Here is a 65,464-nt window from a genome sequence, read left to right as displayed (position 1 = left end):
ACATCTTGTGATTCACTGTTTAGAGGGAAATGACTCACAGAAAACAGACAGAAAAAAGAAGTCTGGACATATAAACTCTGAAAACACTTCTCTCAACTCAAAATCTCAACCACACCACGTCTAAAGATGTCCAATTCTCTGCTAACCCCATTATCCGCTAAAGCAGTGAGTTCATGGTGGACCATCTGATATTTTACAGACATAACAACAAACCGAGTTCCACTTATAGAAGCCATCATCATCGAGAGGGACATAATTAGATAATGTTTCTATTTGTGTAACAGCTTGCAAATTCTGGATGAAAGTACAGCATCTCTATAGCAGTGTCAATGGGGCCTATGGGCAGTGCATAGAGGTACAGTACACTGACAATGGAAGTGCACCATTTATATTGCTGTTTCTTGCATCTGTATCAAATACTATCTTGATAGAGGGCTAGCACTTCAAAGGAACAGTGTGTGTGACACTTTAGTGCAACAGTGCAGTGATGTTTGAGGCATGCACTTTCTAGGACATTGTTATTCAGACACTATTTTTTACCCAGTTGAAATATGCAGTGTTGAAGTTTTTTATTCACCACATACCATATGTGTGTTGTTGTATTACTTTGTTATGGTCACCTGCAGAGTGCAAATATCCACTTATCATATTGCGCGTGGAGCAGTTGTCAGACAATTTAAGATGTGCCCTTAAACAACATAACATAAGGTGGCTGAAAAAAAGTAGCCGGTTGGTCTCAACAAAGACTGATAATCTGTTTTTAAGTGGGACTAATTAAGGGAAGTGCAATTCGTTTGCTACATTCGAGTAGTAAAAATCTCAGAAGAGATAGACAGGCCAATGTTGTAAGGAAATTGGAGTGTCCATTCTCTTGCAAGGCTGAGCATTTATTGATGGCCCATAAAGAACGGTACGCCATAGGATGTATTTGATGCACTGAGAGCATACACTAACCAGAGTTGACTGACAATGATGAAGAGTGTTAAGTATTGGGGTCATTCTGAAAGTCAATGAATGAACTGATGGAAATTCACAATTTGAGAAACCCATTATATAATGATTGGCAATTTACATTCATGAATAGAATTTCCAGATCTGAAACTATGATCAGTGTCTTAAGTGGATTTCCAATCAATTCAGTTCAGTTGCTGGATAAGAATGTTAGTGTTCATTTGTAAACAATTCCCAAGCCATATTCTATTTATAAACCATTGATTTCTAATATATAGCATGATCATATCTTGCTATAGCAAGCCATATACGTTTTTCATTTAGAGTATCCCCCCTCAACTCCATAAATGTTGACATGGCTTAGAGGAGAGACAAAGATCAGTCATAGACACTAGATGGGGCAATACGTGAATGGCACTGTTAAACCATTAAATCTGATGAGCCAATCCATCTCAGCGAATATCTGATTTCCAGGTTTTCGTCAACTTTTGTGATGATCTCATTTTAAGAGGAAAGGGCAGAGAAACGTGGAGGCCATTTTTGCTAGACCAGGAAGTCTGGTATGACACCAGTGGAATATTAGATTGTATGGTGGTGTGTTGAAGCCTACTCTGGGCCCCCACCACATGTATGACCTGTCATATAAGACAGACAGTGGGGGGAATAAGGTGGCGCCAAGACCTTTGGTAATGTGACAGACGAGCCTGTTATTGTGTTAGCGCCATTGGCCACATGGTCTCTAAGAAAAAATATAGTTTTTTTTACGGCAGACTCCATTTACGTGGCCCAATACAAGTCACATACTATACAGTCCATTAAATCACCAGCTGAAAAACACGGGTTGAAAAATACCCCTTACACACTACAAATTTGGCATTTAACAACAAACATGACCGTGAATAAGAATGACCTTGTCTGAGCTGGTGGTCCGTGTGAGTAATGGTCACTGCCAAAAGAGAGTGGTCATTGACCTCTGAGTCGACCCCTACATGAGGACAGCCACTACCAGACCATGTGTGGTAATGCTAATTGCTGGATATATTTGCAGTAAGTGCAGCAGCATCATTCAGATGGAGAAACACCAAGATCACTTTGCTTTGGGTCAATATAAAACCTATTTAGTGTTGCTAATGCATGGTCTTTTTACATCAGCAGATGTCAGAAAATGCTTATACAGAAGGGCTTAGAGAGAGAGGGAGTCGAAACAGCAAGTCTGGGACAAGGTAGAGACAGAGAGAGAGGGAGACAGAGATAGAGAGAGATGGGAGAATTAGAGGGAGCATACCTAAGATCACACAGAACACCAGATAAGACAGGAGAATTATACCAGATAGGACAGGCCGACCCTAGCCCCCCGGCACATATATAGTACCAGTCAAAAGTTTGGACACACCTATTAATTCAAGGGTTTTTCTTTATTTTTACTATTTTCTATATTGTAGAATAATAGTGAAGACATCAAAACTATCAAATTGTATTGGTCACATACACATGGTTAGCAGATGTTAATGCGAGCGAAATGCGAAAAGCAGTAACCAAAAAAGTGTTAAACAAATCAAAATATGTTACATTTTTAAAAGTATCCACCCTTTGCCTTGATGACAGCTTTGCACACTATTGGCATTCTTTTGACCAGCTTCATGAGGTCGTCACCTGGAATGCATTTCAATTAACTGGTGTGCCTTGTTAAAAATGTATTTGTGGAATTTCCTTCCTTTCCTTTTTAATGCATTTGAGCCAATCAGGGGGGTGTACAGAAGATAGCCCTATTTGTTAAAAGACCAAATCCATATTATGCAAAGAACAGCTCAAATAAGCAAAGAGAAACAACAGTCCAGCATTACTTTAAGACATGAAGGTCAGTCAATCCGGACAATTTTAAGAACTTTTAAAGTTTCTTTAAGTGCAGTCACAAAAACCACTAAGAGCTATGATGAAACTGGCTCTCATGAGGACCGCCACAGGAAAGGAAGATCGAGAATTACCTCTACTGCAGTTGATAAGTTCAATAGCATTACCAGCCTCAGAAATTGCAGCCTAAATAAATGCTTCACAGAGTTCAAGTAACATTAACATCTCAACATAAACTGTTCAGAGGATACTGAGTGAATCAGGCCTTCATGGTCGAATTGATGCAAAGAAACCACTACTAAAGGACACCAATAAGAATAAGAGACTTGCTTGGGCCAAGAAACATGAGCAATGGACATTAGACCAGTGGAAATCTGTCCTTTGGTCTGATGAGTACAAATTTGAGATTTTTGGTTCCAACCGCTGTGTCTTTGTGAGATGCAGAGTAGGTGAACGGATGATTTAGGCACGTTTGGTTCCCACCGTGAAGCATGGAGTAGGAGGTTTGCTGGTGACACTGTCAGTGATTTGTTTAGTATTGAAGGCACACTTAACCAGCATGGCTACCACAGCATTCTCCAGCAATACGCCATATGCCATATGCGCAAACCCATCTGGTTTGCGCATAGTGGGAATATCATTTGTTTTTCAACAGGACAATGTGTTACGCTGTGTAAGGCTGTGTAAGGGATATTTGACAAAGAGGGAGAATTATGGACTGCTGCGTCAGATGACCTGGCCTCCACCATAACCTGAACTCAACCAAACTGAGATGGTTTGGGATGAGTTGGACCGCAGAGTGAAGGAAAAGCAGCCAACAAGTGCTCAGCATATGTGGGAACTCCTTCAAGACTGTAGGAAAAGCATTCATCATGAAGCTGGTTGAGAGAATGCCAAGAGTGTGCAAAGCTGTCATCAAGGCAAAGGGTGGCTACTTTAGAATGAAGAATCAAAATATAAAATATATTTTTATTTGTTTAACATTTTTTGGGTTACTACATGATTCCATATATGTTATTTCATAGTTTTGATGTCTTCACTATTATTCTACAATGTAGAAAATAGTAAAAATTAAGAAAAACCCTTGAATGAGTAGGTGTGTCCAAACTTTTGACTGTTACTGTACTACTGCAGCACAGACAGTGGAGACTGAGAAGGGGGTGGGACACTGTGGCCCTGTCCAAAGTTATCCGCGTAAAGGGCCAACCAGGCAGGATATTACGCCACCCACTTCGCCAAAGCACAGCTCCCACACCAACAAAGGGATATTAACAGACCACTAACTTACTACCCTGAGACAAGGCCGATTAAAAACTGGATAGTTCGAGCCCTGAATGCTGATTGGCTGACAGCCGTGGTATATCTGACCGTATATCACGGGTATGACAAAACATTTATTTTTACTGCTCTAATTACGTTGATAATCAGTTTATAATAGCAATAAGGCACCTCGGGGGTTTGTGGTATATGACCAACATACCACAGCTAAGGGCTGTATCCAGGTGCTCTGCGATGCGTCGTGCCTATGAACAGCCCTTAGTTGTGGTATATTGGCCATATACCAGACCCCCTCGTGCCTTATTGCTTAAGTATAGCCCGAGGCCAGGAAGGATGGGAGAGTGCGAGCAAGCCAGTGGCTCAGCCCTCATAATAGGGTCAGAGACAGAGAATCCCTCTGGAGAGAGGGGAGCCGGCCAGGCAGAGAAAGCAAGGTTGGTTCGTCACTCTGTTCACCTTCGCACCCCTGGGCCAGACTGAGCTCAATCATAGGACCTACTGAAGAGTTGAGTCTTCAGTAAAGAGTTAAAGGTTGAGACAGAGTCTGCGTCTCTCACATGGATCGGCAGACCACTCCATAAAAATGTTGCTCTATAGGAGAATGCCCTGCCTCCAGCTGTTTGCTTAGAAATTCTAGGACAATAAGGAGGCCTGCGTCTTGTGACAGTATCATACGTGTAGGTATGTACAGCAGTACCAAATCGGAAAGATAGATAGGAGCAAGTCCATGTAATGCTTTGTAGGTTAGCAGTAAAACCTTGAAATCAGCCTCATCCTTAACAGTAAGACAGTGTAGAGAGGCTAGCACTGGAGTAATATGATAGTTTTTTTGGTTCTAGTCAAGATTCTAGCAGCCATATTTAGCTGAATTGTATTTAGTGCCTTATCCGGGTAGCCAGAGAGTAGAGCCTTGCAGTAGTCTAATCTTGAAGTGACAAAAGCATGGATTAGCTTTTTGCATAATTTTGGGACAAAAAATTTAAGATTTCTTCAATGTTACGAAGATGAAAAAAGGCTGCTCTTTAAATATTTGTTATATCTTTGTCCATTACAGAACAGTGCAAGTTGGATCCTAACTGTGGAAAAGCTCTTAGTATTAGATAAATGCCAAGATAAATGCAAATACTTGACAATGCAGGACAAGAGGCCAGGCATGTGAATGGCATAAACATAATTATTTACAGCAGTGACTTACTTGATTTACAGCAGTGCATCTCCAATTGACTCTTTTCTGTGCAGGAAGGCCTGTGTAGCCTAGTCCTTGGGATTTTGGACTATCACCTCATCATTTGAATAAAGCTACACTTCACTTTGCACCTTGAACCTTGCCTCGTGATGTGACATGACTATAAAACAGATTACCAACATTACCTCTTCCACAGAGGTACTTTTTCATCTGTTTAATTGAAGGAGCCTAATGTATTTAAAATAGTGATGGCATCATTACTGTGGAGGGATCACAAATCATGTTGACTGTAAACACTGTATTATGCACTTCTTCTCATATCTCATATGCATATCTTTCAACAACATTAAAGTTCAAACACCCAATAAATTAGAAAAGTACTATTCCAGTTACCTCTGGTTATCTTTGAGTATGTGAACTGACCACACACACACACACACACTTGTAATGAATCATTGTTTTGTGCTCTGACCTTGACCCTTGATTGTGATCTTCCTGATACTGATTAGAAACACTTGATGGCTTATTGTTTCACGGCCTTGCTGTTCCCCCCTGACGATACCCCACCCTGTTTGGATTCAAGGTTGTTCACAGAGGGATATTAGATTTACAACATGCCTAAAACGCAATCCAGCCGTGAATATACAGAAAATAATCAAGTGGTTTAGGTCTACATTGACACTAAATAAGAGTGTGGTATGTAGGCTTAACTCTAGTGTAAGTCATTGTGTGCGGCAAATGTTTCATTTGTCCTTCCCTGCATTAGTAATGAATTAGTAAAGATTTATTGATTTAAGCAACTCAAGTTCGGAGTTTGTTTTCTTTCTCAGTAATGCTAGGTTGTGGTAGGATGAGCAAAACAACAGCTGCGATGTCAGTAGATATCCAAACACACTTATATCGAGGGGAATTCCATCAAAGTCCTATAAAAATTGGAGTATGAGATAGGGCAGAAATGATAAACAACATAAAGCCGACACAATTTAAGTAAATTGGGGGAAAGGGAACAAAAAAGTACACCGATTTTGAGTGACATCACTTCCATGATGGACTCCCTCCTTTAAGAGAATAAGTTAGAGCCGACCCCAGGGTAGAGGAGCCTGGAACACTGTGGGGAAACGTCTAGACTGGACTGACCAGACGCACGGCACATCTGGATTTACACTTAGACCAGAGGACTCCTGCTCCAGCCAACAAGGTTTGTAAGATGAAGTACTGTATCGTTAACATTTATAACATAGGTTTGTCACTAATGCAAGAAAATGATAAATGAGTGGAGAGTTAAATCACAGTAAATATGCTGTTCAGATCATATTTAGGGTAAACCTGATTGAATTGCTGCCTCCTCTCATTTTCGAATCCAACTTAGAAACAAGAAGATTGTTTGTGTTGTCAGACTTTTTAACAGACAAAAAGGAGAACACTTTCTGTGGCTAAACTCTAAAACTCTTCGAACAGATTGAGGGATGTGAACAATAATATGTGGTTGACAGCATAGGGAAAGAGACAGCTTTTCAATAGTCTCTTAATACCTCATATTGAAGGGATTTCTGCTCTATAAAAAAAAGTTAATTAGCATTCGGTGCACAGATACAGATTTATGTTTATTTTTGAGCAAATAATGTGTGTACCACTCCTCCAGCAGCACAAATTTATAAGATTTTATTGCCGCCTTTTCGAAGAATGTTGGGGCTGTTTTTGTCATAAGTCGCAGCCGATGATGATAGTGATGTAAAACAGTGGTAAAAAGATAAGTATTGCAATCATAAAGCTGAGAATAAGTCTGGGGCAATGTGGCTCCCAAATGTTTTCATGACAAGAGATATTGATCCTCACTTTAACTTTCATTAATATTTTATCTTTCGCTACCTGAGCGTTTTTTATTTCCGGTCTACGTATCTGATATTTACAAGAAATGCATATAAAGATATGCATAATGAATAGCACACTGAAACAACCACTTAGCCACTTGTACAGTACTTTAATAAGACAACTTCCTTATGATGACTTGCAGACACAGTCTCTGAATAAATAATACAAAAAAGTCACATTGTGGAGCAGGGAAGTTCCATATTCTGTTGAGTTATAAACCACATGAGTCGCAGCTCCCATTACCACAAGTGCATGAGGACTGGATGTTATGACACAACCAGCATGAGCATGTGACTAACGTACTAGATTATACAGTAAACTTTATTAATTAATGCCTACTGAGAGTCACCTGTCTAGGAACGGTATATGCCATGTACCCCCCTCCCCCTCCTTGAACAACCCCAGTTACATTTACACAACATATTTCTCTACAGCTCCAAAATGGACATAATCACCAACTCTACAGACATGACAGGAAGGAACAGTACCAATACCAGCCACTGCCCATTCGCTGAGGAGTGGGACTGGCTCCACACCATGCAACCGGGCTACATCCTGGCCATCAGTGTCCTGGGGATTCTAGGTAACGTCTTTGTCCTGTTGGTCTTTTGCCTGCATAAGAAGGCCTGCACTGTAGCAGAGATCTACCTGAGTAACCTGGCCGCCGCTGACCTGCTCCTGGTCTCCTGCCTCCCCTTCTGGGCCGTCAACGTGGCCAACGGCTTCAACTGGCCCTTCGGCCCCCTGCTGTGTCGCCTGGTCAACGTGGGCATCAAGATGAATGCCTACTGCAGTATCTACTTCCTGGTTCTGGTCAGTGTGGACCGCTACGTGGCGCTAGTGCATACGATGAGCCACGGGAGGATGAGGAGGCCCTCCTACGCCAAGCTGGGCTGTTTGTTAGTGTGGGGCTTCGGGCTGCTCCTGGGCACCCCGACCATGCTCTTCAGAGCGGTGAAGTGGGTTCCAGACTTCGAGGTGACAGCCTGCTTTCTGGACTACCCCAGTCCCAAGATGGAGCTGGTGTTCAACGTGACGCTCATCGTGTTTGGGTTTGCCATCCCTGTGTCGGTGATCTCCTACTGCACCTGTCAGATCATCCAAGCCCTGAAGACCCAGGCCATGGAGAGATTCAACAAGGAGCACACGGAGAGGAAGGCCACTTTGCTGGTGCTGTCTGTTCTCCTGGCCTTCCTACTCTGCTGGGTGCCATTCCACCTGGTCACCGCTCTGGATGTCCTCCTGAGGGCAGCGGACATCTCAGGCTGCAACCTCAGCAACAGTCTGGATATCTGCAACCAGGTGTTTACCTACCTGGCCTTCTTCAACAGCGTGCTCAACCCAGTCCTCTACGTGATTGTGGGGAAGAACTTCAGGAAGAAAGTAATGGAGGTGTTCGAACAATTGTCTATGAGGAAGAAAATGGCCACTGGGTCACAACGATCACAGCTGTCTTCCACGCTCAAAACGCTGGCTTGAGCTTAAGGCACTAAAAGGGTACTAGTTATATTACTTTTATCTCTATGATAGAATTTGACACTTCAGCACCCCGCCCTCAGTTGACTGCATTTTATACTAATAACCGTAATAGAATCAATGTGCTTTAACTTAAAAGCCATGCATAAGTTTAGAATGTATTTATCAGTAATGTGTTATTTAGGAGGGCTGTTTCTTCTAATTCAGTGCAATATATATGAATATTGTTTTCTGTGAAATAAGCTGTGTAAATAGAATCTACCGATTGTGTTCTAGAAAGGAGTCAGAATTGACTAGTAATGTATATAGAACAGTTGTCCACTTTGTGTTACTTTTGAGAACATTATTGAAGTAAAAAACTAACCATGGCTGTCTTGTGGAATCATTTGAAATGCATGTCAATGTCAGACAACCTAAAACAAGAACCAGAGACTCCCGGTGAACCCTGGGTAAGTGATTTATGATGTTTTCTCTGACTAAATGTCTGGATGGCTACATTAGTGAATGTGTCACAGACTTTCCAGTGGTGACACAAGTTGTGTTCCTTTGTGTGGGAGGAGAACGTTACTCTCTCTTATTATGTGTTTTCCAAACCCCAACTTCATTGGCTAGACATGTTGTCAGGAGTGACTGTGGTCAGGGGCACACCCCCAGTTTGTCCCCAAAGTATAGTTGGTCGTGCCAAACAGGAAATCAATGTTTTGAGTGCACTGTAAAAATTATATATATATACCAGTACCCATTCAATGTGTTTTCTTTATTTTTACTATTTTCTTAACTGTAGAATAATAGTGAAGACATCCAAACTATGAAACAACACATATGGAATCATGAAGTAACTAAAAAGTGTTAAACAAATTAAAATATATTTTATATTTGAGATTCTTCAAAGTAGCCACCCTTTGCCTTGATGACACCCTTGCACACTCTTGGCATTCTCTCAACCAGCTTCATGAGGTAGTCACCTGGAATGCATTTCAATTAACAGGTGTGCCTTGTGAAAAGATCATTTGTGGAATTTCTTTCCTTCTTAATGCCTTTGAGCAGTTGTGTTGTGACAAAGTAGGGGTGGTATACAGAAGATAACCCTGTTTGGTAAAAGACCAAGTCCATATTATGGCAAAAACAGCTCAAATAAGCAAAGAGAAACGACAGTCCAACTTTAAGACACAACATTTTCCTGATTGACTGACCTTCAAGAACTTTGAAAGTTTCTTCAAGTGCAGTCGCAAAAAACATCAAGCACTATGATGAAACTGGCTCTCATGAGGACTGCCACAGGAAAGGAAGACCCAGAGTTACCTCTACTGTAGAGGATAAGTTCATTAGAGTTATCAGCCTCAGAAATTGCAGCCTAAATAAATGCTTCAGAGTTCAAGTAACAGACCCATCTCAACATCAACTGTTCAGAGGAGACTGCGTGAATCAGGCATTCATTATTGAATTGCTGCAAAGAAAACACTACTAAACGCACACCAATAAGAATAAGAGACTTGCTTGGTCCCAGAAATCTGTCCTTTGGTCTGATGAGTTCAAATTTGGTAGGTGAACGGATGATCTCCGCATGTGTGGTTCCCACCGTGAAACATGGAGGAGGAGGTGTGATGGTGCTTTGCTGGTGACACTGTCTGTGATTTATTTAGAATTCAAGGCACACTTAACCAGCATAGATACCACAGCATTTTGCAGCGATATGCCATTCCATCTGTTTTGCGCATAATGGGACTATCATTTGTTTTCAACAGGACAATGACCCAACAAATCTCCAGGCTGTGTAAGGGCTATTTGACCAAAAAGGAGAGTGATGGACTGCTGCATCAGATGACCTGGCCTCCACAATCACCCGACCTCAACCCTATTGAGATGGTTTGGGATGAGTTGGACCGCAGAGTGAAGGAAAAGCAGCCAACAAGTGCTCAGCATATGTGGGAACTCCTTCAAGACTGTTGAAAAAGCATTCCAGGTGAAGCTGGTTGAGAGAATGTCAAGAGTGTGCAAAGCTGTCATCAGTGCAAAGGGTGGAAAAATGGCACACAGAGGGGATGGCTGCCGTTTTACGGGCTCCGAACCAATTGTGCTATTTTGTTATTTTTTTTCGCATTGTTTGTATCTAATTTTGTACATAATGTTGCTGCTACCGTCTCTTATGATCGAAACAGCTTCTGGACATCAGAACAGTGATTGCTCACCTCGAACTGGAGGAAGATATTTTCTTTAATGAGTATGAAGCGAAGGATATACTGCTTCACGGAGACCAGACACAAATCCCCATCATCCGCGTGCCTTCTGAGAATTAGTCGGCGAGTGAACAAACCACCACTACCCTCTGTATTATTGGCCAACCCGGAGTCATTGGAAAACATATTGGACGATCTACGATTAAGACTATCCTACCAATGGGAAATTAAAAAACGTAATATTTTGTGTTTCGCCGAGACTTTGCTGAACGACGACACGGATAATATAGTGCTGGCTGGCTTTGTGTTTCGGCATGACAGAGCAGCTATGTCTAGTAAGACGAGGGGCAGGGGTGTGTGTCTATTTGTCATTAACTGCTGGTGCACGATGTCTAACATTAAAGAAGTCTCAAGGTATTGCTCGCCTGAGGTAGAATACCTCATGATCAGCTGTACCCTACACTATCTAGCACAAGAGTTCACATCTATATTATTCGTAGTCATCCATTTACCACCACAAACCGATGCTGGCACTAAGACCTTACTCAACAAGCTGTGTAAGGCCATAAGCAAACAAGAAAATGCTCATCCAGAAGTGGAGCTCCTAGTGGCCGGGGACTTTAATGCAAGCAAACTTAAATCTGTTTGACTTAATTTCTAGCAGCATGTCACATGTGCAATCAGAGGGGGAAAAAATTCTAGACCACCTTTACTCCACACACAGAGACGCAAAGCTCTCCCTCACCCTCCATTTGGCAAATCTGACCATAATTATATCCTCCTCATTCCTGCTCACAAGCAAAAACTAAAGCAGGAAGTACCAGTGACTTGCTCAATACAGAAGTGGTCAGATGACGCGGATGCTACATTACAGGGCTGTTTTGCTAGCACAGACTGGAATATGTTCCGGGATTCATCCAATGGCATTGAGGAGAATATCACCTCAGTCACTGGCTTCATCAATAAGTGCAACGTCGTCCCCACAGTGACCGTACGTACATATCCCAACCAGAAGCCATGGATTAAAGGCAACATCCACACCGAGCTAATGGCTAGAGCTTCAGCTTTCAAGGAGCGGGACACTAATCCAGAAGCTTATAAGAAATCCTGCTATGCCCTCAGACGAACCATCAAACAGGCTAAGCGTCAATATAGGACTAAGATTGAATCCTACTACACCGGCTCTGACGCTTGTCGGATGTGGCAGGGCTTGAAAACTGTTACAGACTACAAAGGGAAACCCAGCCACAAGCTGCCCAGTGACACGAGCCTACCAGACAAGCTAAAATGCCTTTCTTGCTCGCTTTGAGGCAAGCAACACTGAAGCATGCATGAGAGCACCAGCTGTTCCGGATGACTGTGTGATGATGCTCTTCGTAGCAAATGTTTAAAGGTCTTGCTCACAGGTCAACATTCACAAAGCCGCGGGGCCAGATGGATTATCAGGACATGTACTCAAATCATGCGTGGACCAATTGGCAAGTGTATTCACTGACATTTTCAACCTTTCCCTGGCCGAGTCTGTAATACCTACATGTTTCAAACAGACCACCATAGTCCCTGTGCCCAATAAAGCCAAGGTAACCTGATTATCGCCCCGTAGCACTCACATCGGTAGCCATGAAGTTCTTTGAAAGCCTGGCCATGGCTCACATCAACACCATCATGCCAGAAACTCCAATTCACATACCTCCCCAACAGATAACGCAATCTCAATCGCACTTCAAACTGCCCTTTCACACCTGCACAAAATTAACACCTATGTGAGAATGCTGTTCATTGACTATAGCTCAGCACTCAACACCATAGTGCCAACAAAGCTCATCACTAAGCTAAGGAGTCTATGACTAAACACCTCCCTCTGCAACTGGATCCTTGACTTCCTGACGGGCCGCCCCCAGGTGGTAAGAGAAGCCAACAACACATCTGCCATGCTGATCCTCAACACTGGGGCCCCTCAAGGGTGCGTGCATAGCCCCTCCTGTACTCACGGTTCACCCACGATTGCTTGGCCAAGCACAACTCTGTTTGATCTGCGTCCCCAGATCCTCAAGAAGTTCTACAACTGCACCATCGAGAGCGTCCTGACCGGTTGCCTCACCTCCTGGTATGGCAACTGCTCAGCATCTGACCGTTAGGCGCTACAGAGGGTAGTGCGTACAGCCCAGTACATCACTGTGGCCAAGCTTCCTGACATCCAGGACCTATATACTAGGTGTTGTCAGAGTAAGGCCCAAGGAATTGTCAAAGATCCCAGTCACCCATGTTATAGACTGTTCTCTCTGCTACCGCACGGCAAGCGGTACCAGAGCGCCACAAGTCTAGGACCAAAAGGCTCCTTAACAGCTTCTACCCCCAAGCCATAAGACTGCTGAACAACTAAACTAATCAAATGGCCACCCGGACTATTTACATTGAACCCCCCCCTTTTTACACTGCTGCTACACGCTGTTTATTATCTATGCAGAGTCACTTTACAAATTACCTCGACTAACCTGTACCCCCGCACATTGACTCAATACCGGTACACCCTGTATATAGCCTCGTTATTGTTATGTACATTTCTTCTGTTACAATTTGATTGATTTGATTCTTATTTTTTTCAACTTTATTTTATTTAGTAAATATTTGATTAACTCTATTCTTGAACTGCATTGTTGGTTAAGGGCTTGTAAGTAAGCATTTTACGGTAAGGTTACCTGTTGTACCTGTTGTATTCGGCGCATGTGACAAATTAAATGTGATTTTATTTGGGTGGCTACTTTGAAGGATCTAAAATATAAAATATATTTAGATTTGTTTAACGCTTTGGTTACTGCATGATTCCATATGCGTTATTTCACAGTTTTGATGTCTTCACTATTATTCTGCAATGTAGAAAATTGTCAAAATAAAGAAAAACCCTGAAATTAGTAGGTGTGTCCAAACATTTGACTGGTACTGTATATCATTACGCCTTTCTTTGAGGGCCTAGTCACACCCTAATGCAGTAGTCTGAAACTCCTGATTTACAGGTGACATCAAAGTCTACAAGTCACATTATGATGGTTTGCAAATTGATGTGTAATTCATATTGGAATCCAGAGTGACAATATCTAACAATTGGAACATTTAAATCACCTGCAACTTATACTGATTACTGCCAAGGTAGGGTGAATGCATTTTAAGACTACCTAAATGATATAACTGGAACAGCCATTTCATTAACGGGTGTTAAAAGTCCAACTACTAATAGATTGTATTAGTTTAGAAAAATGTATGTTATCTATGTTTGTGTAGCATATGATTAATCAACCCAATGAATCTACATTCAAAAACACAGGTATTGAAATAAACAATTCTGAAAATCATCCTGTAATAGAGCTTTCTGGGAAATATGTTAACGAGGGGAGTGGTTTTGAGCAAACATACATTTGTAATTTTACTCTAAAATCTTGCTCAAATTCAGCTAACTTCCAGCAGAGATTGTTGATTCCACATACAATTCTATGGCAACAAGCTACAATAGAATTGTCAGCTTGCTCAACATTTGGAAATATAGCTAAACCACTCAACAAGATGTTTTACATTGTTTGTTGAGTGAACAAACATTCACACATTACTGCAGCTCAATTTCTTGTCCTTCTGAATTACACCCAACTCACAGAATAATCCTAATTAAGCCATTGGTTAAATTTGCTTTTTTGCTGTGTGTTTTTACCATTGTGTGGGTGAAGTAATTGATGAGGAGCAGAGAGGAAAGCATTTTGCTGTCGGTTCAAAAACTGAGTGGTACTCCTAGTTTAAAAAAAAGAGTGGTACTAGTCAGCACCAATAATATTCTCCCCTGTTTCCCACGAGTACCCTACATTTACTCTCCTTTTGATAGACTGAAAACATACATTGTTGCATTCCACTGAGGCTGTGCTGACTTATAGTACTGTGAGGTGGGAGATGTCATCCAGATTAGAGAGAAGGACCATCTGTTACCTGCAGCTGTGTTTAGATGACTGTACATCACACTGATTTATGTAAAGAGCTGAGGTGTGCTTCACAAGGCAACAGCACGCACAGCCTGTGCACTCTCACTGATAACAATATTAGCCATTCCATTCTCTTATCCCCAGTCCATTAGCTCGCCATCCACTTTAGTTTGAACCAGATAGTAGCGGTTTGAGTGAAATTAGAGAAGCAGTGGTACACATTTTTAGTACTTTTGACATCAAAAGCTTTTTTGATGTTTTATAATATAACATTTCACTTCAACATTGACACACACATTCGGTCTTAGGACAGCTCCCCAAATGGTCTCAAACTGGTCAAGGGACCCTCTCATAGAGAGTCTGCTCATTGTCAAGAAGGAGTGTAACCACACAGAAGCCTGGGAGTGGGTGTACTGTATGCAGCCAGCCTACATGTCCATCATCTGCCTGCTGGGCATGCTGGGTAACTCCTTCATCCTCTGTGTGTTCTGCTTCCAGGATAGACATGCCACCATGGCAGACATCTATCTGGGTAATCTGGCCGCTGCAGACCTCCTCATGGTGTCCTGCCTGCTGTTCTGGGTGGTGGCCGTCTTACAAGAGTTCCACTGGCTGTTCGGCGAGCCCATGTTTCAGCTGGTGAACATTGTCATTGGGAGGAACTACTACTGCAGCGTCCTGTTCCTCACGCTGGTCAGTGTGGACCAGTACCTGGTGCTGGCTCGGCCCCTGTCGTCCCAAGGGGAGAAGACCAGCATGGGCCAGCGAAATCTACCTGGGTGTGTGGGTGGTGAGCGGCCTCCTCAGCCTCCCCGCTCAGTTCTTCCGCTCTGTCCACTTTTTCCCCTCCCCTGGAGGTGGAGGCGTGCTACATGACGTACCCCCACAACGGCTGGAGGCTGCGATACAACCTGCTGTCAACATAGTGGGCTTCCTGGTTCCTGTACCTATTGTGTCCTTCTGCAGCTACCACATCATCAGGGTGCTCCGGGACAACCAGACGAGCAGGATGAGGAGCACGGCGGCAGGCTGGAACGGAGAGGAAGGCTACCCACCTAGTAAACATCACCTTGGCCGTAATCATCCTCTGCTGGCTGCCTTACCAGGTGGTTATCTTCCTGGAGACCCTTTATCACTACAAAGTCATCTCTGGTTGTGGCTTGGTGGATGCATTAGACATCAGCACTCAACTGGCAACCTACTTGGGCTACAGCAACAGCTCACTGAACCCTTTCCTGTATGTGATTGTAAGAAAGACACATATTATTACCTATAGCCCTCAAACTCATCTCTGGACCTTGAAGCAAGTGCCACCCCCTTTTTCATGATTAGGATCTTGTCTCATCGCTGCAACTCCCCAACTGGCTCGGGCTCGGCGAAAGTTGAGTCATGCGTCCTCCCGCCTAACCGCGCTTCTTAACATCCAGATTGAACTACAGGCTTTAGTGATGCCGCAATACTGTGATGCAGTACCTTAGACCGCTGAGCCACTCGGGAGGCCCTATGTCGCTTCATTTCTTTATTGTTCCCCTCTAGTCAAGGACTGATTTAGACCTGGGACACCAGGATGGTGCAATTAATTATCAGGTAGAACAGAAAGCCAGCAGGCTCTGGACCTCATAGGGTAGGAATTGAATGCCCCTGACCTATAACATGGATCTACAGATGTAGCATCTTAATTTGACATATGTCGTCACAGCAAAAATAATCCTTCAACAAGATAATTTGAACGTTTAGTCCATAATGTTGCTTGATCGGTGGTTAGGCTGTTAGCTGGCAAAAAGTAGGCTACATGAACAGTGCAAAACTGTTTTTAATGTAACCGTGTGTTAGTGTAGGTTTTCAGTGAATTTATGTAAATCACAAAGCTCATCTGCAATGCAGGTCATAATCACTCATAATGAAATATAAACAGAGGGTATTAAATTATTACCTTTAAATCTACTGGGGAGAAAAATTATGGATTAAGCTAGCTCCTTGGCCCTGGGCCTGTGGTTGTGTATGTGTTTTTACACGGTGCCAAAATTCGAAAATAAAGGTGAACAATTGGAGAACAAGCTGTTCGCTTCACAAAATACATGTTTTCTCTCTTTGAGTATTCATACATTCTGACCTGACCTTCAGGCGAACTGAAACTGGCTTATAAACAAGTTGAAATACACGGTCGGACAAGGGTGTGGAAGAATGTTGTATACAGAACCAAACTTTCCAGCACATCTCTCCCTAACTCAGTGAGAAGCTTAAAGACGAACAACACTACATGGTCTACTGGGTTGGTGTGTGGGATAAACTACAGTGTTTTCTTCTCCTTACTAAAATATATTTTCACACGATTGGCACAAGGTAAGCGATTTCTTACAAATGCATATTTTAACAAATGTTCCTTGGGATGACATTCAAAAAGTTGGCTTCATGTGTCAGGCTTCTGAATAAAGTAATGGTATAGAGACAAAGTAATTTAGTACAAATGAATACTGATAGATAGACCAAAAACACTGAGACAGACACTTTTGAGGTTATTCAACTTGACAAAAAGAAAGCCTTATTTATTTGATCAGTCATATATCTGTATGTTAAGGACGTTCTGCTCAGAGTTGCAACTGATAAATGGAAAACCAAAAAAAAGAATTGGCTGTTATATGAGTTACTAAATCACATTTGAAAAAAAGTGATCAATTAGTTCAAGTCAAGTCTTTATCAAAACATCATACTTAAATCCCACATTTGTCACACAACACCAGAAATAATAAAGTTGTTGTTGGATTCAGCATATTTATGCAACCACAGCTAATTGGTTGATGACCTTTCAAGAGAGTTTGGACTCTTTAGCGTTAAGTTTTGATAGATATCTGGCTTTAATGAAGACGGTCTGGAGATTGATTACAGATTTTTTTTTCTTTGGCTTTAATTTCCATACACACATAAAGTATTAAACTTCAGTGTCACAATATTAAGATGAATATTGTTGATTAGTGGATAATATGCTCAGATATTACATTTTGACATTTTCTTATGACAACAGAGCTGGTGGTCTCCATGGCTATGCTCCTGTCAGAAAACAACAGGTCTTTCCTTCCCACCACCAAGACTCCTCTCCACAATGCCACAGAATGGATCCTGGTCCACAGCATCATCCCTCCCTACATCTTCACCCTGTGTGTGACGGGGCTGCTGGGTAATGGCTTTGTCCTGCTGGTCTTCCTTCTCCAGAGGGAGCAGTGCTCCGTCCCAGAGATCTACCTGGGAAACCTGGCCCTGGCTGACCTGCTCCTCCTGGCCTGCCTGCCCTTCTGGGCCATGAACATCCTTAATGACTACAACTGGCCTTATGGAGACTTCCTGTGCCACGTAGTCAATCTGTCTATCACTGTCAACTTCTACACCAGCATCTACCTATTGGTGATGGTGAGCGTGGACCGCTACTTAGCGCTGGTGAGGACCATGAGGGCCAGGTGGCTGAGGAGGAAGCGCTACGCACGGGCGATATGCCTCATACTGTGGCTGTTTGGGCTGCTGATAGGGGGTCTAGCTTCGCTTCACAGAAAGGTGACGTTCATTGAGGAATATCGGACAATGGCGTGTATTCTGGAGTATCCTGACCACTCCGGGGAGTCTTGGAAGCTGGCCCACAACCTCCTGTTGAACATAGTTGGCTTTGTTGTACCTGTTGTGGGGATTTTTTCCTGCAGTTGTAACATTATCAGAGCCCTGAGGAAGAGGAGGAAGAGTGTTTACATAGAGGGTGGAAACGACAGGAAGGCCACAGTCCTCGTTTACGCCGTGACGCTGCTGTTTTTTGTGTGTTGGAGTCCCTTCCAACTCTTCACCTTACTCGATATGCTGTGTGATGCAGAGGTCTTGGATGAAACGTGGCATTATACACTGGACATTGGTACCCAGTTTTCAACCTACCTAGCAATTCTGAACAGTAGCCTAAATCCTCTGTTGTATGTATTTTCTGGTCAGTATTTTAGGAGGAAAGTTAGCACCATCTACAAGAGAACGAAGAATCGCAGGAGATCTGATACAATGGCATTTCAGCTTTCAATTGTATCAACTTACCTCCACAGGACTGATCAAATCAAACCTGTTGTAATACAGACATGAGTTCCTGCATTTTCCTGCACATTTGTTTGATATCATGTAGTTATTGCACACTAAATTGCATTTTCAACGTTGAATTACACAATGTAGCCACATAAAATGTGTGCAATCTTGAACTACATTATGTAGGTCTATAAGGTTTAGATTGTGTAGGAGATATGTTTACGGCCACGGAAATTATGTGATATAAATACTATGCATGCCAGTCTCTCTTGGCTAAGAATTGAGGAGACTGACTGAATCACTTATTTTTATAAGAAACATTGTGTTGAAAATCACAAATTGTTTGCATAATCAACTTACACTCAGCTCTGACAAACACACTTATCCCACCAGACATGCCACAAGGGGTCTTTTCACAGTCCCCAAGTCCAGAACAAATTCAAGAAAGTGTACCGTATCATATAGAGCCCTTATTGCATGGAACTTCCTTCTATCTCATATTGCTCAAATAAACAGCAAATCTGGTTTCAAAAAACAGATAAAAAGCAACACTTCGTGGCACAACACCTCTCCCCTATTACACCTAGATAGTTTGTGTGTATGCATTGATATGTAGGCTACGTGTGCCTTTAAAAAATATATTTGTAGTTCTGTCCTTGAGCTGTTCTTGTCTATTGACGTTCTGTATTATGTCATTCTGTATTATGTTTTGTGTGGACCCCAGGAAGTGTAGCTGGGGCTTTTGCAACAGCTAATGGAGATCCTAATAAAATACCACAACAAATCTCACAATGTCATCTGTCACAATGTCACTTTTAATGCAGAATTTTACTTTTACAGACCTTTTTCTGAGACAAGCAAGAGAGATTTTATGTTCTAGCAGTGAAGATCACGGGGTGATTTTTAACGTTTCCTGTGTGTGTGTGTGTTACACCATTCTAGATTGCACCAAAACCTTGTCTTGTCACAATAAATGATGGCCTTTAAAATGCCAAACACATCTATATTAACGCCTAAACATTGTATGACATTTCTCTCACAAGTACCCACATTTACTGTACCTCTACCATTCTTCTTTTCAATAAAGTTATTTAATACATATGAGGGAATGTCTCCTGTGTGGCATTGGAGAGAATACGATTTGTATCTTGACACAAATATCAATGATTCCCAAGACACCTATAGGAATAAATGCATAGTCATTTAATGATAATTTTACAAGACCAAAGTCAGGAGAGGTGTCTGCCTAGCTGTGCTCTTTTGCTTTCTAGACTGGTTCTGGTTGCTCATGTTTGTATATATATAGTTTGTTAACTTGAGTGTATGACCACCCACATTCTACAACTATCTGCATGTGCAGGTCTAGTAGTCAATTTTGAGATGTCAAGTCGTTCTTCACACCCAGGAGACCCAACGGAGAGAAGTTCCAAGCTATTAACTGCAGATGAGCCAACGTCATGTTTGTTGCTATTCATAATAGTTGTGGTTCCTGCACCACAGAGAAGTTTACACCGTAGCCTAACATCTTTACAGTGACAAAAGTATTGTTTCAGGTCACACTTTATTTGGATAGTCTGGATAATCATACTATCAACAATTTGTTGATAAGCAACTGCTTGCTAAGATTACGGTTAGGGTTAGAATAAGAGTTAGGATCAGGGTTAAGGTTAGGGCTAGGATTAGTGTTAGTAGATAGTTAGTCCATTTGTAGATGCTCTAGACTATCCAAATAAAATGTTACCCAAAAGTCACCTCTTGGAAAACTAACTCTCCTCTTTTGTGTGCTTAAACATATACATATGATTTATGACCCGCAAACCACCCATGTATAATTGTTGAGTTCACCATTCACTCGTCTGCCCAGCACACAGTTCTCTCATCAGCAGTGCTGCTCTCATGTGATAGCTCAGAGGGAATTTAACAGAGACAAAGAAATGCTAGAGACTAACATTGTTTGACATTCACTTCAGGATACTACGCTCAACAGTCACATCTTTGACCATGAGAGAATGCAGGTTCTAGAGCAAAAATCATGAAATTCCTAGTGAAATCTTGGCTTATAAAATAATTTCTGGTACTGTCGTGTCTTTGGCATCATTAAAACTGAAGACCTATCCAATAACTCTCTGTAATTATTATTAAGCGATTAAACTGATTAATCCTGTAACTGTAATTAACTAGGAAGTCGGGGCACCAAGAAAAATATTCAGATTACAAAGTTATCATTTTCCTAATATAACTTTCCGATATTTTAATATCTACTCAATTAGTCTTCGAATTAATGAATTATTATTTACCTCACGTTAGTCTCGTTCCAAACATTGTAAATTGTTGGTTATCTGCACGAACCCAGTCTTGGCTATGAGTCATCCATACACCAATTGTCTTAAAATTATTTATTTATTAACTAAGTAATTCATAGAAATGCATAACACAAACAAACAAAGTAGATGGTTACAAAGAAATGATAGCGGATGTGCCCTAGTGGGCTAAACCGGCATGGCGACTTGTTAGACAAAAGGAGAGTGGGGGTCTGCTGAGAAGTCGCTACAGAGTTGATAATTATAACAATTGAAATGCTAATTCTTTGCACATGAACGCTCACTCATTCGGGAACAATTGCAATCAATCAATATATTTATGCTCAGTGTGTCGTCGGGGTCTCTGTTGAAAAGTTTGTTTCTGTTGGAGAGTTTGTCCGCTCTCTCTCTCTGTCGTGGTTAGAATGGATAGTTCAGAGTGACATTCATTCATGTCGTTATAGAATAGATGTTTCGGCGGTTGTTGGTCTTCGCATTCAATGATACCGAATTCCTAGCTGCAGACTAGTAATTAATATCAAAGACTTGTTCTTATTCTGTCGGTATCGATAGTCTAAGAGTTTAACCACGTGGTATGGTTAAAAGATTCAGCCATCTACTCAAACCTTGGCCCTCTCGTGGTAAGCTGGTCTGCAACCTTTAGCCATCTCGTAATTGAGGTAAGCTCGGTCTCCTCTCAAACCTTGGCCCTCTCGTTATAGAGGTAAGCTGGTCTGGTGATAGAAAACCCGGGTGGGGATTTTATACGGAAGAGCAGAAAAGGGCCTGTCCCAGGATGCCCGACCAAATCTGCTCATGGGTGGTCCTCTGATTTAGTTAAACTCCAAAGGGAATTGGAGTTTCCTTCATTAAACAGTCCAAAATCACATTACACAATTTCACAAACAGTATCATCCTCACTCATTCATCTTATACAACAATTAGATGTAAGCCTCATAACTGAGGCTATTATAGAACCTTTTCTCAATAGGGGGTGCTGTTTGCACTTTGTAATAATTTCGTTCCCAAATTAAACTGCCTCGTACTCAATTCTTGCTCGTACAATATGCATATTATTATTCCTATTGGATAGAAAACACTCTCTAGTTTCTAAAACCGTTTGAATTATATCTGTGAGTAAAACAGAACTCGAGTTGGAGCAATTTTCCTATGAGGAAGTGAGAAATCTGAAATCTGCAGGCTGTTCTGAGGTCGGTTTATTAATTTGCATGTCTTCTATTGGTTGAGATGCACTGCATACGCCTTCTCCTGGATGTCAGCAAATAGTGAGAATTGAAATGGAGTTGCTAGGCAGATCTGAGGCCTTATAAATGGGCTGGCAACGTGGGGTCCTCCCTTTCTTCCCTTCGCCATGACGCAAGACAGACCTCAGGATGGCGTTCTAGAAAGCTCCCGCCCTTAGATATATCCGGCTCTGATTTTATTCGATATAGGTGTTAAAGACATCATAATGTTGTTATTTTAAACCGAGTTATATCAGTTTATATCAGTATATTGCGATTTTTGGGTATTTATTTGTGCTGCGTTCTAGGGAGTTGGGCACGTCTGGCCCACATGGCTAATGTTTACTGCTAATTCCAGCGTTGAAGGCGACAATCTACAACCGAGCAACGATTCTTTTGGAAAAAGGACAACTTGCCCAAGATTCTGATGGGAGCTCATCAAAAAGTAAGAACTATTTATGATGTTAATTCGTTGTTCTGTTGAAAAATGTAAAACTCATATTCCGCCATTAATTTCGGTGCGGTCTCGCTTTAACGCACGCTGTATGTCGTAGTAACGTTAATTTTAAAAATCTAACACAGCGATTGCATTAAGAACTAATGTATCTTTCATTTGCTGTCCAACCTGTATTTTTTAGTCAAGTTTAAATTTAGTTACTGATTAGATTAGGTGCCTCTCCCAAGATTTCTCCCCACATATTGTTGGCAGCTTGGCTACTATTCTCATTGTATAACCACGATTTGTGCCGCTAAATATGCACATTTTCGAACAAACTCTATATGTATTGTGTAATATGATGTTATAGGACTGTCATCTGAAGAAGTTTGAGAAGGTTAGTGAAAAAATTAATCTTTTGCTGGTTTATTTCTTATCGCTATTGTTGGCTTGAATCAATGCTGTTGTGTGGTTGGCTATTGTAGTAAGCTAATATAATGCTATATTGTGTTTTCGCTGTAAAACACTTAAAAAATCTGAAATATTGGCTGGATTCACAAGATCTTTGTCTTTTATTTGCTGTACGCTGTGTATTTTTCATAAATGATTTATGATGAGTATTTAGGTAATTCACGTTGGTCTCTGTAGTTATTCTAGTTGCTTTGGTGAGAGTTGTGATGGTGGCTGCAATGGTAAACTATGATTTATACCTGAAATATGCAAATTTTTCTAACAAAACATATGCTATACATTAAATATGTTATCAGACTGTCATATGATGAAGTTGTTTCTTGGTTAGTGGCTATTTATATCTTTATTTGGTCGAAATTGTGATAGCTACCTATGCAGGAAAAAAATTGTGGGAAAAAAAATTGTGCCTTTTGCTATCGTGGTTAGCTAATAGATTTACATATTGTTTCTTCCCTGTAAAACATTTTAAAAATCAGAAATGATGGCTGGATTCACAAGATGTGTATCTTTCATCTGGTGTCTTGGACTTGTGATTTAATGATATTTAGATGCTAGTATTCACTTGTGACGCTATGCTAGGCTATGCTAGTCAGCTTTTTTACTGATGGGGGTGCTCCCGGATCCGGGATTGTGATGAAGTAGAAGATAAACAGCGTTATGGTAATGTGGCCGTATTGTCTCCCATGAGTTTCACAAAACTGTACCAAACGGACCAGTTCGTAGCTAGATTCTTCACCGATCTTTTATACCTTCTCCAGAACATGAATGTTGTTCGGAGCTCAAGTTCTATGAGGTGGAAGGAATTCCTTTGTTCTCTCTATGAAAACTCACTCTCTCTATATACTGTGGCCATGAGGAGATAATCTCCTCCAGGAATTTACAACCTCTCTGACCACAGCAGCCTGGTTGTAGGAGACAGAGAGAGGGGGATGGTGCTCGCTGTACCCAAAGAGGTCAACGTCATGACAGTACTGAGTGTTTCCTGCATTTTTTGAGAGGAGCTGTGCCATTTGTCATTGTGCACAGGCAGTGGTGACCCGTCATTCAAGGCTCTGCCCCAACTGTTTTGAGCCTGTTTTGCATGTTATTTTGGCATGAAAACATGTCACATATCAGTTTGCAAACAATGGTATTAACAATGAGTTAACCTTTCACGAGCCGCTACCCCGGGTCCGGGAGCACCCCGGACCCGGGGTAGAGGCTCGTGAAAGGTTAACCCCCCCCCCCCCCCCCCACACACACACTGATTAGCATCGCTAGCATAGCGTCACAATTAAATAGTAGCATCTAAATATCAATAAATCACAAGTCCAAGACACCTAATGAAAGATACAGATCCTGTGAATAAAGCCACCATTTCAGATTTTTAAAATGTTTTACAGGGAAGACACAATATGTAAATCTATTAGCTAAACACGTTAGCAAAAGACACCATTTTTCTTTGTCCACCATTTTCTCTCAACACCAGTAGCTATCACCAATTCGGCTAAACTAAGAAAAAGCCACTAACCAAGAAAAAACCTCATCAGATGACAGTCTGATAACATATTTATGGTATAGGATAGGTTTTGTTAGAAAAATGTGCATATTTCAGGTATAAATCATAGTTTGCCATTGCAGCCACCATCACAAATCTCACCAAAGCGACTAGAATTACTACAGAGAGCAACTTGTATTACCAATTTACTCATCATAAAACATTTCTTAAAAATACACAGCACATAGCAATGGAAAGAAACAGATCTTGTGAATTCAGACAACATTTCAGATTTTCTAAGTGTTTTACGGCGAAAACACAATAAATCGTTATATTAGCATACCACATATGCAAACGTTACCCGAGCACTGATTCAAGCCAAAGAGAGCGATATCGTTATCATCGCCAAAATATATTAATTTTTTCACTAACCTTCTCAGAATTCTTCAGATGACACTCCTGTAACATCATATTACAACATACATATAGAGTTTGTTCGAAAATGTGCATATTTAGCCACCAAAATCATGGTTAGACAATGACAAAAGTAGCACAGCTGGTCAGAAAATGTCGTGCACCATATTAGACAGTGATCTAGTCTTATACATAAATACTCATAAACTTGACTAAAAAATACAGGGTGGACAGCGATTGATAGACAATTTAATTCTTAATACAATCGCGGAATTACATTTTTTCAATTATCCTTACTTTTCAATACAGGTTGCGCCAAGCGAAGCTATAGCAAACAAAATGGCGGCATAAGCGTTTAACATTTTTCGACAGAAACACGATTTATCATCATAAATTGTTCTTACTATGAGCTGTTCTCCCATCAGAATCTTGGGCAATGAATCCTTTCTTGGGTCTAATCTTCTTTTGGTCGAAAGATGTCCACTTGTCCGTCGAAATGCCCACTAACGTACGACCGGGACCCCGAAACGTGCCCGGAGCTTCAAAGTGTATTACAAAGCAATGCCTCAAAATCGCACTAAACGGATATAAATTGCTATAAAACGGTTTAAATTAACTACCTTATGATGTTTCTAACACCTATAACGAGTAAAAACATGACCGACGCTATATTACTGGCTAAACCAAGGCTTGGAAAAAGGCCAGTCAGATATCCTTCTTGCGTTGAGCGCAGAGTCCAAAAGAACGGTACTTCCGGTATTTTGTCATTTATAGAGGCCATGATTGCGCAATCGACTCCATTCAAATTGTCACCACTTACTGACATCTAGAGGAAGGCGTGGGCAGTGTTTGTATCCTCATAGGATTTACAGTGGCTTTAAAACTGATCTGGAACCAGAGGCCAAGAGTTCTGAAAACTCACTCACTGGGAGGAAAAGTGCTGTAGAATGAGTTCTGTTCCCCTCAGAGACATAATTCAAACGGCTATAGAAACTAGAGTGTTTTCTATCCAATAATAACAATAATATGCATATTGTACGAGCAAGAATTGAGTACTAGGCAGTTTAATCTGTAGAGCAAATTATGCTAATGCGAAACAGCACCCCCTATAGTTGCAAGAAGTTAATAAAGCCGCATACAAACAACTTTTTTGTTTTCTTGAGTAAGGCAGCTCCAAAATGCAGGTGTTTCAGCCTAGCTCAGTGCTTTCTGTGGTGGCGGGGAAAGCCAGCAGAAAATACGGAGCATTGAGCTGTGATTGGCTCAGTGTTCTGTCACTCATGGAGACACTACGCCACCGCCAAGTCTAAGGGTAGAGCTAGAAAATTCTAGCCCCTTGGGTGCTGCCATAGAGTTACAGTACATTAGAAGTGCCCACCCAAGATGGCTCAAGGTCATTGGCCACAGGTAAAATTACTTCAAATCACGTTATATTTACAGTAGCTTTGATTGGACTGATCATGTCAACATCATACTTTCAAAATCTTAGCTAGCAGACATCATCATGAATCAAGTCAACAATCTACTGACAAATCCTTTTTAATCCTTGTCAAATGAAGAGAAATAATGAAGAGAAATAATAGATAAAACGCATTGGTGTTCATCGGCCATTGGACATAAACATTACACAACAAGTTGGAAATCGCAAATTCAACAATGAGTGGTTTGGAAGGAATCAGTGACAGTGGCTAACTGCAAGCTTTGCAAAGCAATCACTAGCCTGCTATTCAGTGGAGTGGCTGTGTGGTCCCAAATTTGGGATTAGGGGGCTCTTTCCCAGTTTAAAATGATAAACATTCAACATTGGCCATGCTGTCAATGAAGCATGATTTGTGCCGCACTCAAAAACAACTGTTAACTTGGAACTGTGAAAACTTGACTTCAGTGAGTTCAAGACAACAGGGAAGTCGGGAATAAACGAGCCCCGACTGGCAAAATACATTTTGAACTCGGCATTGTAAATCTGGCCTCATTCTAGTGCTACGACCTGAAGATCAATGATGTCATCATGATTCAACCTTGTTTTTTTTCCTGCGTTTCCAGTTGTTTTGAAAGCACCATACATTCAGAGAATGCCAGACTTTGATGACAAAATTTGCCCACAAAAGACCGCCACACCAACTTCTTGTTCAAGTGAGCACAAAAATGTATTGTATGCTGCTGCATAAATTATGTAATATGCCAGGGAGATATGTATACTGTAGCTAAGAAGGTAATACTAAGTGTATGTTGTGTAGTAAGCTGTTAGTAGCACATGTGCCTCACCCTAATAATTTGGTCCCTTTTCCTGTCATAATTTAGCCTACTGTTCTGACTTGGTGGTGCACATGTAGCCTATAATCTATTTTAGAGAAATGTCAATATCGAATATTGTAAGCGCTTTCATTGTCTGCTTATATGCCCCCTTTATTTATCCTACGGTTCTGACTTGGTGTACAGGGAGAACACTATATGAACGGCCCATGTTCTGAATTATGTCGCAATCCATTTCAAAAGTGCTAAACAAATAGGTATATTGACTAAGTCCATCCTAGCTCGCTCATTGTCTTAATCAAAATTACAGATTGCCTCTTATCCGCTTGTCGTCCCCTTATGCCAGTTTGTTCATCTAAATTGTCATTAGAAACCACATTTGTTTAAGCAAGTCAGCCATATTAGCTATTAGCTTTTTTTAAAGGCAGTAAATGAGGCTGAATGAACTGTTTCGCTGCCAGACAAGGCTCTGCTGATAGCCAGTTGTAGCAATGGTAAGATGTTGGGACAGCTTTATGTAGGCCCTAACAGTTTGTGGGCACCGTTTGTCACCGTTATAGTGCAATTAATGTATTGTTCAGTGTTGTGTTGTGCAGTGGCTTTGCTGGCATGCATCCCACCGTATTTTAATTTTTGCCCCACCAATTGGCACTGTCCACAGGTAATATGCATGTTTGTAACTAATATGTAAATAGAGTAAAATACTAATCAAAACATTATTCACAGTAATATCCCCGTTGGACTTTCATCACAAGAACGAGGGAATTTTGAGGAAAACCATTAAGCAAATATTTTCGTTGACGGGGGCCAGAAAGTTGGCAGCTAAACAAATAGTGTGAGAGCAAAAGTAAAAAACATCCAGGAGAACAATGTTACCAAATACACCAAATCATTATCATTTCAATCTCTGTTGACCACTGCTGATAACGTCTGACACGAACTTGCATAATTAGGCATGTGTCCTCTCCACATCTGCCACATACTTTACATCGCCTACAAGAAAACTCACACGTCTCTTCCCTTTCAGTCTACAAGACATTGATGTGGGATTTTAAATCAAGTTAGGCGTTGACATAATTGTTAAATGAGTTCTACAATCATCAGTGTTGTCTCAGTCCCCATTTCCAACAGGGTGCTAAGAAAGATGCCACACCACCCATGGAGATCGTATTAAATTATTCTATAATGATTCCGTATGTAATTCCATCTCCCACCATTCACCAATCATTGGTTATTTGAATTTTTATGGCTCTCTAGTAGGTCAGCTTCCTAGCAAATGCATCCCCAACCAACCCAAAATTAACCATCATCTCCAAACTGTATATTGCAGGCTTTCAGTTTTACTTATTTTGTGGAAAATAAGCCACAACATATATCAATTAATCTAAAAAGAAACAGATCTGTCAGACATTTAGCTCAGTGTATGTCCTGAGTTTTCAGTTCTTCAATTTCAATTATCCGCAATCTGGCCCATCATGGGTAATTAGCCATCTGGGGCCCCAACAGCTACAATATCCCTGTTTAGGATTGTTTAACCTTGTTAACAGTCCTCAAACCCATCACTTTGTGACATCTGCCATTATGTATAATGAAAGCTGCTTATATTTTAATCCAATGCTATAGGAAGGAAATTCGGTAGTAATATCCTCCTTCATGGTTCAACTATGCCAATAGAGAAAAATGTCTGTTGCTCCAACATAAAATAATTAATTATGTTTGATGCAAATGTCATCAAAAACTTCCAGATTATGATTATATACATTCAAATAGGGTCGCATGTGGTTATACCATTTTGTATCTAAAATGACTGAACAAAACATGTGAGAAATGTCTGCTGTTGTACAAGGGTCCGTGTGATTATACAAGGCCCACAAGTTACGGACCCAACCTTTTCTCTCTTGCTGTGAGTCTGTGTTAATAAAGGTCTCAGCGTAACAATGTTGACAGAGGAGACATAACAGTGCAGTGGCGTATGTCAGCTCTACCTTCATGACTTGTGCCCTGTTTTGGACTATGACCTAGACTTTAACCTTTATTTTAAGCCTTTTCAAGAAATGAGAATTACACCAAAAATGAAAGCAATTCAAATCAAATCTTATTAGTCACATGCGCCGAATACAACAGGTGTAGACCTTACAGTGAAATGCTGACTTATGAGCCCCTAACCGACAGTGCAGTTCCAAAAAATACGGAAAAGTATAAGAGATAAAAGTAACAAATAATTAAAGAGGAGCAGTAAAAAAAATAACAATATATACAGGGGGGGGGGGTGCCAGTACAGAGTCAATGTGCGGGGGCACCGGTTAGTTGAGGTAGTATGTACATGTAGAGTTATTTAAAGTAACTATGCATAGATGACAACAGAGAGTGGCAGTGGTGTGGAGAGGGGAGGGGGGGGGGGGGGGGGGAATGTGAATAGTCTGGGTAGCAATTTGAGTAGATGTTCAGGAGTCTTATGGCTTGGGGGTAGAAGCTGTTTAGAAGCCTCTTGGGCCTAGAATTGTCTGATGATTGGTGCTGGACCAATTGGCATATAAAGAAAAGGTGACAGGTTGATGAAAAAGCTTAGCAACGGATTCGAAATTGTCATTTAATAGTATCAATATCCTAAATTTACAATTTAATGGCAATTATTTTGTTATTGATAACCAAATATCTATGCTGGTCATCACTAGTTACCATAGCCACAAAGTCATGAACCCTGTCTATTTCTACAATTTCTCCTCTTAAAATCTGATTTGAAACCTAACCCTAACCCTAACCTTAAACCACACTGAATATAACCAATTTTGACAATATGTCTGTGTTAACTAGTGACAATCCTGAAAACACCAGTAGAGCCATTCTCACAAAAGCTCCATCAGTTCCAGAAAATGTATTTGCATGAGTATAATTTGCATGGAATACAAGAAAGGGAAAAGGGTACGCCTAGTCAGCTGCACAACTAAATGCATTCAACCGAAATGTGCTTTACACATTTAACCCAATCCCTCTGAATCAACATCCATTTAAATCGGCGCCCGGAGAGCAGTTGTTGTAGGAGGTTAACTGGGAAGAACAGCACATTTTTCCACCTTGCTAGCTCAAGGATTTGAACCAGCAACCTTTCGGATACTGGCCCAATGCTTTTAACCAGGGCATCCCAACATCCATTTTCTCATTGAACCATAGGAGTACAATAGGTGACAACAACGCAGAGCACCCAGAGACATCCAACTCAGCGAGGGCAAAGATGGACCCAACTGCAGTATCACTCAATCAGACAAATTCTAACCTGTCTGACTCTGCCTGCATTAAAAATGACTGGGTAGACGGGCACATGTACCCAGCAGCCTACTCCCTCTTCTTCATCGTGGGCTTCCCGGCTAACTGCCTTTCTCTGTATGTGGCCTGGATGTTAATGAGGAAAGGAAACAACTTGGCCGTGTACCTGGTGAATCTGTCCATCTCAGACCTCCTCTATACGGTCTCCCTGCCCGTATGGATCGAGCTGGCCCTGGGTCGGCCCGTAGGGGACACCCTCTGTAGCCTGGTGTCTGTGGTGATGTACAACAGCTTCTACATTGGGTCTGGTCTCCTCTGCTGCATCTCAGTGGATCGCTACCTGGCCGTGGTCTATCCTCTCTACTTCAACTGGGTGCGGCAGGTGCGTACTGCAGTGGCAGTTTGCGCTGCATTGTGGTGTGTAGAACTGTCTATCCACATCTATCTTCTTCACCAAACAGGGGCGCTGCAGGACTTCTCCTCCAGGCGGCTGTGTAAGGAGGGTATGCCCATGGCCCAGGCGGACGCCCACGTTGCTCTGACCCGGGTGGCTCTGGGGTTCCTTCTCCCCCTTCTCATCATGACCTTCTGCTTCCATCAGATTGTTTTGGCACTCCGTGACAGTGCCTCCTTGCTGGCCCGGGAGCGGAGGAAAGTCAGCCTCCTGTTGCTGCTCCTCCTGGTGACATATGTGGTGGCCTTCGCCCCCTTCCAGGCTGTTATGTTCCTCAGAGGGGTGCTGGAGCCAGGGGAATGTAGCATGGCAGTGAAGCTTAGGGACCCATACATGGTGCTGGTTGCCTGGACGACACTCAACAGCATGCTGGACCCTATTTTCTACTGTCTCATCAGTCAGAGTGCCAAGAACGAGATGACTAAAGTGCTGCAAAGATGCAATAGATGTAGCAGTCGGTTAAAGAAGTGCAAAAACATTTACACAATTACATAAGCTAAGAAAAGATTCATGATAAATCCATTAAAATTATTTTACTGTGAAAATGTCATGAAAAAGATCTGAATTGGGACCTGTAACTAGCCTCTTTTGTATGAGTGACCTTACATTGTTAGTAGACAGTAGGCTCCAGTATAGAGTACTGTAACTAACCTTATTTGCAATATATTCAAATGGTGCCTTTGTGAGGCTATTATAGTACTGTTGTTTAACAATCAACTACTGTATAATCTTGTTAAAATGTTTTCTATGCAAATGTATATTTAGACCCTAACACATATTTCTGTGAAGGTACAATGCCTGAATAGTATCTGATAAAGTTATGGTATCCTATATCCTACAACTATTTTATATGGACAACCTACAGGTAATTGCCAAAATAAAATAAAAACAACATAACCTGTGTTAGTAGTGCATTGGGCCACCACGAGCCGCCAGAACAGCTTCAATGCGCCTTGGCATCGATTCGGCAAGTATTTTTCCAAGACAAATTCCATAATTTGGTGTTTTGTTAATGATGGAGGAAAACACTGTCTCAGGCGCCGCTGCAGAATCTCCTATAAGTGTCCAATTGGGTTGAGATCCGGTTTCACACACACGTTTCCTTTATTTTGGCAGTTACCTGTAAGTACAGTGCCTTCAGAAAGTATTCATACCCCTTGACTTCTTTCACATGTTGTTGTGTTACAACCTGAATTGAAAATTGATTAAATGGAGAGTTTGTGTCACTGGCCAACACAATACCCTATAAAAGGGTTTCCCAAATAATGACTGATTCACTTTTTTTATTGTTAGATATTATAGACTGTAAAAACACAAGGAATTCAGCTCCAAGTGATATTAATTTAAGATATCTGTTCAAGTATTTCCACGCATAATAGCGAAATGTGACCGTATACAAATGTTTTAGTCAAACATTATACAGTGTCTGTTTGGGCTTCTTGCTGTCAATTTGCAATATACGTATGTTTTGTAATTATGTTTACATTATACATTTCAGTCATTTAGTAGACGGTCTTATCCAGAGCAACATTCATGAGCAATTAGAGTTAAGTGCCATCTACAGATTTTTCTCGTAGTTGGCTCGGGATTTGAATCCTTGATTTTTCGATTACTGGCCCAATGCTTTTCACTGCTAGTCTACCTGCCTGTTACGGCCCCCCAAAGACCCACTGAAGAAAAAAAATTGTCCAGTAGCTGAATCCAGTTGATGATCCCTGCCCTATAATGTCAACGTGGAATAAAAAAAAAAAAATTCAAATGAAATTCAAATGTTATTTGCCAAATACAACAGGTATTTTGTAAGTAGACCTTACAGTGAAATGCTTAATTATAAGCCCTTAACCAACAATTCAGTTAAGAAAAATAATTGTTAAGTAAAAAAATATTATAAAAATAACAAATAACTAAAGAGCAGCAGTACAATAACCGTAGCGAGGCTATATACAGGGGGTACCAGTACGGAGTCAATGTGCGGGGGCACAGGTTAGTCGAGGTAATTGAGGTAATATGTACATGTAGGTACAGTTAATGAACCAGGCAAGGCAGTCATTTGAGAAACCAAGGCTGTTGAGTCTGCCGATAAGAATGCGGTGATTGACAGTCGAAAGCCTTGGCCAGGTCGATGAAGACGACTGCACAGTACTGTCTTTTATTGATGGCGGTTATGATATTGTTTAGGACCTTGAGAGTGGCTTAGGTGCACCCGGTACCAGCTTGGAAACCGAATTGCATAGCGGAGAAGGTACGGTGGGATTCGAAATGGTCGGTCATCTGTTTGTTTACTTGGCTTTCGAAGATTTTAGAAAGGCAGGGCAGGATGGATATAATCTGTAACCGTTTTGGTATAGAGTGTCTCCCCCTTTGAAGAGGGGGATGACCACGGCCGCATTCCAATCTTTAGTAATCTCAGACAATATAAAAGAGAGGTTGAACAGACTAGTAATAGGGGTTGCAACATGGTGGCGGATCATTTTAGGAAGAGAGGGTCCAGATTGTCTAGCCCATCTGATTTGTAGGGATCCAGATTTTGCAGCTCTATCAGAACATCAACTGTCTGGATTTGAGTGACGGAGAAGCGGGGGGGACTTGGGCCAGTTGCTGCGGGGGGTGCAGAGCTGTTCGCTGGTGTAGCCAGATGGAAAGCATGGCCAGCCGTGGAGGTGGAGTTATGTCACACATGCAGATAACACAGACATATGGAAATGTCTGCTCTACCCAAAATTCCAACCAATTAATTGCAGCATTACCACAAAAATGGAAGAGGCAAGTAGAAGGGGAAAAAAGTAAGGAACTTGTATGTCGGCCCTGTATTAAAGAACATAAATGGTTAAAGAAACGTGTGATAAATAAAAACATATACCAATTTCATTTGAGGCCCAAAAAAACTGACAGCTGTGCAGCTGTGAGATTTTGGATGTACCCATTCCATGGCACATGGTTTATGAATTAATATGCAAAACAACGCCGGATTCAAAACTTTGAGTTTTTCAATTTAAATTATTGTACAAAATTCTTGCAACTAATAGAATGTTATATTTATGGGGGATACAATCTTCCCAGCTCTGCAGATTCTGCTGTGAGGAGGCAGAGTCATTAGACCATTTATTTTGGTATTGTCCGTATGTAGCTCGTTTTTGGTCACAGGTCCAGGAATGGCTGAAGAATTGCAACATTTGCCTAGAACTAACGCTACAGATAGCAGAGGAATTCCACCATAATTTGCAAATAAATTCATAAAAAATCCTACAATGTGATTTTCCTGATTTTTTTTTCTCATTTTGTCTGTCATAGTTGAAGTGTACCTATGATGAAAATTACAGGCCTCTCTCATCTTTTTAAGAGGGAGAACTTGCACAATTGGTGGCTGACTGAATGCTTTTTTTTCCCCACTGTAGGTATGTATATATGTGTATATGTATGCATGAGTGTATGGATATATTTACCCCAAAAATATATGGGGGATTGGAAATGATGCAGACAATTACATTGATGGAAGCAACATTCTTTCCGCAATATTAAGCTGATAGACCCCTTAGAAAAAGAAGGGAAAAAAGCATGGCCAGCCGTAGAGAAATGCTTATTGAAATTCTCGATTATTGTAGATTTATCGATAGTGACAGTGTTTCCTAGCCTCAGTGCAGTGGGCAGCTGTGAGGAGGTGCTCTTATTCTCCATGGACTTTACAGTGTCCCAAAACATTTTGGAATTAGTGCTGCAGGATGCAAATTTCTGTTAGAAAAAGCTAGCCTTTGCTTTCCTAACTGACTGAGTATATTGCTTCCTGACCCTGAAAAGTTGCATATCGCGGGACTATTCGATGCTAGTGCAGTACGCCACAGGATGTTTTTGTGCTGGTCAAGGGCAGTCAAATCTGGAGTGAAACAAGGGCTATATCTGTTCTTAGTTCTACATTTTTTGAAAGGGGCATGCTAATTTAAGATGTTGAGGAAAGAACTTAAAAGAACAACCAGGCATCCTCTTCTGACAGGATGAGGTCAAAATCCTTCCTGGATACCCGGGCCAGGTCGATTAGAAAGGCCTACTCGCAGAAGTGTTTTAGGGAGCGTTTGACAGTGATGAGGGGTGGTCGTTTGACCACGGACCCATAACGGACGCAGGCAATGAGGTAGTAATCGCTGAGATCCTGTTTGAAGACAGCAGAGTTGTATTTTGAGGGCAAGTTGGTCAGGATGATATCTATGAGGATGCCCATGTTTACAGATTTGGGGTTGTAGGTTGGTAGGTTCCTTGATAATTTGTGTTAGATTGAGGGCATCTAGCTTAGATTGTAGGACGGCCGGGGTGTTAAGCATAGGCCACATCAATTCACATATGGTGTCCAGGTCACAGCTGGGAGCTGAGGGGGGTCTATAACAAGCGGCAACCGCAAGGGACTTATTTCTGGAGAGATGGATTTTTAAAAGTAGAAGCTCAAACTGTTTAGACATAGACCTGGATAGTATGACAGAACTCTGCAAGCTCTCTCTACAGTAGATTGCAAGCCCTTAATTCCTCTTGAACTGCACTGTTGGTTAAGAAAATATTTACCAAGAAGACTAAAATAAAAAGTAACAATAAAAAAGTAACACAATAAGAATAACGAGGCTATTACAGGTGGCACCGGTACCAAGTCAGTGTGCGGGGTACAGGTTAGTTGAGGTAATCTGTACATGTAGGTGGGGGTGAAGTGACTATGCATAGATAATAAATAGTGAGTAGCAGCAGTGTACAAAAGAGGGGGGGTTCATTGTAAATTGTACGGAGGAAATTTTATTAGTTGTTCAATAGTCTTATGGCTTGGGGCAAGATGCTGTTGAGGAGCCTTTTGGTCCTAGACTTGGCTCTCCGGAACCGCTTGCCGTGCGATAGCAGAGAAAACAGTCTATAACTTGGGTGACTGTAGTCTCTGACAATTTTATGGGTTTTGGGTTTTCCTCTGACACCGCCAATTAAATAGGTCCTGGATGGCAGAAAGCTTGGCCTCAGTGATGTACTGGGCTGTTCACACAACCCTCTGTACCACCTTACGGTCAGATGGTGTCACGCCCTGGCCTTATTATTCTTTGTTTTCTTTATTATTTTAGTTAGGTCAGGGTGTGACATGGGGAATGTTTATGTTTTGTTGGTTTTGGGTGTTTATTTGGTAAAGGGGTTGTTGGGTGTAGTAGATGGTTTTGTGTTGAGTGTATATGTCTAGCGTTGTCTATGTTGGTTAGTTATCTAGGAGAGTCTATGGTTACCTGAATGAGTTCCCAATTAGAGACAGCTGATTTCGGTTGTCTCTGATTGGGAGCCTTATTTAGGGTAGCCATAGGCTCTCATTGGTTGTGGGTAATTGTCTATGTAAGAACGTTTGTAGCCTGTTTGTATGTGCACAACGTTTGTAGCTTCACGGTCGTTTTGTTGTTTTGTTATTTTGTATAGAGTTTTTGTGTCGTGTTCATCTTCGTGTTGTGTTTAATAAAGAAGATGGCTTATTTTCCAAAAGCTGCATTTTGGTCCGTCAATCCGCCACATGATCGTGACAGAATTACCCACCATAGGACCAAGCGGCATGGAAGGCGGCAACAGGACCTACCCACAAAGGATTTCTGGACATGGGAGGAGATACTGGATGGTAAGGGGCCGTGGGATCAACCTGGAGAATATCGCCTCCCTCGTGAAGAGCTGGAGGCAGCGAAAGCCGAGAGGAGGCGATATGAGGAGGCAGCACGGAGACAAGGCTGGAAGCCCGTGAGTACAACCCAAAAATTTCTTGGGGGGGGGCCTTAAAGGGAGTGTGGCGAAGTCAGGTAGGAAACCTGCGCCTACTCCCTGTACTTACCGTGGAGAGCGAGAGTACGGGCAGACACCGTGTTACGCAGTAGAGCGCACGGTGTCTCCTGTACGCGTGCATAGCCCGGTTCGGTACATTTCAGCTCCACGTATCGGCCGGGCTAGACTGAGCGTTGAGCCATATGTCATGAAGCCGGCCCAACGCATCTGGTCACCAGTGCGTCTTCTCGGGCCGGCGTACATGGCACCAGCCTTACGCATGGTGTCCCCGGTTCGCCTACATAGGCCGGTGCGGGTTATTCCACCTCCCCGCACTGGTCAGGCGACGGGGAGCATAGAACCAGGTAAGGTTGGGCAGGCTCGGCGTTCAAGGGAGCCAGTACGCCTGCACGGTCCGGTATTTCCGGCGCCACCTCCCCGCCCCAATCCAGTACCACCAGTGCCTCCTCCACGCACTAGCTATATGGTGCGTGTCTCCAGCCCTTTACCACCAGTGTCTAAACCACGCACCAAGCCTCCTGTGTGTCCCCAGAGTCCTGTGCGTCCTGTTGCTGCTCCCCGCACTAGCCCTGAGATGCGTGTCCCCAGCCCGGTGCCACCAGTCCCGGCACCACGCACCAGGCCTACAGTGCGCCTCAGCCGGCAGGAGTCTGCCGTCTGCACAGCGTTGACTGAACTGCTCGTCTCCCCAGCGCCATCTGAGCCATCCGTCTCCCCAGCGCCATCTGAGCCATCCGTCTGCAATGAGCCTGCAAAGCCGCCCGTCTGCCATGAGCCTGCAAAGCCGCCCGTCTGCCATGAGCCCACTGAGCCGTCCGCCAGACAGGAGCCGCTAGAGCCGCCAGCCAGACAGGAGCCGCTAGAGCCGTCCGTCAGACAGGATCTGCCAGAGCCGCCAACCAGACAGGATCTGCCAGAGCCGCCAACCAGACAGGATCTGCCAGAGCCGCCAATCAGACAGGAGCAGCCAGATCAGTCAGCCAGCCATGAGCAGCCAGATCCGTCAGCTAGCCATGAGCAGCCAGATCCGTCAGCTAGCCATGAGCAGCCAGATCCGTCAGCTAGCCATGAGCAGCCAGATCCGTCAGCTAGCCATGAGCAGCCAGATCCGTCAGCTAGCCATGAGCAGCCAGATCCGTCAGCTAGCCATGAGCAGCCAGATCCGTCAGCTAGCCATGAGCAGCCAGATCCGTCAGCTAGCCATGAGCAGCCAGATCCGTCAGCCAGCCATGAGCAGCCAGATCCGTCAGCCAGCCATGAGCAGCCAGATCCGTCAGCCAGCCATGAGCAGCCAGATCAGTTAGCCAGCCATGAGCAGCCAGATCCGTTAGCCAGCCATGAGCAGCCAGATCTGTCAGCCAGCCATGGGCCGTCCCTCAGTCCGGAGCTGCAGTCCCTCAGTCCGGAGCTGCAGTCCCTCAGTCCGGAGCTGCCATTCCTCAGTCCGGAGCTGCCCCTTACCCTGGTGCTGCCCCTTACCCTGGTGCTGCCCCTTACCCTGGTGCTGCCCCTTACCCTGGTGCTGCCCCTTACCCTGGTGCTGCCCCTTACCCTGGTGCTGCCCCTTACCCTGGTACTGCCCCTGACCCTGGTACTGCCCCTTACCCTGGTACTGGTCCTTAGTCCGGAGCTGTCCCTTAGTCCGGAACTCCCCCTTAATGCAATGGGGTTAATGTGGAGGGGGGTCGTTTGGAGGAAGCCTAGGAGGTGGTTAGGTACTGTGGTGACGTGGGGACTACGACCAGAGCCGGAGCCGCCACCGTGGAGGGGAGCCCACCCAGACCCTCCCCTAGACTGTGTATGGTGCGCCCGGAGTTCGCGCCTCAAGGGGGGGGTTATGTCACGCCATGGCCTTATTATTCTTTGTTTTCTTTATTATTTTAGTTAGGTCAGGGTGTGACATGGGGAATGTTTATGTTTTGTTGGTTTTGGGTGTTTATTTGGTAAAGGGGTTATGGGGTGTAGTAGATGGTTTTGTGTTGAGTGTATATGTCTAGCGTTGTCTATGTTGGTTAGTTATCTAGGAGAGTCTATGGTTACCTGAATGAGTTCCCAATTAGAGACAGCTGATTTCGGTTGTCTCTGATTGGGAGCCTTATTTAGGGTAGCCATAGGCTCTCATTGGTTGTGGGTAATTGTCTATGTAAGAACGTTTGTAGCCTGTTTGTATGTGCACAACGTTTGTAGCTTCACGGTCGTTTTGTTGTTTTGTTATTTTGTATAGAGTTTTTGTGTCGTGTTCATCTTCGTGTTGTGTTTAATAAAGAAGATGGCTTATTTTCCAAAAGCTGCATTTTGGTCCGTCAATCCGCCACATGATCGTGACAGATGGCAAGCAGTTGCCATACCAGGCTGTGATGCAACCGGTCAGGATGCTCTCGATGATGCAGCTGCAGAACCTTTTGAGGATCTGGGGACCCATGCTAAATTTTTTCAGTCTCCTGAGGGGGGAAAGGTTTTGTCGTGGACTTCACGACTGTCTTGGTATGTTTGGACCATGACAGTTTGTTGTTGATGAGGACACCAGGGAACTTGAAACTCTCGACCCGCTCCACTACAGCCCCGTCGATGTTAATGGGGGCCTGTTCGGATCTCCTTTTCCTGTAGTCCACAATCAGCTCCTCAGTCTTGCTCACATTGAGAGAGAGGTTGTTGTCCTGGCACCACACTGCCAGTTCTCTGACCTCCTCCCTATAGGCTCTCTCATCGTTGTCGGTGATCACTGTTGTGTCGTCAGCAAACTTTTTTATTTTATTTTTATTTTACCAGGTAAGTTGACTGAGAACACGTTCTCATTTGCAGCAACGACCTGGGGAATAGTTACAGGGGAGAGGAGGGGGATGAATGAGCCAATTGTAAACTGGGGATTATTAGGTGACCATGATGGTTTGAGGGCCAGATTGGGAATTTAGCCAGGACACCGGGGTTAACACCCCTACTCTTACGATAAGTGCCATGGGATCTTTAATGACCTCAGAGAGTCAGGACACCCGTTTAACGTCCCATCCGAAAGACGGCACCCTATACAGGACAGTGTCCCCAATCACTGCCCTGGGGCATTGGGATATTTTAAGAGACCAGAGGAAAGAGTGCCTCCTACTGGCCCTCCAACACCACTTCCAGCAGCATCTGGTCTCCCATCCAGGGACTGACCAGGACCAACCCTGCTTAGCTTCAGAAGCAAGCCGACAGGGTGGTCAGCAAACTTAATGATTGTGTTGGAATCGTGTTTGGCCACGCAGTCGTGGGTGAACGGGGGAATACAGGAGGGGACTAAGTACACACCCCTGAGGGGCCCCAGTGTTAAGGAACAGCGTGGCAGACGTGTTGGCTACCCTTACCACGTGGGGGCGGCCCGTCAGGAAGTCCAGGATCCAGTTGCAGAGGGAGGTGTTTAATCCCAGAGTCCTTAGCTTAGTAATGAGCTTTGTGGGCACTATGGAGTTGAACGCTGAGCTGTAGTCAATGAACAGCATTCTCACATAGGTGTGTGTTCCTTTTGTACAGGTGAGAAAGGACAGTGTGGAGTGCGATTGAGATTGCGTCATCTGTGAATCTGTTGGGGTGGTATGCGAATTGGAGTGTGTCAAGGATGTCCAGGAGAATGCTGTTGATGTGAGCCATGACCAGCCTTTCAAAGCACTTCATGGCTACCGACGTGAGTGCCACGGGACGGTAATTATTTTGGCAGGTTACCTTCGCTTCCTTGGGCACAGGGACTATGGTGATCTGCTTGAAACATGTTGGTATTACAGACTCGGTCAGGGAAAGTTTGAAAATGTCAGTGAAAACACTTGACAGTTGGTCCGCTCATGCTTTGATTACACGTCCTGGTAATCCGTCTGGCCCAGCGGCTTTGTGAATGTTGACCTGTTTAAAAGGTTTTGTTCACATCGGCTGTGGAGAGCTTTATCACACAGTTATCCAGAACAGCTGGTGCCCTCGTGCATGTTTCAGTGTTGACTGCCTTGAAGCAAGCATAAAAGGCATTTAGCTCGTCTGGTAGGCTCGCATCACTGGGCAGCTCGCGTCTGGGTTTCCCTTTGTAGTCCGTAATAGTTTTCAAGCCCTGCCACATCTGAGCTGGTGTAGTAGGATTCAATCTTAATCTTGTATTGATGCTTTGCTTTTTTAATGGTTAATCTGAGGGCATAGCGGGATTTCTTATAAGCGTCCGGATTAGTCTCCCGCTCCTTGAAACCGGTAGCTCTAGCCTTTAGCTCGATGCAGATGTTGCCTGTAATCCATGGCTTCTTGTTGGGATATGTACGTACGGTCACTGTGGGTACGACGTCGTCAATGCACTTATTGATGAAGCCGATGACTGAGGTGGTGTACTCCTCAATGCCATTGGATGAATCCTGGAACATATTACAGTCTGTGCTAGCAAAACAGTCTTGTAGTCTAGCATCCACGTCATCTGACCACTTCCGTATTGAACAAGTCTCTGGTACCTTCTGCTTTAGATTTTGCTTGTAAGCAAGAATCAGGAGGATAGAATTGTGGTCAGATTTGCCAAATGGAGGGCGGGGGAGAGCTTTGTATGCATCTCTCTGTGTGGAGTAAAGGTGGTCTAGAGGTTTTTTCCCTCTGGTTGCACATTTAACATGCTGGTAGAAATGAGGTAAAACGGATGAGTTTCTCAGCATTAAAGTCCCCAGCCACTAGGAGCGCTGCCTCTGGATGAGTATTTTCCTGTTTGCTCATGGCCGTATACAGCTCATTGAGTGCGGTCTTAGTTTCTGCATCGGTTTGTGGTGGTAAATAGACAGCTACGAATTGTATTGATGAAAACTCTCTTTGTAAATGGATTTAATGATATGACATGCTGTTTTATATTATCAATTCTCTGTAATTAATATTACCTGATTAAACTAATCATGTAAATGTAATTAACTAGGAAGTCGCGGCACCAAGAAAGAATGCTTATAGAGGTGTTGTCTTCCGAATAAACTCTTAAAGACCTGGTAATATTTTATATCAAAAGCAGTCAATTATTAATCGTCAACTTATTCAGTCTCATCTGAACGTTGTAAAATTCTTGGTTATCTTCACGAACCCTGGCTAACAAGTTGAATCAGCAATACAAAATTTGGTTTAATTATTTATTTACTAAATAATCACATAGAATTACATATACACAGGATGTGTCATAAAAGAAAACGTCCCTAGGGGACGAAACTGATATGATGGCTGGTTACACAAAGAAAGGGGGTTGGGTTTGAATGAAAGCGCGGGAAGACTGAGGAACAAAAGGATTGGGTTTCTATCAGACCTTATGAAGCTATGCCATCGTAAATACAGAATCTTATGCATTCTAAATAACCGCCCATTCGGAAAAGGAAATTCAAAAAATATATTTACTCTGAGTTGCGCTTCAATAGGTTGGTCGAGGATGGAAGGCTGGGTTGACCAGCAGAGATCTCTCTTGTCCTTGGAAGAATATCTCTGGGCGGATACGTTCTAGTCGGTCGTGTGGTAGAATGGATACGTTGTAGAACCCTGTCGTTCTGAAGAGATTGTCCATCCTTTCCTATGCCACGCACATGTACAGCTGCTGCTGATAACTCGACGTCTAAGATGTATCACTTCTTTAGTGAATAAGAGTTCAAAGTTCATATCAAGTTGCCATACTATAAGCTCATGCTATATTCTGGCTGGTGTAGTCAAATTCATCCTTCCAGCACGGCGATCGTCACCTCCACTTATAAATTTGCCCTTCTAAACGTATGGACATCAGTCCTCACATCATCGGGAACACAATATTAATTAATTAAGTTGTAGTCATTCAACCATTCACAACCAGAGCTCATTCTGAGTTTGGCTTAGTTTGCCGTGTATTGGGTAATGGGGGCTCTTATAGAAATGTAGAAAAGGGGTTGTTTCATAATTTCCAACCAATTCACGTGGCGTGGCCAATGATTGAGCATATTTTACTTATGAAAACAATCTCTCATTTTAAAAACTAAAATTACATTTAATCTTTTCACAAATAGTTTCATATTTAAACATTTAAATTGCTCAACAATTCCATGTGAATCTGATAACTAGAATGTGTAGACTTGCCAAGATACAGTTTGTCATCCTATCATCAGTAAAAATGTCTCAGACGATAACTAATCTGACATCATATTCTTTAAGTACCAACGGATACTTTCAACTGGTTGGATTACTGAAATATTGTTCGGCTCACAACCTTTTGATGTTACCATACTCTATGTTAACAAAGGGCTTTCCAAGAGTCCATTCTGTAGAGTAGAGAGAGAAAAGGGGGAAAGGTATTTATGGGGGTCATAAACCTCCCCAACAGGGTAACGTCATGACAGTGTGGTCTACAGCTTATCATGTGATACTCTACCTTAGGCGAGCAAAACCTTGAGACTTCCTTAGATTTCGTGCACCAGATGTTGTTTACAAATATACACATGACCGCCACCCCATGTCTTACCAGAGACTGCTGTTCTATCCAGCCGAAACAGCTCAAAACCTGCAAGCTGTATGTTATTCATGTCGTCGTTCAGCCACGACTTGGTGAAACATAAGATATTACAGTTCTTAATGACCCGTTGATAGGATATATGTGATCATTTTCCATTGATTGTACGTTGGCTAATAGGACCAATGGTAAAGGGAGATTACCCGCTTGCCGCAGAATCCTTACAAGGCACCAGTACCTTTGTACTCGATAACTCTGTCTCTTTCTCCTATGAATGATGGGGATGAGGGTCTTGTCGGGCGTCTGAAGTAAATCCTTTCCATCCGTCTCGTTAAAGAAAAATTATTCGAAAGAAGCTCTTTCAATCATAAGACACAGTGGCAGAAAAATTTGGTACAAAATAAGTTACAAATAATGCGAAAACACACACACAATAGCACAATTGATTAGGGGATTGTAAAACGGCAGCCATCTCCTCCGGGTGTGCAAAGCTCTTAAAGACTCTTAGGTGTAATAGCTGCCAAAGGTGATTCTAACATGCATTGACTCAGGGGTGTGAATACTTACGTAAATTATCTTATTATCATTTCTGCCACTGTGTCTTATGATCGAAAGAGCTTCTAGATATCAGGACAGCGATTACTCACCCCGTACTGGAGGAATACTTTAGATTTTTCTGAATACATTTTTTAATAAATTAGCTAACATTTCTAAAAACACGTTTTCACTATGGGGTATTGCGTGTAGATGGGTGAGAAGAAGAAAAATCTTTCTAATCCATTTTGAATTCAGCCTGTGTGGAATAAGTCAAGGGGTATAAATACTTTTTGAAGGCCCTATATCTATATGTACACACTATGGATCATTATCTGTTGTTTGACTTTCATATAAAAGTCCAATTAGATCAATATAATGAAGATGTTCTCAATATGGCTTATTCATACTCCTTTATCACACCCAAACAGTAATGTCAACACAAGCTAAAATAATAACCAGTTTAAATTGTAAATTCAATACTGTAGGCACACAGACAGTTGAAGTTAATGGCTCAAATGGTGATTGTAACTAAAGGTACAGTGTAGTCCACCACACGACTAGCCCTCTCTCTCTCTCTCTCTCTTTGTTTGTCATGTTATTGGTTGTCACATCTTCATTGTAGTAAAGTAAAGGTCTCACGAAGCAGTGGTTTCTTTCTACCTGTTTTTTGGAGCTTGTTGACCAAGCCTATGAATGACATTACATGTGTGTACCGAGTCTGTCCAGAGGGTTATCGTTTGGGAGAAACAAACTAATAATTTGATTTCTATAATCAATAACTAAAAGGTCTATTGAGCGCTCTCCTGTATACGGTCAACTGTGAGTACTTCTTTTTACATGTTACTGTATGGTCATAGAGTCAGGTCAAAAATTAGTGTCACCCTTGAAAGATATTAGCAAAAAAGACTATAAAATAAAATCTATATTGTATGCTCAAAAAATATTGACAATTATACTAATAGATTTTCTCAGAGAAATACATTTTGTTCAACAAGTAAGATATATATTTTTTAAAACTACAGTGGTCAAAATTATTACCACCCCCGTTTTCAATCCCTTTCATTACCTCACCTTGCGAGGATAACAGCATTAAGCCTTTTTCTAAAATATTTTAGGATATTGGACAAAACATTGGGAGCGATGTTAGACCATTCCTCCATACAGAATATTTCCAGATCCTTGATATCCTTCATCTGTGCTTATGGACTGCACTTTGTAATTCAAGCCAAAGGTTTTCAATGGGGTTCAAGTCCTGACATGGCCATTGTAAAATGTTGATTTTGTGGTCAATTTGATTTGTACTTGATATGTAGTATATAGTAGTATATAGTTTTGATATGTACTTGGGGTTATTGTCTTGATTGAAGATCCAAATGCGGCCAAGTTTCAACTTCCTGGCAGAGGCAACCAGATTTTTGACTAAAATGCCCTGGTACTGGGTAAAGTTCATGACGCCGTTGACCTTAACAAGAGCCCCAGGATCAGTGGAAGCAAAATAGCCCATAACATCAAAGATCCACCACTATATTTTACAGTTGGTTTGGAGTTTTTTTCTGCTTAATCCTTATTATGACACCAAACCCTTGTTAAACCCCAAACCCTTTAAAAAAAATGTATAAAATGTATATTCGTATTATTTATTTTAAAATGCTCAGCGCAGTCAAGATTGTTTAATTTATCTTTTATTTAACTAGGCAAGTCAGTTAAGAACAAATTCTTACTTACAACGACAGCCTACCGTTACCAAACCCTAACCCGGACAACGCCTGGCCAATTGTGCGCCTCCCTATGGGACTCCCAATCCCGGCCGGTTGTGATACAGCCTGGAATTGAACCAGGTGTCTGTAGTGACGTCTCTAGCACTGAGATGCAGTGCCTTAAACCGCTGCGCAACTTCCGGTGTTTGATAGACATATTTCCACATTATGAGGTTGGAAAAGACTGCCTGAAATTAGTTAACAGACCAATAACAAAGAGTTCCAAACATCTCTGCCAATAACAGCTAGTTTTCAGTTTTCCCCATCCCGCTCAGACCACTCCCGGACAGTCCTAGCAAAATTCTTTTTTGCTCATCTTTACCAAGGGTTCCAATAGTTTTGAACCTGACTGTACTTGATATGGTACTTACTGTGGGTTACTTTAGCAAGATATCCAATAAGTGGATGTTTACTAATAAGTGGATGTTTCATGTTTAAATGATGCCGTCTTGAAATTATCTTTGCTACACTTCAGAAATCGAGTCATGTTGTGTTGTATTGCTTTGTTTCCCGAAAGGTGAGGGGCCATGAACTCCACAGTTGGGATGGAGAATTTCAGCCTGAGCACCACATATGACCCAGACAAACTGTGTAATCCAGCTGACTACCCTGGAGAGAGGTGGCCCTTTCTCTTTATGTACCTGGTCATCATTATCATCGGGATTCCCTCCAACTCCTTTTTCCTCTATGTTTCCTGGCAGCACATCAGAAAGAGGAATGCCCTGGGCATCTATCTGTTTAACCTGGCCCTGTCAGACCTCCTATTCACTGTGGGACTGTCTCTTTGGGTGGACTTTATGTGGCATGGTGTCTGGTTTCACGGGGATGCAGTGTGCATTCTCTCCGTCATAGTCCTCTTTACTAACTTCTACACCAGCGATGGGCTGCTTTGCTGTATTGCTCTGAACCGTTACCTGGCTGTGGTCCACCCGCTAAAGTACCCCATCCTGAGGAGGCTCGACACGGCCGTGATGATCAGCGTGGCTATCTGGGTGCTGGTTGTCTCCTTCAACGCCTTCACCATCATCTGGATCGACTCGTACAACTCAGATGAGCAGAGAGCCATGTGTTTAGACGTGTTCCCCTTGAGGGACAGTCTGCTACAGGTCAGCGTGGCTCGTTTCGTCCTGGGTTTCCTGTTTCCTGTCCTGCTGGTGTCGTTCTGCTGCCGGGGGATCTGTGTGGCAGTACGTGCCAACCAGGCCACGAAGGAGCAGGAGAGGAGACATGTGTCCCAACTCCTGGCGATGGTGCTGCTCACCCTGGGGCTCTGCTTCGGACCCATCCACGTTATGATGCTCTTGCGGGGGCTGCTGGAGCACTGTGGGAGCCCCTCCTGGCTCTTCCTGCCCTATAAGGTCAGCATGGCGATATCAGCACTCAACAGCGTGGCTGACCCTTTCCTCTACTGTTTCATCACCAGGCTGGGCAAGGCAAATGTCACACAGGTGGTACACTACTTCCAGTGGAAGAGAAAGGGGAATGGTCAGGAGGTGGTATAATGTAGTAATGTAACCTCAAACCAGAACATTGGAGAGAGACAATCCCATTACTGCCCAGTTGATGGTATCAGATACCTCAGTTTACATGCTGCTGTTCAGTCATTGTTACCTTTCTAACATGATATAGCACAAATACTGGGACTGCATGAAGGTGGACAGTTAAATTTTGATTTGATTAGATATTATCAAATAACAATGCTGATGTAGTAAAGTGGTCAAGGTCTATTTTTGTGTGCTATTGGTATATTTCAGGTGTATTCAACCGGGGATCCGCGGACCCCTGAGGTACTGCAGCAGGTACGCGAAAATATCAATATATACACAATATCGCTAGCAACAACAGAATAAACACACATTTTTAATTACAGTAGAAAAGAGGAGAACATCTTTCTAATGTTGTCAGCTATATTTTTCAACTCCTAATACTGAACAAATGACACTAATTTAAGCTAATTACACTTACTGGAGGATTTGACATAGGCTTTGATAAAGCACCCGCTAGTACCAGTCTCAGCAAGTGCACATGGCTAACAGCTGATATTAGTGAAAATGTGTTTTGGAGTTACTTTTCTATCTAATAGGCTATGTTAGAGTTTACACTTCCTCTTCCAATTTATAATGTGGGGAGATCAAAATAATAAAAAACGATCTACCAAATCTATTAATTTTAAAATGTTGATTACTTTACATTGACGTTCACCTGATAATAAAACGTGAATTTTAATTGTTTTGCTAACATATGATGGGGGTCCCTGCATCGCCAGTTTGCCTGAGAGGGTGTCCCTGGGCAGGAAAAGTTTGAAGACCCCTGTCACGTTCCTGACCTTGTTTTCCTTTTGTATAGTTGTGTTTAGTGGGTCAGGACGTGAGCTGGGTGGGCAGTCTGTGTTGTTTGTTCTATGTTAAGTGTCAGTGTTAATTGACCTTGTATGGCTCTCAATCAGAGGCAGGTGGTTGTCGTTTTCCTCTGATTGAGAACCATATATAGGTAGGTTGTTTCACATTGTTTGTTGTGGGTAGTTGTCTATGTTCTATGTTGCATGTGTGCACTTAGTCTATTATAGCTTCACGGTCGTCTGTTTGTTTTGTTTTCGTTCGCTTTTGTCTTCAAATAAAAGAAGATGTATTTTTCCAACGCTGCACCTTGGTCCACTCATTCACCACAAGACGACCGTTACAACCCCTGGTATAGTTGGTTACCTCTGAAACACTAGTCTGTAAATAAACAGCAAGACAAACCTGAAAGTAAAGAACTAAATTCATCCTTCTGTAGTGTCACAAGGAGGGATGAAATGACTAGTTCAAGGGTAATGTGATTGCTATCAGAAAATCATGTCTTAGTAATGATTTCCTGGCACAATGATCGAAACCGCAACACAGTATGTGTCTTCTTGACAAAGCATGAGTCCATATTTGTCACTCACAATCAGAAAGCAGTGGGATCTCATTTTTGTTTCAATGTATCTGGCACCCTCTTCTGTTCTATATGTGCAGCCACTACACACTGGAGCCAGACTGAAACAGTCACTTCCCCTCTCTCTCTAAGCTTGCTGTAATACAAACGCATAAAAATACCCATAGTGTAGTTGTATTGGCAGGCTTCTGTACAGTGTGCATTGGTTTCTATTTGAGAAGTGACTAGATGCCCAAACAAAAATAATTATTTCCTACTAATAAACATTTAAATAAGAGTGATAACTCAGTTTTGCTCTAAATAAGAACTTGGTATGGAACATTAAACATTGAACATTAACAGAATATTTACAAGGATTTCTTTGGTCATTTCCATTACTTAGCTAATGATTGCAGCTAATTAACTATCTTCACTTTCCTTGAGTTGTATTAAATCATAGTAAGAGCTCTATTTGTGTTGTTGCCCTTGGAGTTGTCTTTGCCCTCTTAAATTGGGTTGGGAAATGAAAGTGCACCAAGAAGAGGTCTACCACCTGCCAGAACTGCTTTTAGCATTGGCTGGCTGACTTAGCCTATTAACAGTGTCCTTTGTCATTGCAGAAGAAGTTCCTGTTCTTTTTTGTTTGTGTAAGTTATCTCATAGGTTTGTATATAAAAGTGTCTGGTAGCCTACAGTTGTATGTACTTTACCAATACACACACACACACCCATAATTCATTGGTCGTGCACACCGATTCCTTTTTTTCTCTCATTTTGGCGCCAAACATTTTGTCTGCAGCTCAAGCCGTACTTATCCATCTGTTACACATGCTATTTTACCTTCCCTTCATGCATTTCTTATTTAAAAGTATGATAGCAAGGTGATCGTGATTAAGAGTTAAGCTAAAGAAATGTAAATACATACTTTTTTTATCTTCATAATTGTATTGGGGTTGCTCCTGGATGGAGATTTTGTCAGTCAAAGTGAGATAGACCACAAGAGAGTGCCATGTTTTGACTGTTGTGGTTCATGCCAACCTATTGATTGTCCCGGGGAGGATAATTGAGTAACATTAAAACGTGTAACTTAAGGCATGGTTTATGAGCTTGACTGAAGTGTTTGCTATTGGTAATATGTAGCCTATATTTACTGCCTACATATATTGATATTGTCAGAATGCCAGAATTGGTCATTTGTGTAGGAATGGAATGTTCCATGGTGAAATGCAATGTATTTAAACCTCCTCATTCCCTGTTGTGATTGACCAGTCATGGGGTCATGGCTATACTATGCTTGTGCATGCAAATTGTTATCAGGAAATATAGGCATGTGTTGGCATTGACCTATGTTGCTCTTTGTCCTGTTTCTTATTTTGTAAATGTTATAAGTGCTTTCAGTACCTATTTATTCTTTATTATGCAAATAAAAGCATTTACCTTGTGCAGAAAAACTGCACTATCCCTATCTGCCTCTTTTCTGCACATCCACCATTTGTTGTTCATTTGATAAAAATCAGGTTTATGTGGGTTCAACTTGTATCTTTCCTCTCCATGCCTGCCAGACAGCGTGACAGGCAGGTTCCTCAGCAATCCTCCTGGTGAGCTGACCCCTACTCTACTCGGCTCTACCCAGAACTAGGCTATTCAGGGCTCCAGGCTCAGTCTCAGAGGAACACTCCCTCTCACCTCTCTTAATCATTCATCCTTCCTGTGCTCCCAGCACTTTTACTGCACCTCTTCCTCCCATTCTTTAGCTATCCCGCAGACTACTTTGAAGTATTTTGGTGGGGGAAAACATTTGAATAAAATTGTCAGTCTGTTTCTGTCTGTGTTTCCTGCCTTCGGAGTAGCCTACTGTAATGTTTGGCAGAGGATGATGTTTCTGTTCTTGATCTTCGTTCACAATGTGTACCTGGCTGTCTATACCAATTACTACTTGTCTATTACATTGAGAACTTTTTATACAATCATTATAAGCGCAGATTTATATGTTTCAAATCAGTTTAAAACCCAACCAGTCCTTCATTGTCTCTTATTTTCATCCTCACTACGTTTTATTGACATAGTACATTTAAAACAACAGTTCAGAAAGGAAACACCACGTAGAAATATGTTTAACCACTTATTAAATAATGAATAATGCAAGTCTTGGCGATATAGGCACGGCTCCTTCAGGGTAGCACACTGCCCAAGCAAAGCGTCAATATATAAAATGATCTACAAGCAGTGAGCACAGTAAGCTATACCAATCTTCCAAAACAGCAGAAACATACGCCAGATGACTTTGTGTTGCTACGACAGAAAGCATTGTTTATGTATGATCAAATAGACCAGTTAAAGTCATCCTGCCGTGACGAGACTGTACACTGTGTGTGAATATTAACCATGTGTAGATTTGTTTTGCGCCCCAAGTGGGATTCGAATTTACACCCAAGTGACAGTAGATGTCTACCTTACCACTGTGAGCTAACTGTCCAGAGCCATATTTTCCTGTGATACTCATCATTTTATTATCAGAGTGCCAGTGGACCTTTGGTAAGTATGCTTTAGTGAGAAAGTGTTGGGATCAGGTACAACTGTGTTTACCCACCCCCAAAATTAATATTTATGAGCAATTCCCCCCACCCACAACTTGAATGCACCTGAATGCATTTTTGGAAAATGTGGGTTTGGGCAAAGACTGAAATTGTGGTTGAGACCTCAGGAGGAATAATGTCCCATCAATCTACTACTTCACCTTCAAGACCATGATCCTCTGCTGCTACAACATTACATTTGATTGATTCTGAGATTGTGGTGCCTACCTCAGTTCCTGCAGTATTGCTATATGATCATGATTGTGTCAACCCTATGATCCAGTAGCTATCTACGTTGCATTGGTAGAATATCATATACCAAGATGACAGCTCATCCTGCCTCAGCGAAGCTACCCAGCAGTGCATTAATATTGCAGGCGGTTGGCTATGTTCATGGCAGGCGGGTTCATGCTACTTATGGTTGCTTAGTTAGATAGGTAGAATATTTTCCATTTGCCAAGATGACAGATCATCTTGCCTCATAGAGGGTACCTGGCATTGCGTCATAGGAGAAATAGACATACGACTTAATTAGCTCATGCTACACATTGTTAGTATTCACATATAGGCCTAGTCGACAGTGATGCAATGGTAGAATAACCTTCACTGGACTATTGAGAGCTCCTCAGTGGCGATGAGTTTACCTGCCAGTACCATGCCTCGTTAAGTTTGCTATGATGGTGTCAGCCGTGGTCAATAGCCAAAATATTGTTGTCTTGCTGGCTACTTGATATAAAGTACATTGCATATACAGTGCATTCGGAAAGTATTCAGACCCCTTGACTTTTTCCACATTTTCTTACGTTAGAGCCCCATTCTAAAATTGATTAAACAAACACTTTACTTCCTCAATGCACACACAATACCCCATAATGACAAAGCAAAAACAGAAATACCTTATTTACATAAGTATTCAGACCCTTTGCCATGAGATTCCAAATTGAGATCAGGTGCCTCCTGTTTCCGTTGATCATCCTTGGGATGTTTCTGCAACTTGATTGGAGTCCACCTGTTGTAAATTCAATTGATTTGACATGATTTGGAAAGGCACACACCTGTAAATATATAAGGTCCCACAGTTAACAGTGCAGGTCAGAGCATAAACCAATCCATGATATCGAAGGAATCTTCTGTAGAGATCCGAGACAGGATTGTGTCGAGGCACAGATCTGGGGAAGGGTACCAACAAATTTCTGCAGCAGTGAAGGTCCCCAAGAACACAGTGGCCTCCATCATTCTTAAATGGAAGAAGTTTGGAACCACCATGACTCTTCCTAGAGTCCCCTCCTGGCCAAACTGAGCAAAAAGGGAAGAAGGGTCTTGGTCAGGGAGGTGGACAAAGAACCCGTGGTCACTCTGACAGTGCTCTAAAGTTTCTGTGGAGATGGGAGAACCTTTCCAGAGGGCAACCATCTCTGCAGCACTCCACCAATCAGGCCTTTATGGTAGAGTGGCCAGATGGAAGCCACTCCTCAATTAAAGGCACATGACAGCCCGCTTGGAGTTTGCCGAAAGGCACCTAAAGACTCTCAGACCATGAGAAACAACATTCAACAACACCATCCCTATGGTGAAGCATGGTGGTGGCAGCATTATGCTGTGGGGATGTTTTTCAGCAGCAGGGACTGGGAGACTAGTCAGGATCGAGGTAAAGATAAGCGGAGCAAAGTACAGAGTGATCTTTGATTATAACCTACTCCAGAGCAATAAAGGACCTCAGCCTGTGTTCAAAGGTTCACCTTCCAACAGGACAACGACCCTAAGCACACTGCCAAGACAACACAGCCAGAGCCCGGACTTGAACCCGATCGAACATCTCTGGAGAAACCAGAAAATAGCTGTGAAGCAACTCTCCCCATCCAACCTGAAAGAAGAATGGGACAAACTACAAATACAGGTGTGCCAAGCTTGCAGCGTCATACCGAAAAAGACTCAAGGCTGTAATCACTGCCATAGGTGCTACAACAAAGTACTGAGTAAAGGGTTTGAATACTTATGTAAATGTGATATTTGAGGTTTTTATTTTTAATAAATGAACCTAAATTTTAAAAAATCTGTTTTTGCTTTGTCATTATGGGGAATGGTGTGCAGATTGATGAAATTGTTTTTCCTCATCAATTTTAGAATAAGGCTGTAACATAACAAAATGTGGAAAAAGTCAAAAGGTCTGAATACTTTCCGAAGGCACTGTACTTGACTCTGTAAAGAACAATCTCAGTTAAAACCCCACACATACTTTCTCTGTTTTCATGCCCATTGGGGGGGGGGGGTATAAGGGGATACACAAGAGATGGATGGGTGAGAAGGGGACTGAAAAGCAACCTCGGTTGCTGGGTAGGATTGTCAATTTTTTTCTCAATGATCTACACAAAATACTCATGTCAGTGGAAGAAAAATTCTAACATTTTGTAAAAGGATTCATGAAAAATAACACTATCTTCATTAGTTAAGTATTCAACCCGAGCCAATCATCTTTGGCAGCGATTGCAGCTGTAAGAGCTTTCCACACCTGGATTGTGCAACATTTGCACATTATTATTTTCAAAATTATTCAAGCTCCGGCCTCCCGGGTGGCGCAGTGGCCTAGGGCACTGCATCGCAGCGGCCTAGGGCACTGCATCGCAGCGCTAGCTGTGCCACCAGAGACTCTTGGTTCGCGCCCAGGCTCTGTCGCAGCCGGCCACGACCGGGAGGTCCGTGGGGCGACGCACAATTGGCCTAGCGTCGTCCGGGTTAGGGAGGGTTTGGCCGGTAGGGATATCCTTGTCTCATCGCGCACCAGCGACCGCTGTGGCGGGGCGGGCGCAGTGCGCGCTAACCAAGGTCGCCAGGTGCACGGTGTTTCCTCCGACACATTAGTGCGGCTGGCTTCCGGGTTGGATGCGCGCTGTGTTAAGAAGCAATGCGGCTTGGTTGGGTTGTGTTTCAGAGGACGCATGGATTTCGACCTTCGTCTCTCCCGAACCCGTACGGGAGTCGTAGCGATGAGACAAGATAGTAATTACTAACAATTGGATACCACGAAATTGGGGAGAAAAAGGGGTTACAATTTTTTTTTTTTTTTTTTTTTTTTAAGAATTCTTCAAGCTCTGTCAAATTGGTTGTTGATTATTTCTAGACAACCATTTTCAGGTCATACCATAGATTTTCAAGCAGATTTAAGTCAAAACTGTAACTCGGCCACTAACATTCACTGGCTTCTTCTTAGGTAAGCAACTCCAGTGTAGATTTGGCCTTGTGTTTTAGATTACCGTCCTGCTGAAAGGTGAATTCATCTCCTAGTTTCTTGTGAAAAGCAGACACTTTTAAAAAGCAGATTACTTTTATTTTTTATCCTGAAAAACTCTACAGTCCTTAACGATTACAAGCATACTCATAACATGATGCAGCCACCACTATGCTTGAAAATATGGAGAGTGGTCGTCAGTAATGTGTTGTTTTCTCCCCAAACATAACACTTTGTATTCAAGACAAAAAGTCATTTTTTGCAGTATTACTTGTTGCAAACAGGATGCATGTTTTGGATTTTATCAGTTTTCTTCTAAACACTGCCATTCAACTCAGTAACTGTTTTAAAGTCACCATTGGCCTCATTGTGAAATCCCTGAGCGGTTTCCTTCCTCTCCAGCAATTGAATTAGGAAGGACACCGGTATCTTAGTTGTGAGGGGATGTATTGATACACCATTCAAAGTGTAACTTCACCATGCTCAAAGGGATATTCAATGTCCACTTTTACCAATAGGTGCCTTTCTTTGAGAGGCATTAGAAAACCTCCCTGGTCTTTTTGGTTGGGGACCTTACAGATAATTGTATGTGTGAGGTACAGAGATGAGATAGTCATTAAAAAGGCATGTCAAATACTATTACTGAACACAGTGAGTCCATGCAACTTATTATATTACTTGTTAATCACATTTTGTCTCCTGAACTTATTTAGGCTTGCCATAACAGAGGGGTTGAATACTTATTGATGCAAGACATTTCAGCTTTTCATTTTTAATTAATTTGTAAAAATGTTAAAAAATATATATATATTTACATTATTGGGTATTATGTCTAAGTAAAGTCAGTGACAAATTAAAACAAAAAAATGCAATCGCAATTTAATCCATAAATTCAGACTGGAGCACAACAAATTGCGGAAAAAGTCAAGCGATGTGAATACTTTCTGAAGGCACTGTAGATGATGACTAGCTCTTGAAAACCCTTCTCCATCGGGTTTTCAGAGGTTGGCAATTCTGACTCTGTTTTAACCTTCAGATACGCAAATAATCATCACTTGCGAAATGGTTTTCCAAACAGATGCTGATATGCCCCATATATTTCATATCAGAGAGAAACAATCTTTCAAATTCAAAAGATACTTACTGTAGCAGTTTGCTCTTCCTCCCCAGTTACCCTTTACACACAGGTGTTCAACGCACGCTGGATAGCTAATAAGCACAGGTGGCCACCTCTGTCTTCCATCTGTCGTCCATAAACATGCACTGTAACATGGAGATATGGCTGTGTGGGAACACTAACCCTAACCCTACAAAAGGTGTGTAGCAATTTATGTTTTTGTTCTTTCGCTGATATGAAAGATATGTTTCCAAAATCGTACTGCAAATTATGCATTTTAACATTCAACAAAACTTCCCAGGTCAGAAGATACTATCATCAATAGGGTTTTGCTGTGCTTACTTCCTGCAGGAGATTGGTGGGCGGAGCTGGGAGAGTCATCAGTGCTGATGGGTCACACCTGTGAAAGCTCAGCTGTGGCAAAAAGCCACTGTTTCCCCATTCAGCAAGAGATTCCTCTCTCCATGCATACCTTTGGTGGTTGATGCTTAATTTACGGCCCGTCATGCCTCACCTGATTGTGTACTTTAGTTATGGAATAAATTCAGTTTGTTATTCCTTTACTCCTTTGTGTGTTTTCCCATTGTTTGTTACAATCTTGAGCCAGGTTGTAATAAGTGGGGCCTCATCTGGGATCTCTGGAGTTACTCCCTGGAATTGTGTTTGTTTGGTAGCATTTGCTAACTGGTTGGTGGTATTTCAAAGTAAAGTGTTTTATGATTCTTGCTTGGCTAACTCTTTTGTCTATGGGGTTATGTTGTGAGTATCATTGATTTGGAGTTACATCCTGAGGTGCATGTACAAAGTATTTATGACATTTGGATACTGCCTGTTGCTACTTAAGTTACACTCCTGTGGTTGGTGTTGAAGTAGTGCTGGTTTGTGCTGCAGTGGAGAAAGGAATGCAGTTAATCTCCGTTCCGGTTGGAGATCCTGCTTTGCTCATTGTTGGGACATCAGGTTAGTGTTTGTGCAGTGTTAGCAGTGAGATTTGGGGTAGTGTGGATTGGCTACCTGGACTCTTCTCCCCTGGTAGGGTTAGCGACGTGGGTCCTTTACAACACGTTTGGCAGTGTACGCTCTATGTGTGGTAACTGTGGCTGGAGCAGTTGTCTCGGGAACACATCCATGGCTCATAGTAATCCACTTGCTGGGAGCTTTTTCAGTGACAGCGGGCTGAAGTGCATAAATACCCACCGCCAGAAACCGTGTGAAGATTACGGCTGAGCTGGTAATAGGTCTTGGACACTCCATTTGTATTTTTTACCCTCCTGTGGTTGACACTTTTTGTTTGGACTTCATTATGTCAGTCCTTTGAGGATGTTACCTCTTCTCAGTACTGCTCCTGTGTTGGCCGCTCCGCAGCAACCTTTTACACTGCAGCTGGGGGCCGGGCGGTTCTGATGCAGTCAGAGCCAGGAAATTGAGCATCCTGTGGCATACTTCTCTAAGAAGTTCAACAGTTATCAGCTACACTACTCTGTGGTGGAAATGGAGGCTCTTGCCCTGATCTGGGCTCTCCAACACTTCAATGTGGGTACGGGTGTAGTGCCACTAGTTGTATATACTGATCACAACCCACTCACCTTTTTATACTCGATGCAGTGTCTGAACTAAAGGTTGATGCGGTGGTGTCGGTACATTCAAGCTTTTCCCCCTCGATTTGTCATCTTAAGGGGGCGGATGCGTTGTCCCGCGTACCCTCTCCTTAGCCGTCCTGTTTATTACTGTTGTCTGTTCTCCAACAATTTGGTCTCGTCTCTTCCTCTCCTTTTCTTAATTTGCATCCAGGTGACATGGTTGGTGTGGGTTGAGTAAGTTTTTGACCTGGGTGGTTGGCTGTTCAAGGAGTGCAAGTATATTTGGATTGTTTAAAACATTTTGTTTTTGTTTTCGGGGACATGGGAGGTCTTTGTTTTTATGGGTGGGGGTGTGATGGCCCCTCTGCTCTGTCTACTGGGTCTTGCTGTTTCGCTATTTCTGACTTTCATGACGCCTCTGCTTGGTTGGAAAATGTTGGTAATGCTTTTGTACGCGGGGTGCTGTCCTCAGATAATTGCATGGTGTGCTTTCACCGTAAAGCCTTTTGAAATCGGACAAAGTGGCTGGATTAACAAGAAGTTAGGCTTTTAAACGATGTAAGACACTTGTATTTTCATGAATGTTTAATATTTTGTATTTCGCGCTCTGTAATTTCACCGGATGTTGGCCAGGTGGGATGCTAGCTCAAAGGTTTAATATGCTCCTAAAGTATGCCTAATGTACTGCTTCATGAGCACTACAGCGATAATGAAGATGACAGAACTAATTAATAGACTACAGGATAAACAAGCACTCTATCAATTAAGGGGCAATCTGGGAAAAACCAGACGATAACATTTGATTGTGCCATCCAATACATCACAATAATACCCTATAAACACACAATACATAAACTGTAAAAGCGGCAAATAGTTAATGAAAATAAACTTGTGTTTATGTAAATGCCTCGTAGTGTGGGTTAAAAGATCTGCGGAAATGTTCTGTTAGCACTTGGATAAAATGAATCTGCCATTGTACTGCGACGCTTCAACCCAATGCTGTGGAAGGGGTGGATAGTGTTGCCTGTATGTCACCGTGCTCTTGGCAATAGTAGCACCCATGCCCACGATTATGTGCAAATGATACGGGACATAACCCACAATGCATAAGTAGCACAACATTCACCTCGCAAGTTGATGGATGCTGAGCCTTAACATGCACATGCTCCCACAAATGCAATATCGGTAGCCATGCCATAATGCAACACTGTGTGCAGATAATGAAACAAGAATATTAGTTAAACCCTGAGTGTGTGAGCATCACCACAACATTAAGAGTTGCAGCATAACACATTATAGAACCAGTATGTAAGACATAACAAAATGCAACAGAAGATGCATTAATAGCAGGAGCTAATACATGATACTAGAATGAATTATACAATATACTAATTAGTATACAATACAATAGCATATGGTAAAATAATTGTCACTATGCTGTCACTGAATACAACTAGACTACAAGATGGACCGACAGGGAGGGACTACCTATGTAAAATGCATGACTCATGGCTAATGAATACAGGGCCTAAACCTACTGAAGCAGATAAGATGACTAACGTGACTATTTAAGATACTCTTTGAAGAGGTAGGGTTTCAGACGTTTTCTAAAGAAGGGCAGGGTGTCTCTTTCTCTCTCTCTCTCTGCAGCCCCTGGTCTACCCTGGTCCTGTCCCTTCAATGTCATTGGGACAATGTCATTCAATGTCCCTTTAACATCCCCTAATAGAGGAGAAACCGTGAGCCACCGGCACTGCATCAACTCAGCATGACAACTATAGATTTAATTCTGCTTGACATTAATCATGGACCATTTAACAATGGAGTCACTACCTTTTGGAGAATATGTGGAACCCATACAGAGGTCTTTTTCCAGCTCCTTGATGTGAGTGCTCCATGTGCTCGCCAGAGGTAGCCTGACTGCCATTAGGTACCGAGATGAGATCCTCAGACCCCTTGTGAGACCATATGCTGACACATGCACATTTGTGGCCTGCTGGAGGTCATTTTGCAGGGCGCTGGCAGTGCACCTCCTTGAACTAAGGCGGAGGTACCGGTCCTGCTGCTGGGTTGTTGCCCTCCTACGGCCTCCTCCACGTCTCCTGATGTACTGGCCTGTCTCCTGGTAGCGCCTGCATGCTCTGGACACTACGCTGACAGACACAGCAAACTTTTTTGCCATAGTTCGCATTGATGTGCCATCCTGGATGAACTGCACTACCTGAGCCACTTGTGTGGGTTGTAGACTCCGTCTCATGCTACCACTAGAGTGAGAGCACCGCCAGCATTCAAAAAGACCAAAACATTTGGAGTTACATTGTGTTGATTAAGTGTTCTCTTTATTTTTTTTGAGCAGTGTATAATATAATTTCATGAAATCACAAGTCCAATACAGCAAATGAAAGATAAACATCTTGTGAATCCAGCCATGATTTCCGATTTATAAAATGTTTTACAGCGAAAACACAATATATATTTATATTAGCTCACCACAATAGCCAAACACACAACGCATTCATTCACCGCCAACATAGCTTTCACAAAACCCAGAAATATAGATAAAATTAAACACTAACCTTTGGACAACTTCATCAGATGACAGTCTTATAACATCATGTTATACAATACATTTATGTTTTGTTCGAAAATGTGCATATTTAGAGGTACAAATCCTGGTTTTACATTGTGAATAAGTAGCCATGATGCACCAAATTGTCCGGAGATATTTTGGACAGTCACGTAATCTAACCAAAGAACTCATCATGAACTTTACTAAAAAAGACATGTTGTGCAGCAAATGAAAGAGACACTGGTTCTTAATTTGTCAATAGGGGGGCGCAATTTTCACTTTGTAAAAAATCGTTCCCAAATTAAACTGCTTTGTACTCAATTCTTGCTCGTACAATATGCATAGTATTATTACTATTGGATAGAAAACACTCTCTAGTTTCTAAAACCGTTTGAATTATATCTGTGAGTAAAACAGAACTCATTTTGCAGCAAACTTCCTGGCAGGAAGTGAAAAATCTGAAATCGAGGCTCTGTTCCAGGGCCATCCTATTAATTTGCCTGAAATCTATGGATCTACATGCACTGCATACGCCTTCCACTAGATGTCACGAGGCAGTGAGAGGTGGAATGGGGTGTATAGCTTGATCTGAGGTCAAACGAGAGCTCTTGGAATGACATGACCCCAAATTTCCTTTGTTCAGCAAGGCGCGGGAAGGACCCTGGATTGGGTTCTGAAAAGCTTTCGGTAAAGACGTTAGATATCTCCGGCTCTTATTTTATTTGATATATGTGTTAAAAACATCATAAAGTAGTTATTTTAAACCGAGTTATATCAGTTTATATCAGTTTATTGCGTTTTTCTGAATTTTCTTTTCTGTGCGTTATGTGAAGTTGGGCACCTTTGTGCCACATGGCTAGCTTTGGTTGCTAATTCGTCAGGAGAAAACGACATTCTACAACCAAACAACGATTATTCTGGACAAAGGACAACTTGTACAACATTCTGATGGAAGCTCATCAAAAGTAGGAACCATTTATGATGTTATTTCGTATTTATGTTGAAAATGTTTAGTAATATTTTCCGCCCTGATTTTGGGCGCTGTCTCGCTATAATGTAAGCTGTATGTCGTACTAAAGTTATTCTGAGTGTCTCAGGGGCTCCAGACAAGGGCATCAACGAGGCATAATAACAAAACAGACACTGAAGGAAGGCAGGGGAGGGAAAGAGTGACCTTTTAGTTTCCACCGCTTTAGGTAATGTAATGACAGGCACTGTAATTGAATGAGCAGCACCCACCTCCTCTTTGGTCTTTTTAGAAAGCACTCTGAGCCAGTCTCCGATCATGCTCAGGACCGCAGCGAAGTAGGCCAGACCCACCAGGATCCAGAACCAGACCAGGGGCTTGTACCACTTCATGTACTTGATCTTCCGATCCCCACCTGGGACAACAGTGGAAGAGTTGTTACATTGGATGCCAACTACTGGATGATCTACGTATATACATTGATGCCTGCTACTGCCAAATTATTGTCAACAAAAAAAATGTAGCACAAAAAAAACATTTTAATTAAAGCCAGATTAGTAGGACCAGGGAGGCGGAAAGTTTCAGTTTGACAAACACAAAGTTTGTAATTGGGTTTTGAATTCTTTTGGATTAGTCTTTCTCTAATATTCCCCTAGATAAGTTTGTCTGAGTTATAATTACAGACAGTCAATTATAGCATCATTATTCATGGGATTATCAAATGCAATGACGACACAACAAAACACAAGTACATAACATCTTGGGTTGATGGAGACTCCATTAGCTAATTTCATAGAGATAATCTAATTTCATATTACGTGGATTGAATGCAAATGCGAGAAAAGAGAAAATGGTGAGTAGAAACAGAGAACTAAACAAATGTATGTCTAAGGCACAGTAAACCTGTTACAACACTATCATACCTGCCACATAGTAATGTCGTGATAGTCGTGATGACAACAAAGTAGAGAGCATCCAGAGTCGTCCATCCCTTGATATGTTTGAAAATCACCGCTGGGACACCGACGAAGACTATGCACCCGGCCAGGATGAAGAGAATGGTGGAGGTAACTCTGATTTTGGTCTGGCTTATTTGTTTCTGTTTTTGCTTCAGGACAAAAATGACATTGGTCAGAGGTGAACGGTAAGTCAACAAGAACTCAAAAGATATAACTGTTTACTAAATACATATTAACTACATTTCCCGCTGAAAGACACATTCTGTTTGAGGATAATTAGTTTAGTCAATGGCCCTATGCATCAATATCCATTAGCCAAATCACTCCAGAGACCAAAGTGAAAAGCATCCAAAACCACTCTCCATTAATCCAGTTCGAAAAGCCTGATTCCCAAATTCCCCCTTTGTCACAGAAACTCAGAATAGGAGTGCTGATTTAGGATCAGTTTAAGCTTTTAGATCACAATAAATATGATTATATGGACAGGGATCAGCAGTCCTACTCTGAGACATTTGATACATACAGCCTGCTCACAGAATCTCAATCAGGTCCTGGCCCTCTACCTTCTCAGTCTCCATACTCCATCAAACACCTCTGCCCTCACTACAAAGAGCACATCATAATCTCAGCCCCAGCTAGCCTGACTCATGTGTTAACTCCTTGGGGGGGAACAAGAGTTCAAATCCATTCACTGAGCCTGGCCTAATACCTGGATAACAGACGTATAGCCTTTACATGGATAACTGTATAAAAGCCATTGTGCCGTTTACAGTGAATAGGGTCATTATGGGGTGGAGGTAACATGCTTGGTTTTCACTGTGGGAAGCATATTTCCTCTTTAGAGTCAATTGAACATTTTATGTTATTATAGTTACTGCTCGGTTACATAGCAGGCACCAAATACTCATTTTCAAATACCCTTTTCGTCACCAAATAATTCATCAAACATGGTGTGTCTAAATTAATTTAACAGTCTGATCGAAAGTTGCTTATAGTTAACTTGAATCACCTCTTAAAGCATCATGTGCTCATCTGCAGTTTCAGTAAATCCCCATGTACATAACCTTAAATTCTCAAGTAATCCAACCTACCCTGTATATCTTCTCCACCCTCAAAACGCTCTTGACAAATATGGTCCCCAGCTGGTCTCCGATGCCAGCCAGGAGGAACCCAAACAGTGGGATGCCAAATAAGGAGTACAGGATGCAGAAGATCTTCCCTCACTCAATACTGGGAGCTATGTTCCCGTAACCTGTCACAGTGGGAGTTTTGTTATGCAAGGCCTGTGTTATGTTCCAGGAGTTGGAGGTTAGAGGTAAATAAACACCAAGAGAGGAAATAATCAGGTTGGACTCGGAGAACATGACATTAATTACAACCTGCAGTGAATGGAGAGATTGAACATGGGCGGGAATGACTAGAGCACAGCTTAATCTGAACCAGCACGGTGGGATGTGTGTCCCTATCCACAGTAAGAGAAGCAGAGTAATTGTATAAACAGATTAAATGGTATTCATATGTTCTGCTAATAACACACCCTAGTGACACTGTTCCTTCCCACCTCCTGATAGAAAGCTATTATCATCAGTAAATTATGTACTGTGAAGACACACTGTGAGACTTGAACAGTAAACATGCACACACACATCTGTGTTCAATACAGGATTAAAACCAAATGTAGCATGCCTTCTGGACATGCGCTTCAATCAAACAGCACACCTAGAGCGACTCGACTTCAAGATGGCCGTATTTCTTCATTATACAAAGGAATAGCCTCAACCAAATTCTCAGGACTGTTGACATCCAGTGGAAGCCGTAGGAACTGCAAGCAATTCGCTTAGAAATCTGGTTTCCCAATGAAAACTCATTGAAAAGAGAGTGACCTCAAAAACAAAATCTGAATGGTTTGTCCTCGGGGTTTCGCCTGGTAAATAAGTTCTGTTATACTCACAGACATGATTCAAACAGTTTTAGAAACTTCAGTGTTTCCTATCAAAATCGACTAATAATATGCATATCTTATCTCCTGTGGATGAGTAGCTGGCAGTTGAATTTGGGTATGCTTTTCATCCAAATGTGAAAATGCTGCCCCCTACCCTAGAAAGTTAAAATGCCTGTCTATGGGGAAATCAATGGAATACCTCCCAGATTGCAGTTCATAGGGCTTCCAGCAGATGTCAACAGTCTTTAGAAAGAGTTTCATAATTGTTTTTTGAAAAATGAGCTAGAATTTGTAGTTTTTCAAGGTGGCTCCCATTTTGGCTGTAGTGTTGTGGCGCGCATCGGTGAGGGTGCACACTTCATTATTTATCTCCGGTAATGAACATACTATTCTCCGTCTTAAATGTTATCGTTTATTTACATATTAGGGTACCTGAGGATTGATTAGAAACGTTGTTTGACTTGTTTGGACAAAGTTTATTGGTAACTTCCGGGAAACCGGTGGATTACTTAGTCAAGCGCGCCAACTAAACTGACTTTTTTGGTATATAAAGAAGGACTTTATCGAACAAAAGGACCATTTGTTATGTAGCTTGTGGTTGCAAACAGAGGAACATCTTCAAAGGTAAGTGATTTATTTTATCGCTATTTCTGACTTCCGTGACGCCTCTGCTTGGTTGGAAAATGTTGGTAATGCTTTTGTATGCGTGGCGCTGTCCTCAGATAATCGCATGGTGTGCTTTCAGCGTAAAGCCTTTTTGAAATCTGACAAAGAGGCTGGATTAACAAGAAGTTAAGCTTTTAAACGATGTAAGACACTTGTATTTTCATGAATGTTTAATATTACGAATTTTGTATTTTGAATTTCGCGCTCAGCAATTTCACCGGATGTTGGCCAGCCCAAAGAGTTTTAACTGCCTTAGAATAAATGGCAGTTCTGCTGAAGTAGTGCCATTTCAGGGGAGGGAATCGTGGATTAGAATGAGCATTCAAATTAAATTGCCTCAGCACTTGTAGCCTTCTTGATGGGAATATACCAATACAAGATCAAGACACGCCTGCTTAGTGAACACCTCCTCACTTGTCCTTCATGCTGTCAAGTGGTGGTGATGTGTACTCCCTCATGAAGTATGGATATATCTACCCTCCTGTCACATATACGGAGCGAGATGGACTGAACTGCATATCTTCAGCAAAGGAGCATTACTTTCAACACATCACTGAACATGCCCTCTCATATACACTGAGTATACAAAACGTTAAGGACTCTGCTCTTTCAATGACAGACTTACCAGGTGAAAGCTATGATCCCTTATTGATGTCACTTGTTAAATCCACTTCAATCAGTGGAGATGAAGGGGAGGAGACAGGCTAAATAAGGATTTTTAAGCCTTGAGACAATTGAAATATGGATTGTGTACGTGCCATTCAAGTGCCTTTGAACGGGGTATGGTAGTAGGTGCCAGGTGCACCAAATTGTGTCAAGAACTGCAACACTGCTGGGTTTTTCACACTCAACAGTTTCCCATGTGTATCAAGAATGGTTCACCACCCAAAGGACAGCCAGCCAACTTGACACAACTGTTGGCATTGGAGTCAACATGTCCAGCATCCCTGTGTAACTCTTTCGATATCTTCCAACTTGAGGCTGTTCTAAGGGCAAAAGAGCGGGGTGGGGGGTGCAACTCAATATTAGGAAGGTGCTTCTAATGTTGGTATTAAAAAGTAGGACATCAAGTACGGTGTGTGTATCTAATTGGGCTGATTTCAGTATTAATAACAGCCATAATCTGTTATTTTATAAACCTGATTACCTGGATTGGTTGAATACGGCCGTCGGTTTTGATAGCATGATAGAACATGCTGTTTTCAGGCATACGTGTACTGTTTTCCAATGAATCTGGAAATCACCTATACAGTTAACTGCTAAAATAAAGGAAACAACATAAAGTGTCTTAATAGGAGGCTTATGGTATTGTTTTCATGCTCATCAACCCATTCAGTGACCACTCGTTC

The 65,464-nt window shown here is 42.2% G+C and overlaps 4 protein-coding genes and 2 pseudogenes across 4 annotated transcripts; 5 read left to right on the top strand and 1 right to left on the bottom strand.

Moving 5' to 3' along the window:
- The first annotated feature begins 6,284 nt into the window (after positions 1–6,284).
- On the top strand, positions 6,285–9,343 carry LOC129813432 (B2 bradykinin receptor-like). Its single transcript, XM_055865766.1, has 2 exons — positions 6,285–6,464; positions 7,573–9,343. Exon 2 carries the CDS (start codon positions 7,580–7,582, stop codon positions 8,615–8,617), a length of 1,038 nt encoding a protein of 345 aa, XP_055721741.1. The 5' UTR covers positions 6,285–6,464; positions 7,573–7,579; the 3' UTR covers positions 8,618–9,343.
- A 5,433-nt stretch (positions 9,344–14,776) lies between these two features.
- On the top strand, positions 14,777–16,093 carry LOC129813375 (B2 bradykinin receptor-like; annotated as a pseudogene).
- Positions 16,094–16,113: 20 nt separating this feature from the next.
- Positions 16,114–19,856, top strand: bdkrb1 (bradykinin receptor B1). Its single transcript, XM_055865198.1, has 2 exons — positions 16,114–17,096; positions 17,776–19,856. The coding sequence occupies exon 2, from the start codon at positions 17,790–17,792 to the stop codon at positions 18,858–18,860; it is 1,071 nt and encodes a 356-aa protein (XP_055721173.1). The 5' UTR covers positions 16,114–17,096; positions 17,776–17,789; the 3' UTR covers positions 18,861–19,856.
- A 10,858-nt stretch (positions 19,857–30,714) lies between these two features.
- LOC129813374 (G-protein coupled receptor 4-like) lies at positions 30,715–31,608 on the top strand. The gene has a single exon (XM_055865723.1). The coding sequence runs from the start codon at positions 30,715–30,717 to the stop codon at positions 31,606–31,608; it is 894 nt and encodes a 297-aa protein (XP_055721698.1).
- Positions 31,609–46,145: 14,537 nt separating this feature from the next.
- On the top strand, positions 46,146–47,120 carry LOC129813373 (psychosine receptor-like). Its single transcript, XM_055865722.1, has one exon. The coding sequence runs from the start codon at positions 46,146–46,148 to the stop codon at positions 47,118–47,120; it is 975 nt and encodes a 324-aa protein (XP_055721697.1).
- An 8,650-nt stretch (positions 47,121–55,770) lies between these two features.
- Positions 55,771–65,464, bottom strand: part of LOC129813372 (potassium channel subfamily K member 10-like) — a 17,700-nt pseudogene continuing 8,006 nt past the window's right edge.

This window comes from Salvelinus fontinalis, chromosome 16, assembly GCF_029448725.1.
Source record: "Salvelinus fontinalis isolate EN_2023a chromosome 16, ASM2944872v1, whole genome shotgun sequence".
Lineage (NCBI taxonomy): Eukaryota > Metazoa > Chordata > Actinopteri > Salmoniformes > Salmonidae > Salvelinus > Salvelinus fontinalis.
Note: the sequence above shows the minus strand (reverse complement) of the source record. Positions and strands in the feature narration are given on the sequence as shown.

Excerpts from the sequence above, each read along its gene's own strand:
- LOC129813432 (XM_055865766.1), top strand. The coding sequence starts at position 7,580 with ATGGACATAATCACCAACTCTACAGACATGACAGGAAGGAACAGTACC.
- bdkrb1 (XM_055865198.1), top strand. The coding sequence starts at position 17,790 with ATGGCTATGCTCCTGTCAGAAAACAACAGGTCTTTCCTTCCCACCACC.
- LOC129813374 (XM_055865723.1), top strand. The coding sequence starts at position 30,715 with ATGTACCCAGCAGCCTACTCCCTCTTCTTCATCGTGGGCTTCCCGGCT.
- LOC129813373 (XM_055865722.1), top strand. The coding sequence starts at position 46,146 with ATGAACTCCACAGTTGGGATGGAGAATTTCAGCCTGAGCACCACATAT.